General features: G+C 48.7%; 1 long non-coding RNA gene across 1 annotated transcript; it reads right to left on the bottom strand.

Moving 5' to 3' along the window:
• Window positions 1-28175: 28175 nt before the first annotated feature.
• On the bottom strand, window positions 28176-29998 carry LOC123586769. Its single transcript, XR_006706940.1, has 2 exons — window positions 29371-29998; window positions 28176-28671 (listed from the first exon to the last, which is right to left on the bottom strand). It is a non-coding gene; the product is annotated as an uncharacterized LOC123586769 (long non-coding RNA).
• Between the last annotated feature and the right edge of the window lie 41465 nt (window positions 29999-71463).

The raw sequence follows: 71463 nt of genomic DNA, 5'->3' as shown, positions 1-71463 counted from the left end.
TGGACCAATATTGATATATTATTAATAGCTAAAATCCACAGTTTATTTAGATTTCCTTAGTTTTTGTCTAATGTCCTTTTCTTATTCCAGGATTCCGTCTAGAATAGTACATTACATTTTGCATCATAATTCCTTAGGTTCCTCTTGGCTGTGATAGTTTCTAGGACTTCATTTTGGATGACCTTGACAGTCTTGAGGCGTACTGGGTGGGTATTTTGTAGAATGTTCCTCAGGTGGGATTTTTCTGATGCTTCTCTAAGGATTACTCTGGAGTTATGGGCTTTGGGGAGGATGACCTTGGAGATAAAGAGTTGCACTTACTTTTAAGATCTAAATTCAGTTAGTCTAGATTAAATTGTGTTGTGGTTGGCATCATGTACTTGCAAAATCACCATACTGATGAGGGACCTGGACCCATGATGGAAACAAAAGACATCGTAGAACCATGTTTTCTGTACCTAACTTCATTCTCCCCTCTGACCCCAAACCAACAATTACTGCAATTTCTGTATCTTGATAACCCTTTCTAAATGGAATTAAACTGAGAGAGAGCCAGGAAGCTTGTGCACTTCCTCCTGGCCTCTTTCTGCTTCCGTGTTTCCTTCCTGAACAAATCTCAGCATCAGAGGTAGGGAAATGACTCTGTTCTCAAGGATCTGCCCCATCAGGGAGCCCCCTGCTCTCTCCCACCGATCCTCACCCGTCTATTAATTCTGTTATGTTCCGGGAGCAAAGCTTGGGCTGAAAAGGTGACAGACAGACACAGGGCCGCTGCCCGCAGGGAGCTGGGGTTTGGAAGAAGTCACACGCAAGTGAACAAAAGCTGTCATACCTCATAGGTCCTGGGAGAGTGAGTATGTACCTGGGACAATGTGGCCCAATGGAGGAGAGGCCATTCGTTTGGGTTTGTAAGAAGCTTGCCAATCAAATGTAATTGGACAATGTAGAATGCCTATCAGAGAATCCCATTAACGAGCTAGGTGGGCTCCATCTGTCATCAGGATTTAGCAAGGAAAGTCTTTCCCCAGAGGTGACGTTTCCCTTTCAAGTTCTGCCTGTGCGAGGGTGAATGGTTTGCCCTGTACCCAGGCTGGCCCGTGGGAGGTAACCCAGCTTATCCAGAGGCTGTGCTGTGTTGTACCAACCTCTAATCCTTAAATCCTTGGCTCTTTTCCCCAGTGCTTATGTCAAACCAACCTCTCGAGTGGGCAGGATGGTGCTTTGCAAAGTGCTCTGAATCTTGAGCTAGAAGGTTTGGGTCCAGTTTAATATTAATGAGAATTGCCTCTCTTTGGGAGACATATATGAAAAACCAGCTCCCATGCTAAATATCTTATGTGCATTGTCTCTTTCGATCCTTCAAACAATACGTGATAATCATCACATCGATGATTGTTACTGATTACTGAGCATTTATTTCTTGAGATAATTATGATATGCTTCTTTTGTTTTACTTATTTTATTTTTTTCCAGTTTTATTGAGAAACGATTTACTTATATCGCTGTATAAGTTTAAGGCACACAGCCCTATAGTTTAGCTTACATATACTGTGTGATGATAACCGCCGTAGGCTTGGCTAACATCCGTCTCTCATACAGATAGAATATTGAGCCCTTCTTACGTGTCAGGGCTGATATAAAGAGCTTGCATAGATGACCGCATTTAACTATCACAACAACCCTCTAAAGTGCATAAATCTCAAGTATGGAGCTGGATTCGTTATTACCGATGGGACCACCCATCACCTAGGTTAAGATATAGAGCATTTCCCGCAAGGCTCTCTCGTGCCCCTGCCCAGTTATTACTATCTTCTCCCCAGCCTCAACTAACCACTCTTTTGACTTCTAGCCCTGAAGGTGAGTGTGGCCCATTGAATAAGTAAGTAAAAAAATAAAATTTTATTGAGGTGAGATTCACGTCACGAAACTAACCCTTTAAAAATAACACAGTGGCTTTTCGTGCATTCACAGCGTTGTGCAGCCGTCACCTGTTCCTAGTTCCAAAACATTTTCAGCACCCCACAGGAAAGCCCCATACTCATTGAGCAGCCGGCTCGTTTTTGAATATCAAATAAATGAATCACACAGTGATTTGTGTCTGACTTCTTTCTCTCCAACTCTCTTGTTAGAGTTACTCATGTGTGTGCAGTGGGTACCAGTATCATTCCCATTTTATAGATGACGAAACTAAGGCACAGAGAGATTATATAACCTGCCCACAGTCATTCAGCTGGCAGTGATGCCTGGCAAGGGGGCCCTAGGACCCTATTCCTGGGGGACACTCCATACTGCAGAGGAGGGAACCAGCTCCAGAGAGCGAGGTAACAAGCTGAAGGCAGCTGGCTAAGATTTCAGAGATTCCTCTGACTGCCATGCCCAAACTGTTGACCACTAGACTATTTTCCCCTTGACTAACTGTGTGACTTGGGGCCTTTTTCTGGGCCTCAATTTCCCAATCTCAGTAAAGCCACTGAATCTTTCTTGTCGGGCTGTGGGAAGCTTGGTTGGGAGCCCCTGTAAACTGCGAGGTGCCACACAAACACAGTCATCAGGATGTAGTTCACTATGATATCTCGGTTCTTTGGGAACTTGGCAGGGGCTGGATGGGCCCTGGGGGAGAACTGCACTGAATAGGGGTGGGGACGGGGTAGGGGTCGGGGGAGCCCAGCCCTTCCTGTCCTCTCTGTTTGTACAGCTCTGGTATTTCCTGTGCTCTGCTCCATCCAGAATCATCATGTCAAACACCTACAATCCAGGATCTCTGCATTTAAGGAAGGTTCCCCCCCGACCCCACCCTGCCTTATGAAATATCCCTTCCCAGTCTTGTGGCCTAGAATATGCATCAGGTGCTTCTGGAGGTCCAAGGATGGCACTGGTCATCATTTATGAAATCAGTCTTCTGTTAGTCCAGAAGTCAGATTAGGAGAGAAAGGGAGAGTCAATTAGCCAGACTTGGAACGGGTGCTCTTTGAGGCACTACTGCTGTTGAAAGTGTTCCCAGTGGCAGAAAGCATATTGTCATCTTCCACAGTGATGGCTTTATAGTTTCAAAACCTACAAATGAATGAGCAGTAAGGTCATGTCTTGGAATGTCTGAGTCCTGAGTAGCATCTCTTGTGTCTGCCAGGGGGCTGGGATTCCCATGGAAGTCAGCTCTCCTCTGTGTGGGAGCTGTTCTGTGTGTCTGCTGGCAGAAAGGGCGGGGGGCGGGGGGCCTGTGTCCCCACAGTACTGCTCTACTGTCCCTTCGGGCCCCGCGTCTTCCACTTCAGCCTCGTTCAAATCCCAAGGTTTCCCTTTCCAGAAGGTTTCTGAGGGTACAAATAACAAGAATGTTCCAGAATGCTCTGCTGGCCCAGGGATGATTTGTCAGAGCAGTTTCCTGGATTACGGCCTCTTTCCGCATCAGCAAATCATGTGAAACAAAGTCCTGTCAGCTGTAAACCCTGAATGTGGGAAAAAGAGCTGACATACAGGACTCGTTTTCGTAAAGTTGACATTTCTCATGAATAGCAAATTCCTGAGTGTGGGCAGTTGACCAAGGCCAGGAATTCTCATTAGCTGGTGATAATCAGGCATGACTCGGCCTGCGGAACGCAGCTGGGAGGAGAGGCCGTCCGTGTGGGCAGGGACGATCCATCCCTGATAATCAAGTGCAATCTGGCCAGAGTGGTGGCTAAAATAGTGCGGTGCTCTGTGTGGCCTCTAGTAATCCCCTCCGCCTCCCCAGCAGTGCTGCCCTCTCTGGGGACCCCTGCCGCCCCCGAATCCAGCAGCGAAGGGGGTAGCCCTGAGACCCAGCAAAGGTCTTCCAGACGAGGTCCGGCTGGGGTCTGGGACCGTGGCAAGCCTGTGGATAAAGGCCATTCCTGTGCTGGCTGTGGGGCAACTGTTCCTTCGCTGGGCCCTGCAGAGACAGACGCAGGCTTCGGCCCCAGCCTTCTTCCTGCTTCCTGAGACCACGACCTCTTTGGAGTTGAAGGGCATCTAGGAAATGAGTTAAGCTGATTGTTTCCTGTCCAGGAGCTCAGACCCGCCCTACCACAGCCATGTTCCCCAGTCAGTATTAGCGATTTCTTTTTCCTACGCTCACCTCTGTAGCATTTCCTGGTTTTCCCAAACAGAATTAGTCACTTCCTTCTCTGTGTTCCCATAATACTTTGAAGTCACCATATCTCTGTGATGCAACTTTATTTTATGAACACCGTGATGTTCTCTTACGGACATGTGAGAGCTTGAGAACATTTCTTTTTCTTTTTTTTTTTTGCTTTGGCTCCTGGGAAGCTCAGCGCTAATTTGCAGCTCCCTGCAATCAAGTGGTTAATGTGTGCTTTGTGAGTTGACTTTCTCCTGGCTTCATCTTATGTTCAGCCTTTCTTTCCTCCATTTCTTTATATATATGTGCGTTATATCCACCTATGTGGATGTAATTTTATTTTCAAAATAAAAAATATTTTTTGCACTATCAATTTCAATGAGGTGAAATTTACATAAATAAAATGCATCCATTTAAAAAATGCTTATTTATTTATTTTGAGAGAGAGAGAGAGAGAGAGAGAGCAAGCCTGGGAGGGGCAGAGAGAGAGAGAGAGAGAGAGAGAGAGAGGAAGAGAGAGAATCCCAAGCAGGCTCTGCGCTGTTAGCACAGAGCCCGAAGCAGGGCTCGATCTCAAGAAATTTTGAGATCATGACCTGAGCTGAAATCAAGAATCAGATGCTTAATTGATTGAGCCACCCAGGCGCCCCAAAATGCATCCATTTTAAGTATATAGTTTGATGAGTTTGACAAACGTATAGACCCCTGTAATTACCACCATAATGATGGTATGGAACACATTTCTGTCATCCCAGTGTTCCCTTGTACCTGATCCCAGCTACCACTGATGTGCTCTCAGCCACTATATGTGAGATTTGCCTTTTTCTAGAGTTCTATATAAATGGAACCATATAGTAAGTGGCCTTTGTGTCTGGCTTTGTTCACTGTGCATAACGCTTTTGAGATGCACCATGTTTTCATGTATCCCAGCAGTGGCTCCTTTTCATGGCTTAGTAGAATTCCATTGTATGGATAGATTATAATTCGTTTCTTCATTCCCTGTTGAGGGACATATGATTTATTTCCATTTCTTGGCTATCATGAATATAGCTACTCTCACCATTTATATACAGTTTGTCTGTAGGAGAAAAAAGACAACTATATTAACCATGGTTCTTCAGAGAAACAGAACCATAGATCCTATTATCTATCTATCTATCTATCTATCTATCTATCTATCTATCCATATCTGTCTATCCACCCATATATCTATCTATCCATCCATATCTATCTATCTATCTATCTATCTATCTATCTATGTATCTATCTATCTATCCATATCTATCTATCCATCTCTATCTATCTATCTATCTATCTATCTATCTATCTATCTATGTATCTATCTATCTATCCATATCTATCTATCCATCCATATCTATCTATCTATCTATCTATCTATCTATCTATCTATCTATCCATCCATCCATCTATCATTTATTTATTGGAGTTGGTGCACATGATTATGGAGGCTGACAAGTTCTCAGATCTGCAGTTGGCAAGCTGGAGACCCGGGAAAGCTGATGATGTAGTTCCAATCTGAGTCTGAAGGCTTGAGAACCAGGAGAGTTGATGGTATGGTGCCTGTGCAAAGACTAGCAGGCTTGAGACCCAAAAAGAGCTGATATTTCAATTTGAGTCTGAAAGTGGGAAAAAAGTTGATGTTCCAGATCAAAGGCAGTCAATCAGGAAGAATTTCCTTTTATTGTGGGGGATAATCGGTGGTTTTGTTCTGTTCAGGCTTTCAACTGATTGGTTGAGGCCCACCCACATTCAGAGGGCAATCTGCTTTACTTTTTTACATGTTAATTTCATCTGAGGACATCTTCACAGAAACAATCAGGATAATGTTTGACCAAATATCTGTGGCCCAATCAAGTTGGCACATAAAATTAACCATCATCGCTAAGTACCAGTAAACACAGAAACAAATACATAATTGAATTGGGCCTGTTTCTCAATTAGGAATGTATTTATCTGCAGATAATAGAGTCTGATATCAATGGCTGGGGCAGAGAGATGTTTCTTTTTCTCACATGTTTAGAAATGTGGAGGTGGGTGCATTAGCTGAGCGTTAGTTCAGAGCTTTTATCTTTTTCATCTTCCATATCCTAGTGCTGTGTCCTCACGATCGCAGAATGCAAGGTCACCATCCCCAGGCCTTGGGTCACAAGTGAATCCTCAGGTCTTAGGTCACAAGCAAGGCAGAGGAAGGAGCATAGAGAGGCAGGAAGACTGGGAGAGACAGCTGAGTCTGTTCCTTTTTATCGAGAAAGCAGAATCTTCCCAAAGGAAGCAAAACGCATATAAAAACAGGGAGGGGGACAAAACATAAGAGACTTTTAAATATAGTGAACAAGCAGAGGGTTGCTGGCTGGAGGGGCTGTGAGAGGGGGAATGGGCTAAATGGGTCAGGGGCATTAAGGAATCTACTCCTGAAATCATTGTTGCACCATGTGCTAACTAACTTGGATGTAAACTTAAAAATACGCAAATTATTAAAAAAAAAATAATAGAGCAGAATCTTCCCAGAAGCCCCACCTGGTGGATTTCTCCTTATACCTTATTGGCCAGAACTGGGGCATGTTATGACCTCTAAGTTGTGAGGATACTGGGAAGCAGGACTGTCACGTCTGGTTTAGTCCAAAGGCACAGTGTTCCCCCAAGTGAAATCAGAGTTCTGTGGCGATAAGGAGTGTGGGTTGGGCGTTGGGCCAACAGTTAATACCCCCGACACTCCTGAAATTCACTGTTTGTGCCTTAGCATGGTGCCTAACACACAAGGGTGCTTAAGGAAGCAAGGTTTGCTTGGGTTGATTTCAGAAGCTCCCTGGATGGGGAGACGGAGTTGGACCGTGAATCACAGAAATAGGGGGCTTGGTTTCAGCCCTGCCATCCCTGGCTATATGACCTTGAACAAGCCACTGAACTTTATGGAACCTGTTTCTCAATTGGGTAAAATGGGACTAATTCTTCCCATTCAGATAATGTCACTAAGAGCACTTTGCAAAGGACAAGACAGATATTAGTCAAGGCCACTATGGCCATGGAACCCCAGAGGTTGGGCTTTCTCTGCGCCTCTTCCTAATGCTCCCATCCCCAACAGCCCGTGGGGTTTCATAGACCCCAGGGGAGAATTGCAATGGTGTCCACCCTCTTGACTGGACTTCATCCTCACTATCCTGAGAGTCATGTGGCCAATGGAGTGATTCTCCAACTCTCCTTTCCCCTCCTCTGAGCACACTCCTGGAGACTTCAGGTGGAATCCTGCGCATTGCCTGCTACTCCCTGGGCCAGCACTGTGTCACAGGGCTGCTAGGGCTGTTTACTTCACTGACCTGGCTCTCTATCACTCATGAGTCAAAGTTGTGCAAGCTCATCCAACAGCCCCCGTGAAGGATTGTGCTGAACAGCTCTGTGGCCTGGCCATTGGCTTCCACACATGGACCCAACAAAACTCCTGGTTCCTGATGGCTTTCTGTCACTGTCTAGTCTCCTTTTCTTCCTGCTGCATTTTAACGTGCCAAGATCTTCCCCGTCTTGACATTATCACTTGACCCCACTGGCTTTAGTTTTTAAACTCTCATCCTTTTCCCCTCTGTGTGTTCTTAACTCATTCATCTGCCCACCTCAGCGTTTCGACTGCCTTCATCCCCCATCACTTACCCTGAAATACATGACCTCCCAAAAGCCATGCGCCCTGGGCATGTGCTGGATCTTCTCTTCCTGGTGCTCTTTGTGGTGTCCGCATTCTCCCTGTCACCTCCTTTATCTACTCTCTCTGGTCTCCTTCAACCCATCCTCCAGCTGACCCTTGAATGCTGGTGTGTCCGCTGTGCTGATCTCACCCCCTTTGTCTTTTTCCTCACTCCACCTGAATGGTTGCTTCTCTTTCTACTTGTTGATGTTGCCCAGATCGGTATTTTCAGCTCAGGTCTCTCTCTTCAGAGCGTTCTTTACCCATACAGTAGTGAGATGCACAGATGTTGGGAAATGTGTCCATGTCAGCATTAACCCCGGCTGTTTATTTCATGGACTTGCTCTCAGACTGTCTCTTGGGGAGGAAAAGGAAAGGTGCTTTCCACGTGCCAGCGACTAACCGTGCTGGGCACCTTTGTGTCAGCACAAATACCCCTTTGTTGTTTCATTAGTCCCTGTTTTATAGATGAGGAAACTGAGGACCAGAGAGGTGGAATAAATCGCTCTCGATCACACAGCCAGTAAGTGGTGCAATGGGGCTTTAAGTTCAGGCCTTCTGACACCCAAGTGCAGGCACTCTTCTCATTACACTGGGTATCTCCTGAAAAATCCAGATTTAGACAGGTGGCCTTTAAAATCCAATTAATCCAGGCCCTGTGACCTTTTATGCCATCTTTGAGCTGCAGAATGGGCCCATAACCCAGCAGCAGGCACGGACGCGGTCTCGAATTAGACTGGCTCAGCAGTTGAAGGCTTGGGTGCTCGCAGCCATGTAATCTCATGCAGTGTCAACCCTGAAATACCTTGGGCTGGCTCCAGTGAGATCCAGGGCCAGCAGGACACTGAGAAGGCCATGGAAAATATGCTATCTACTCTTATCCCTTCCTGGTAAGCTGGGACTCAGATTGTTCTGGAATTGCTTGCTGGTTATAACTGCAGGGAAGGAAGGAGTTAATCCTCCTGGCAGGACCATTTACAAGAAGCCTTGTGCGTTGGTTAGTACAGTCTGCTCAACATTGGAGGGAATAATTGGGCCCTTCTGGGAGTCCAGTTGAGCAGTAGAATCCTTTTGTCTTGGACAAGCCCAGGTCGGGGGTTGGCCTGTCCATAGGTTTCAGATGGCTGGCTCCAGGCCCACGGGTCCTGTCTGTCACATTCTCCTACTCATTTGGCAAGACTCTTTCATCTGGTATTTTTTGAATCGGTCTTCTGTCAAGAGAGTCTTGGGCTCACAAAACTTCTGAACTGCCTTTTCATGTTGCCTTGTTTCTTTCTCATTTGGTGGCCCTTGCCATAAACAAAGATTTTAAAAAGTCACAACACACCATACAAAAACCCAGTAACCTGTCCCCAAAGAAGCAATTTTGGTATGTGAATTTAATCTAAAATCATCCTTCAAAGAGACGTCTCTCTAGATGAGGCATAAACGTAATTTTAAATCATTAAAAGACAAAATAACAAAATAATAAAAAACTCAAACCACAAAGGAAAAAAATGATAAATTTTACTTTATCAAAATGCAAACTTATGCTTTTTAGAAGATGCTGTTAAGGAAATAAGGTGACAGGCCACAAAGTAGGAGAAAACATTTGGAAGATAAACTATCCAAGTAAAAAATGGTCAAAAGACTTTTTAGAACTGCTTTACTGAAATATATACAAATGGCCAATAAGTCTGTGAAAAGATGCTTGGTATTATTAGTGATCACAAAAATGTAGATTAAAACCACAGAGAAATACCAATACATAGCCACTGGAATGACCAAAATTAAAAAAAACTGACAATGCCAATTACTGGTGAGGATTTGGAGCGACTAGAAGTCATGCATGTTGCTGGTGGGAAGACAAAATGGGATAACTGCTTTTTATTATGACGGTAAAAAAAAAAAAAAAAAAAAAGAGTTTATTATATTTAGAATTAGCCAAATGGGCTCTGTTTAGATGATTCCAATTTTTTGGCGACATGCAGAATATTGTAGTTAGGGATCAAATATATGCCTTCTCACCATGAGACCTGGCCAGAGCATTGGCTTCTCAGTCTGTTTGATCTGGTGCTTGCTGGCCTTGACGTCCACGATGAGCACCCGTGTGATTAAATCGTCATGGCCAACTTCATGGTGGGAGTACTTGATGGTGGCAGTGTTTCTCCTGGTGATGCTCTTCTAAGATTACTTGTATTGCCTTTGGAGCCACAGCATCTTGGGCTGCTGAAAGTAGGTGACATGTGGATCTTCATTGTTTTGGTGGCTCCTTTTACCACTGTCTTCCTAGTCTCCAAAGCCTTTGCTTTGGAGTAGGTTTTTGGTCGAGACAAGGATTACCTATTCCTTTCCTATTCTTACCCGCTTTCGGTGCCTTCTTCATAAAAATCTGGGAAACCATTTGAATGTTTGGAGCGCCTTTACTTGTAATAGCCCCAACCTGGAAACAACCCTGATGTTGTTTCAGCTAGTGAATGAATAATAAATAGTGGTGCCTCCATGCATCGCAGTAGTACTCAGAAAAGAACGAAGTACTGATATCTGCAACAACATGGGAGAATCTTAAAATCATTATGCTTAGTGAAAGAAGCCAGACCTGAAAGGCTGTGTACACCTATAGATGTGATACTGTGTGATTCCAAACTACAGAAATGGGGTGCCTGGGTGGCTCAGTCAGTTAAGCATCTAACTCTTGATTTCATCTCAGGGCATGATTGCATGGTTGTGAGATCAAGCCCTACATCAGGGTCTGCACTGGGTGTAGAGCCTGCTTAAGATTCTCTCCCTCCCTCTCTCTCTCTCTCTCTCACACACACACACAAAAATAAATAAATAAAAGTATAATTAGGTCAGTGGTTGCCAGGGGCTGGGGGAAGGGGAATCCGAGGGCGTTGACTGCCAAAAAGCACAAAAGACCTTTTGGGGATGACAGAAATGTTCTATATCTTGATTGTGCAGATGGGTACATGACTGCATTTGTCAAAAGTCGTGAAAATGTGTTCTCAAAAGGATCAGTTTTATTGCATGTAAATAATACCTCAATAAACCCGCCTAAAAAATAAGTCATAAGATTTGTTTTGAATGGGGGCTTTGGAATCACTGGGTTTGAATCCCTGAGTCCCACATATTATCTTTGTGACACTGAGAAGATACCTTGACCTCTCCCTGTGACCGTTGCTATATTTATAAAATGGAGTGTGCTGGTCAGGGTAGGCTCAATGGCTGTAGTAAATAGACCCCAAATGTAGCATCAGTCAAGAAGGATGTTTTTTGTTATATCACAGTCTAAGGTGGTTCCAGGTTGGCGATGGCTGTGCTCATGTAGTCATTTGGGGACATTGACTTCCAGTGGCTTTGCCATCTTAAATATGTAGCTTTCAAGGTCACCCTGGGGCTCATTTCAGCCACCCATTCAACCAGTAGTTAAAGAGTGCATGGAGGTTTTATGGGCCAGGCCTGAGTATCACCTCCATATATATTGCCCTGGAGATAACTCAGTCATATGGCCACACCTCACTGCAGGGGAGGCTGGGCAATATAGTCTAGCTGTGTGCTGGGGATGAAAAGAAGAACATGGGTTTGGTGGATGGGAAATGGGAATAAAAAGCAAATGGCAGTATAGAGATAAGACACATAATAGAGGGCAGTAAATGGTAAGATGGTTGGTATGCATCTCAGGCGTAACATCTCAATAATATTTCCCAGCCTCAATCATTATTATTATGAGTGATATTAGAGAACAAGATCCCCAGGCTCAAATGCCTACAGGAGCCAAGCATACGAGATAACTATGTGAATTTGGCCTGTGTTATAAAAATAGGGAGTGGAGAGCTTCGTGGCAGAACTGGAGAGAACATCCTCTGCCTAATGGCTCCTCTGTTCCCCCAGATTGGGAACCCCTGTGTTGAGTGAGTAAAACATATCTGAGAATCACTGATGGTGACTTACAGCAAAGTATCATATCTTGTGGATGGTTGATGACGGCCAGTGAGGCTGTTGCTGTTTATGAGTTGGTCACCAAAACCCATTCTTCTATTTTTCCTATTGTTAGAATTGTAGCCAGACTTGTGGATGGACACTTAGACTGAGTTCTCATCATTCCCAACAGTTAGGTGTGCCCCTGTGCCAGAGTCCCTGCCGGTGGGAGCTGGGTATGCCACTGGCAGGTCTGACTTCGGTCACTGGGCAAACCTCTTCCTTGTTCTGACAACTGCACCCCAGCCATGATGATGACCCATCGTGGACCATGCAGACATCAACAGTATTCTAGTCTAGGAAATGGTAGAGAAACCAGATGTGGGAGCCTGGGTCCCTGAATGACCATGAGGATCAGAGCTTCATCAACGGCCTGGGTGGCTCATCTCGGGTATTTCTCGTGAAAGAGAACCTCCGTATTGTTCAAGCCATTGCATTTTGGGGCCTCTTTGTAATGGCAGCTCAGTGTTCACCTAAGTCATATGGAGAGACTGAAAGATGTGCTCCTTCTACCAACCTTATTGCTTCCGCAATTCTAAGCCAGGCCTCTGCTAAATTCAAAACCACTAGGTGTCAGAGGCCTCCAGGGTTGCTCATGAAGAGTCAAAAACACTGAATGTGGAAAATAATAAAGGTCCAATCAATCAATCATTTGGTCAATCAAAAGAACATGTCTGAGAATTGTTTATTTTCAGCCTGGGAACAAGAAGGATGCATCTCAGGAAAAGAAGCAGGGAAGGAAGCCCCTTTCTTGAGCACGTTTGATGTGTTGGGTGCCGGAGTAGGTATTTACGGACGCAATCCCAAGTTCATGCTCGTAAGAGTCCAACCACAGGACTGCTGTTACTTTACAATGCAGATGAAGAAATTGTGGTTCAGAGAGATAAAGTAGCTTGGCCAGTAGGTAGTGTCGAGTCAAATGAATGAGCTGGCCCTGGTGGCATAAAGGAAAGGGGCCTTTCGCTGTCTGAGAGGTGCCTCTCACCTTTTGCAGACTCCCTCTTGGAGGTGGGAGCCTGAGGAAGCCTGGATGTTTATGAGGGCTGGTGGGCAGAGCTTCCAAAATTGTAAATCTCACCACATTTTCGCCTCGTTTACAATCCTTCAAAGGGCCTTCATTATTGTCTTCCAGATAAAACCCCCCAGATCTTAGCAATGAAGCCTTTAGTCACTTGACTTCTTCTTCTTCTTCTTTGTTTTTTTTTTTTAATTTTTTAACGTTTATTTATTTCTGAGAGACAGAGAGAGAGAACACCAGTGGGAGAGGGGCAGAGAAAGAGGGAGACAGAACCCAGAGCAGGCTCCAGGCTCTGAGCTGTCAGCACAGAGCCCAGCATGGGGCTCAAACTCACGAACTGTGAGATCATGACCTGAGCCAAAGTTGGTCGCTTAAATGACTGAGCTACTCAGGCGCCCCTAGTCACCTGACTTCTATCTTCCAGCTTCCCCTGTTGTCATATTCCATTTGTATTGTTCACGATTTCTTTGCTCCCTGGCCTCTTCCCCTTTCTGTCCCTTCTTTTGATACATCTTCCCCTTGCGGACCCCTCCTTATGTTTCAAGTGCAGACATCACCTCCTCCAGGAGGCCGTTTCTCCTGACACACCCACTGCTCCTGCTCGGGTCCTCCTCCGGGCTCCCCTCTTTTGGAGCTGTTGATTAGCTGTGTGACCCTGTGCACATTATGTAACCTATCTGAGCCTCAGTTTCCACAGCTGTAAAGTGGCAGGCAATCGTCCTGACAATACAGAGATGTAGCAAGGTGGAAAGAGATCATCTCTAGAACCCTTTGTGTCGTACCTTGCTGCAGTAAGCACTCGATGTGTGTTAGCCACTCAGCACCTTTAGCAGAGCTTCGTGTCTGAGTCTCTGCCTCCTGTAGGAGATTGGGATCTCCTAGAAGACCCCGCACAGCATCTCCAGCATCCAGCCTGGGGCGGGACATGGTAGTAATCAATAAGTGTTTGTGTAGGGACCAACCCTTAAGGAGCTCCTCTCACTACTTCCTTGGGGGAAGGCCCAAGTAGACTAATTACGTGAATGACTTAATGGAGCAGTGTTTTACCAGCAACTGTGGTTTAGGGATATGCGGCGACCTGCCCAAGGCCACACACACAGTACCTGGCGGAGCCGAAACTTCTGTCCTCTGCGCACAAAGGCTGCTTCTCCCATAGCTACCTCACTGACTAAGACAAGGAGATTTTTGCTTTGGCGTGGGAGGGAGAGGGGACGAAGAAGGCACCAAGACCCGTGCCTTTCTCCATTTTGTCCTCCAGAGCTCCAGCCTGAGATGCGGAATCCTCAGCAAGTGCATGTGCTAACTTGAGCAATACCGGCCCCCGCCATGCTCCAGCCCCTGTGTTCTGATGAAGTCTTCGTGGCATTACCTTGCTTATCTGCACAGGAATCCTTTCGGGTGGGAACTATTTTAATCTCCATGTTACAGATGAGGAAACTGAGGTTAAGTAACTTGCCAAAACCACCCTTCGTAAGTAGCAGGTCTGGAATGCAAGCACAGGCCGTGGGACTTCGGACCCCACACACAAACCTCTGTGCGACGCTATCTCTGGCTTTCCGATTCAAGTCACACCAATGACCTCGCACATCTTTTCTGTCACCTCTCGGAAAGGCGTTGTGCTAATGCAGAAATACAGAGATTCCCAGAGGAGGGAATGAAAGAAAACCATGTTCAGTCGTTAGCCCTTGCAAACACTGATGCAGAACTTAATGAGGGTTTAGGTGCTATTCTAGAGACAGGGCGTGTATTATACTTTCTTGATTCTCACAATGAACCTTCGTGATACTCCTCATCGTACAGACGAGGAGACTGAGGTGCGTAATTCCCAAACGGTAGAGCCTGGATTTCAACACAGAGCCACTACCCCTTGCTGCTGTGTGGGGTGGATGGAATGCCAGGGGTAGCACTGGGAACGGGCTTTGAAAGAGAAAAGGTCGAGGAGAGATGGACACGGCTAGGAGAGACACCTCACAATGGGGTAGCTGGCGTATCCTTCCTGGCTCGAACTCAATCTGTGTGGTCATCCACGACCCATGTCCGGCATCCTCCCTGGAATGGGCCTGGGATACCTATGAGGAACTGAGCATGAGAGCTGAGCAATGCAGCTCCATCACCTAGGAAATGGAAAAGTCTGAAAATGAAGGTTCTGGGAGTTTGGAGAGGCAGGGCTCTCCCTAAACTTGCCCTGCCTGTTTCTCCGTGTCTGAGTCTTTTCTGTTGCCTGGGCCTATAAAGCCTACTCCCGCCTCCTCCTTTTCTGCTCTTCAAGACCCCTCATTGCCTGTGACGCCCCCTCCGTCCCCAATGCAGAGCCAGCCACACCCCTCCCTCCCCAGTGCCCAGTGGCTGTGGGTGCCACTATCAACATCACTCTGGAAGGGTCAGGTGAGCCTGGGTGCTATCTGGTCTCTGGAGGCTGACCCACCTGCATTGAAGCTGGCAGAATAATTAAGATAGTGACTGAACTAGTCCTGGACTGATCAGGATTGAAGGTCCAGAGAGGTAAAGCAGATCTCTGCAGGCCACAGAGAATATTACTAGAGCATCCCTGCCCTGGTTCTGCTGAACAAATCTGAGCCTTTAACATGGGGATTGTGAGACCTTTCAGGGGCAGCGTTTCTCTTCTTGCGGTGTCAGTGTAGACTTCAGCCCTGCTCCCCACCCAACTTATTTTGTCTTTTCAGATGCGTGTGCTTTATTTTATGAAACAGGAAATCAGAGGTCAGAGGTCCTTCCTTAGAGTATTTTAATAACCCTGATAGAGCCTTGCTCATAAAAACTCTCAAAAGGTGTTGATTAAACTTTCTTACATCATGCACAAAAACAAATTCAAAATGGACAAAAGACCTAAATGTGAGACAGGAAACCATCAAAATCTTAGAGGAGAAAACAGGCAATAAGTTCTTTGACCTGGGCTACAGCAACTTCTTATGAGACTTGTCTCTGGAGGCAAGGGAAATAAAAGCAAAAATGAACTGCTGGGACCTCATCAAGATAAAAAGCTTCTTTCCGCACCTCAAAGGAAATAATCACCAAAACTAAAAGTCAACTGACAGAATGGGAGAAGATATTTGCAAACGACATATCAGGTAAAGGGCTAGTATCCAAAATCTATAAAGAACTTATCAAACTCAACACCCAAAAACAAACAATCCAGTGAAGAAATGGGCAGAAGATATGAATGGACAGTTTTCCAAAGAAGACATCCAGATGGCCAACAGACACATGAAAAGATGCTCAACATCACTCATCAAGGAAATACAAATCAAAGACACCTCACACCTGTCAGAATGGCTAAAATGAACAACTCAGGAAATAACAGATGTTGACGAGGATGCAGAGAAAAGGGAATGCTTTTGCACTGTTGGTGGGAATGCAAAATGGTGCAGTCACTCTGGAAAACAATTAAAAATGGAACTACCCAATGACACAGCAATTGCATTCCTAGGCATTTCTCCAAAGGATACCAAAATGCTGATTTGAAGGGGCACACACACCCCAATGTTTATAGCAGCACTACCAACAGTAGCCAAATTATGCAAAAAGCCCGAATGTCCATTGAGTGATGAATGGGTAAAGATGATGTGGTGTATACATACAATGGAGTACTTCTCAGCAATGAAATAGAATAAAATCTTTCCATTTGCAACTACGTGGATGGAACTAGAGGGTATTATGCTGAGTGGAACAAGTCAGTCAGAGAAGGACAGGTATCATCTGATTTCACTCATATGTAGAATTTGAGAAACTCAACAGATGAACATGAGGGAAAGGAAACAAAAATCAGATAAAAACAGAGAAGGAGGCAAACCATAAGAGACTCTTAAATATAGAGAACAAACCTCGGGTTGCTGGAGGGGGGTGGGTGGGGATAGGCTAATGGGTGACGGGCATTAAGGAGGCCGCTTGTTTGGATGAGCCCTGGGTGTCATATATAAGTGATGAATCACTGGGTTCTACTCCTGAAACCAATACTACACTATATGTTAACTAACTTGACTTTAAATAAATTAATTTAAAAAATAAAGAATAAAATTAAAAAGCAGATGTTGGTTAACAAAAAGTGTCCAGGGCCAAAGCAAGGTACAAAATCCCTGGGGTTATTTTGGCATTTTGGCTGCCATGTCAAAATATTGCTCTTCTGTCTCATAGGGGTTGACTTTCTGGAAAAAGCTGTCCTGGACAGACAGGTGCTAGGCAGCCATCCCAGAGTGAGACCCCATTTTTCTACACTCAGCTGGGTGGAAGGTTGCTGAATGATCATTAAAGTGCTCTTGCCAGCAGGCGCCCAGGTCCCGGGTTGAGACAGGCGGCCTCAGACAGCCTGGGTATTAAAACGGCTAATTATGTGGATTGCTTCACCGGGAGATGGCAGATAGGATCAGGCTCCGGGAGTCCTGGTGGGAAGGTGCTGTGGGACCCAGCCCTTGGTGTGCTCATCGGTGTGCTGTCTGGGAAAATGGAGGTGCCCCAGCCAGTTCCTGAGGTGGCTGGTCCCTCGCAGCTGCTCCCTGTGACAGTCTGCGTCCCCAGGAGGATCTTGGCGTGGCTGTGGAGGGAGAGATGGGCCCTCCGGGGAGGGGAAGCTCCCGGGCCAGGTAGAGTGGTGGTGACAGATGGCTTGATAATGATCAAAAGGTGTAGCTCTGAGGTTAAGGAGGGAAACACAGTCCCCTGGAAGTAGAGAAAAGAAAGGAAAACTGCCAGGGACGTGTCCTTGAGGAGCTTTTGATCCCAGAAAAGGGCAAGGCAAGTCTGGTTTCACCCTTGATCTTGGCTTCACCATATTTCTGGCTCTGAAGGGGGTAAAGGTTTAGGCTGTATTTCCTGTTCCCTATGGCTGGAATTGTCCATACCTGTTGAAAGGAAGGAAGGAAGGAAGGAAAGAAAGAAGGAAGGAAAGAAGGAGGGAATGAAGGAAGGAAAGAAGGAGGGAAGGAAGGAAGGAAAGAAGGAAGGAAGGAAGGAAAGAAAGAGGAAAGGATGGAAAGAAGGAAGGCAGGAAGGAAGGCAGGGAAGGAAGAGAGAGAAAACCAAAGATGAATGTGTCATTCACAAAGCTACTGATGAGCAAACAAACAAACCCAGTCCATTTCCCTGAATCTCTGCCCTCATTGCAGGTGCTCAAAGCCCAGAGGGTCTCCTCTTCAGAGACAGCAGATTTGAGATTTGAGCAAACCCAGCTCAGCAGCAAGTCAGGGTGGTTTAGTCAGTCAAGCAGAAATGAGCCAAAACTTTGGAAAGAATGGTCAAACACAGCTCTCAGAAAACCAAAGTGCTGTGTTTCCTACCTGTTTAAAAAATGTCTCCTAGTTTTTGTAAAAAATGACTAGAAAATACTTGCTGTGTTTGTATATGTTAAAAGCTTTTTACAACGTTCTGAGAAAACACTGAGTTTGGTCAGACTGTCATTTGCTAGATGATGTTCTGGGGGGGTGGCGGTGGGGATGATGGATGTGCAAAACAAGCTGGCTGGAGAGCCTGTTGCTTTTCAGGAATAAGGCTCGGGTCCTTTATCATGCTAAACTGGAAAAATGTTTCTCCTTCCCTTATAAATTCTTTCCCTCTCCTGATGTTTGATGAGATAAAAAGGGTGATACTTCAAGCACAATCCCAGTAGATGCCTGATGACTGCCTCCCTTCTGGGGGCCTTTCCCTCCTTGTTGTCATGACAATGTGCCCCCCTCCCCCCGCCCCGCTTGATCGGAAGATGTTGTATTGATTTAGTAACAGCCTTTCTTTATTTATCTGTTGGCAAGGCTGGGGTGTGTGGTGGAGAAAAATGCTGATTGCAGGGGGTACCCTGATGTCCGAAGTGTTAACATTTGAAAAAGGAAAGTGAATCTTAGAGCCAAGGGATTCCATAGCTTGTTTGAATGGGGGTCGTGTTGCTCGGAAAAAGAGGCATGGTCAAAGTGCTTGGCAGCCTTTGCTGAAGCTGACCACATCTGTCATCTGGAGACTTTTGCTTCTCTGGCTTTCCAGCGGCACAACTTCTCTCTCTTTCTCTTCAAAAATGTTTCCCCCCAGCTTGATTGAGATGGATTGACATCTCACGTTGTGTAAGTTTAGGATGTACAACGTGATGATTTGATGCATATATATGTTGCGAAATGATTACCACAATAAGGTTAGCTACATACATCTGTCATTCACACAATTATATGTGTGTAATTTTATATGTTTAATGCTTATGTATATATATTTTATTGGTAAGAACTTTTAAGGTTTACTCTCTTAGCTCCTTTCAAGTGGACAACGCAGTGCTGTTTTGAATTTTTTTTTAAATGTTTATTCATTTTTGAGACAGATAGAGACAGAGAATAAGTGGGGGAGGGGCAGTGAGAGGGGGAGACGCAGAATCGGAAGCAGGCTCCAGGCTCTGAGCTGTCAACACAGAGCCCGATGCGGGGCTTGAACCCACAAACTGTGGGATCATGACTAGAGCTGAAGTCAGATGCTTAACTGACTGAGCCACCCAGGCGCCCTGTGTATTACTTTTATATTAATGACAATGATAATTTTAAAAAGTCTTACCAACCTCAGTGAAGTTTTAGGAAAAAAGGTAATGTAAGATGTATGTAAAGCCCCTGATAGATAGAAACTTCTACATCAATATCAAGAGACTTTAGAGGCAGCCCCCTCCTCATAGCTAAAGAAGAAAGACTGGCAGAGGGTGAAGGTGGCAGCCATCAGCCAAACCACGTAATTCCTTTACTCTGCATCGGCCATGGGCTGTCTCACCTCCCTGCCTTTCCTTAGCGGTGGCCCTCTCTCGTTAAGACGATGGGCACACGGCCCTTTGGGGGCAGGGGCCTGAGGGCCTTATGGAGAGGTGCTGGTGGGGAACACACGGGCGGGCCCCGGCTTTCCCACCTCCATACCTTTGCTGACTTCATTTCCCTCACCTGGAATACCCTTCCCGCACCTTCCCTGGTTGCGCCCTGTTCCTGCATGCATGCAGCGAGCATTTGTTAAGCACCTGTGGAGGGCCAGGTGTAAAAGTTCTGGAGCGCTTGATAGGTGTGGGGAAGGTGTAGGGGGCCCACGGGAGGACGGGTGGATCCCCCTTGGCTTAGGCTTCTTTCCCTTCTCTTCGGAGCTCGCGGTTGCTGGAAGGCAGGAGCTCAAAGCTGGGTCTGGTCCCAGTGGCTTCCTACCTGGAGCCTCAGGCAAGTCGTTTGCTCTTTCCAAGGCTCACCCAAAGTCTCCTGTCTCTTGAGCACATACTCGGTAGGTACTTACCAAGCGTTTGGTGGAGGTAATCAAAAAAAAAACACACAACACCAAAACTCTCTGTTCCTCGGTTTCCTCAACTGCACTGTGAGGAAGCACCAGTATTCCTTGTACACCTCATAGACCTCTCATGAGAATAAAATGAGACATATGACCTCTTGCTGAGGCAAAAGGCTCATGTGACTACTTGTAAGGAATCACTAATCCTACAACGCAGGAAGAGGGCCAGGATCATTTACTATCTTCCTGAAGGGAAAATGGTTCAGAGATGTTAAGTGACTTGCCTGAGGTTACACAGCAAGCAGGAGGCAGTGAGAAATATTTCTCTGAACTTTGGTAAAAGAGCCAGCCCTCCCTCCTGCTCCTCCACATAAACCAGGGCAATAAGAGTGCTGTCCGCTTTCCTCTCCAGTGATGACCTTTTCTTCCCTGAGTTTGGGGCCGGTCAGGAAGTTTTGGCAAGATGGCTGGGGCTTGGGCTGCCTGATCAATGCCCAATGGCTTTCTGTTGGCTTCTTGTCTGATGGCTGGGGCCTCTCCTCCCCTATACCCTGGGCTCTTTTTGGAAACACATAGAAAAGGGTCAGGAAAATGGGTTCTGCTCAGGCTGCAGTTGTTTACTGGGTCAGGCTAACTGATTGCAAAACGAATATTGGGAAAGGGTGCATGGGGGGCAGGGCCCGGGATTTTGGGCCGTGGTTGGACCTCAGCAGACCCTCTGACCACAGTCAAGTGCACTACCAACCTCAGTGACAAGTGATCCTCGGGCCCCCCTGCCTCCGAGGGCATCAAACATATCAGCACTCTGTAAAGCCCGTGGCCCAGGTAGATGCTGGGCTTAGAATACTGAGGGCAATGCCTGACACATAAAGCACAACTCATGTTAGCTATTGTTATATAGTTTTAAGTTTATTTATTTATTTTGAGAGAGAGAGAGAGTGGGACAGGGGCAGAAAGAGAGGGAGAGAGAATCCCAAGCAGGCTCCAACACTGTTAGCACAGAGCCCGATGTGGGACTCAAACTCACAAACTGCGAGATCATGACCTGAGCCGAAGTCGGATGCTTAACTGACTGAGCCACTCAGGTGCCCCGGTTATTGTTATTACTGGGATCTCTGTGCCTGGCCTTGCCGGGTGCTGGTTCCGTTAGAACATGGCCTCATCCACAGCCTGTCTCCTCCCTTGATGACTGGTCCCACTATCCACCCAGGAGGGCAGAGTTGGCTCTCCGGATGTTGTGAGAGGGGTAGGCAAAGGAGCTGGCTCTCTGGACATCTCAAGCCCTAAAATAGCAGGCAGACAAGACTTGACTTCTTCCCTCTGGGACTGAGCATCCATTGGGCCACCTGGAGTTACTGAGCTCGACACAGGCCAGGTGCCACCAGGTTGATGCATGTTTCTCCATTCCAGAAACAGAGACCGAAATGGATGGCAACAGACACAGAGCACTTGTGGAAGCAGGAGGTGGAAGAGGGCCCTCCCAGAAATTAAGAGGCTGGCCGCTCATACCGATCACATGACCTTGCATCTGAGTCCTACCATGAAGGTGGCCATAGTTCTTGCTGAATCCCTTTGAGATTCCTGGGAAGAATTCCTGGAAAGACATGAAGGGGCAGAAGCTGAGGGTTTAACTTCGAGCTCTGCCATTTATTAGCTTTATGGCTTTAAGCAAGTCAATGTGCTCTCTCTGAGCCTCGGGATTCCCTCCCGTACAGTGGGGTATCACCATACCAGCAGCGGGGGCTGGCGTGGGCTGTGTGCAGACTCCAGTCACAGCAGTGCGTGTGAGAAGAAAGGTGGAAAGCAATAGCTAGGTCCTGAAATGGGCATCCACGTGGGCGTGCAAGCACAACGACAGCCCTCAAACACGGTTACTCTGCATTGTCTCCATCTCGATTTAAGACCAGAGCACCTGCTCTTTAAACCGGAGCCCCTGCTTTGCATCGTGCTTAGAACCTTCCTGGGGAGACGGACGCCATAAACCCACACAAACGTTGCACGGTAAGCCGTGGTAATCATAAGAAGGGTTCTGGCGTCAGGGTGCTTGGGTTCAAATTCATGCTCTTCCTAGCTGTGTGCCGTTGAGCAAGTCAGTTAACCTCTCTATGCCTTATTTCCTTTTTTTTTTTTTTTTTAAATCTAGTTTATTGTCAAATTGGCTAACATACAGTGTGTAAAGCATGCTCTTGGTTTTTGGGGTAGATTCCTGTGGTTCACTGCTTCCATACAATAGTCAGTGCTCATCCCAACAAGTGCCCTCCTCAATGCCCATCACCCATCTTCCCTGGCCCCTCACCCCCACCAGCCCTCAGTTTGTTCTCTGTATTTCAGAGTCTCTTGTGGTTTGCCTCCCTCCCTCTCTGTTTGTAACTATTTTTCCCCCCTCCCCCTCCCCCATGGTCTTCTGTTAAGTTTCCCAGGATCCACATATGAGTGCAAACATATGATTATCTGTCTTTCTCTGACTGACTTATTTCACTCAGCATAATACCTTCCAGTTCCATCACGTTGCTGCAAATGGCATGATTTTATTCTTTCTCATTGCCAAGTAGTATCCCATTGTATGTATAAACCACATCTTATCCATTCATCAGTTGATGGGCGTTTAGGCTCTTTCCATAGTTTGGCTATTGTTGAAAGTGCTGCTATAAACATTGGGGTTCAAGTGCCCCAATGCATCAGCACTCCTGTATCCCTTGGGTCAATTCCTAGCAGTGCTATTGCTGGGTCATAGGGTAGGTCTATTTTTAACTTTTTTGAGGAACCTCCACACTGTTTTCCAGAGTGCAAACTGGCCGCACCAGTTTGCATTCCCACCAGCAGTGCAAGAGGGTTCCCTTTTCTCCACATCCTCTCCAGCATCTATAGTCTCCTGATGTGTTCATTGTAGCCACTCTGACCGGCGTGAGGTGGTCTCTCGCTGTGGCTTTGATTTGTATTTCCCTAATGAGGAGTGATGTTGAGCATCTTTTCATGTGTCTACTGTGCCTTATTTCCTAATCTCTAAAGTGGGCATAATAGCAGGGCCCTCCTCATAGTGCTGTTGTGACGTGAGTGTTTCAGAGCGCCCAGAGGAGCACTCCATCAGCACTTTTAAGTGCAACAAATGACCACCCACCCTGAACCCTTCCTGAAGATAACGGCTCACTGTATCTGGCCACTGTCAGGAGGTGTGGACAAGGAGAAAGCAGGCCTTTCATCTCCCTCATCCTCAAAGCATTCGAGGAAGAGGAAGGAAGGGAGAAATCACTTGCCTGTGGGCTTCCCCTAAAATGAGAAGTGGGGTCTGTTTTCTGCACTGACCACTGTGCGAAATAGCTGTCTTTTGGCAACAGGTAACCAGAAACCCGAACTGGTCACACCGGAGCACCTGCCCTCCACCCCCGCCCCCCTCCGCCCTCCACCCCCGATCTCTGGTCGTATGCGCTCCCGCCCATCTGTCCAAGCAGGGGCAAAACTCCCACGAGGCACAAAGGAGGCGGGCTCAGTCCAGGCCCCAGGGTGTGGCCTCAGGTGGACTCAGGACTGGACTCGGAGCCCATAAATCGAGTTCTGGGTCTGGGTCTGGCTTTGGTTCTGGGGCAAAGTTCTGAAGACTCTCTGAGCTCTAGTCTGCCCTTTGGTGAAATGGGGCTTGTTGTTAACACACCTGGGAAGCAGTAGGTGCAAACACATTATAAACAGGAAAGCTCAGTGCATTCCGAACAGCGCGGAAGGGCTTATCACTGCGTAGAGCTTCCAGCCACCTGGCGACTGTCCAGATTTCTGCACAGCTTGTCCTTGGGGAAGGGACAAACCTTCAGTTCATCATGTTGATGCTCAGGAGAACCCTGACCCTGCATGCTGGTGGGACTTGAGAGGTAGGAGGCTGGTCATGGGTTGAGAGACGTGGCCATGTCCTTGATCTGCAGTCAGGAGGCCCGAGTACTTTTTGGTTTTAAATTTGTTAATGTTTATTTATTTTTGAGAGAGAGAGAGAGAGTGAGAGAGAGAATCTGAAGCAGGCTCCAGGCTCCAGGCTCTGAGCTGTCAACACAGAGCCCAATGCGGGACTCGAACTAACACAAACCTCGAGATCATGACCTGAGCCGAAGTCGGACATTGACCAGCTGAGCCACCCAGGTGCCCCAGGAGGCCTGAGTTCTTATCTAGTCTCTTGCTGTGGCTTCAGGCAGGTCACTTTCCTTCTCTGAGCCCCAGGTTCATCCTCGGTGAAATGAGAGCATGTGACAGGGAGCAGCAGGGTATAGACCAGGTAGGTAAAATAGTTGAAATAGTTTTGCAAACTGTAAGGGGTGACAGCATGGAAACAGCACAGGCCAGGAGCTCTGGGCTCCAGTTCTGCCTCCAGAGCAAGCACCCTGTGTGACCTTGGGCAAGTCACTTCGCTCTGAGCCTTGTTTTCTTCATCTGTAAAGGGAGAGGCTAGGGCTGGATCAGTAGTTCCCACACTGGGTACACTTTCGAGTCAACTTGGTGGGTGAGTATGAGAGACGAAGATACCCTACCCTGTCCCAGGCCAGCTTGATGAGAATGTCTGGGGCGGGACATCCCGATCATTTCCAAGCTACCCATTTACTGCCAATGCACAGCCTCTGGCCGGAGCATCTGTCCACTTGATCCAGAGGCCCGTTTCCCCTTTTTGATTTTTAGGAAGTTCATGAGAGATGGTGATTGTAGGTGTTGCCCACACTGGGGTCACCCTCCTCCCTACCGAGAACGGGTCATTCCCAGAAACTTTGTTCTTAATTCTGTGCACTAGATTCTCTTGGGGAACTTTAACAACATAAAAAACCCCCACGATTTGACTCCACCCAGAGCAGGTGGATAATATCTTTGGGGATCAGGCATCCTTATTTTAAAAGAGCTCCCGGGAGGCCTGGGTGGCTCAGTTGGTTAAGCGATTAACTTTGGCTCAGGTCATGATCTCACAGTTTGTGGGTTCAAGCCCCCGTGTTGTGTCAGGCTCTGTGCTGACAGCTCAGAGCCTGAAGTCTGCTTCTGGATTCTGTGTCTCCCTCTCTCTCTGTCCCTCCCTCACTTGCAGCCTGACTCTCTCTCTCTCTCTCAAAAATAAATAAACTTTAAAAAAAAAAAGAGCTCCCCAGATGATTCTAATGTACAGAGTTGAGATCCACTTTTAAGAACAGTAAGTGAACCAGAGAAAGCAGAGACTCCAAACTCATAGCTCATGGGGTCTTTTTTTTAATATTTATTTATTTATTTATTTATTTATTTATTTATTTATTTATTTTTTTGTGCAGAGCATTCTTGGCCTGACATAGCAGATTGTCAGCCTCCTTGTCCTGGATGATGTGCTCTGAGTGAGGCAGGTGGTCTAGAGGTTAAGGGCATGGACTCAGAAGCCAGGTGGCCTGGGTTTGAATTCCATTTCTCTCTCTTTACTGGTTGTGGGACTTGGGACAAACCACATAATCTCTCCGAACCTCGGTTTCCCTGTGTATAAAATGGAGCTAATGTTAGTTCCCACCTCACGGAGCTGTGGAGGTTGAATGGGGTGATGCATGGAGAGTCTACAGAACAGGGCTCGTCAGGCAGTGAGTGTCAGCTATAATTTAAAAGCAGGGATGGCGTCTTGGCCAGTCCAGAGCCCAGGGTAGACTCTGCTAGTTCTAACAACTTCTTAGGTTGGATTGAAGAGAAGCCTGTGTATAAAAGATAGGCACATGTCCCATTTGTCTGGATAGCCTGCCTTGATGTTATAAAGCTTGCTTGCTAACCCAGTTAATCCTGGTTGTGGGTCAGAATCACTGGGAGAGCTTTTGAAAATGCAGATCACCAGGCCCGGCACCGCCTTACCGCCCTATCCCTAATCACAGTTCTGATCCAGGAGGTCTGGGGTGGGGCCCAGGCAACTGGGATTTGGAAATGCCTCTCAAGTGACTTGAATGTTCAACCAGGCCTGAGTAACTCAATGTGAGAAGTTCTAACTCGAGTATAACTCCATGGATGACTCGATGTGAGCCCATTGACTTACCTTTACATACACATTCATGAATCAGACAAAAGTTCTTTGTCAGTCTGGGAGTTTGGTTTTTGATTCAGACAACATAACTTTGCCAAATTATTTTCTGGTGGTGGGGAAAGTTTTCCACGAAGATACTTACATTTTGTCACCTTGTGGTAGACTGCAAAACATTTAGCAGCAACTCCAATCGAGAGGCAGAGTCTATTCTGCTACCCTTGAACCTGAGCTGGTCCTGTGAGTCTCTTTGACCAGCAGAAGGTGGTGAAGTGAGGCTGTATGAATTATGGAGCCGAGGCCTCCACGTGCCTTGTGGCTTTCACCTTTGCCCCTTGAGAATGATCTCCCAAGACCACCACGTAAGGAAGCCATTTAGCCAACTGGAAGATGAGAGGTCATGTGAAAGAAAACTGGGGTGCCCCAGCTGGTGGCCAGCACCACCTTCCAGACTTACAAGTGCGGCTATCTTGGTTCTTCTACTCCAGCTGACCACCCACTGAACACAATGGCACGAGTGAGGGAGCCCAGACACAACCAGCAGGGAAATCGTCTGGCCAACCAGCAGAACTGTGAGGAATCATTAGTCATTATTGTTTCACACCACTATGTTTTGGGCTGGTTTGTTATGTAGCAATAGATGCATGAAATACATCTTATGCTCTCCTTTCTTTTTTCTTTCTTAAAAATTTTTTTTCACGTTTATTTATTTTTGAGACAGAGAAAGACAGAGCACAATCAGGGGAGGGGCAGAGAGAGAGAGGGAGACCCAAGTTCCGAAGCAGGCTCCAGGCTCCGAGATGTCCATACAGAGCCCCACACGGGGCTCAAACTCACGGGCTGCAAGATCATGACCTGAGCCGAAGTCGGATATTCAGCCGACTGAGCCACCCAGGCGCCCCTTGTGCTCTCCTTTCAAACTCAGGAGCTCCATCAGCAGGAAAGGTCTTCAGAATAAGGGGCAAAACTGATGGACTAGAACGAACAACACTTTTTCCCCCAACCCCATCATGGTTGAGCCAATGAGCTAAATAGCCCCAGAGGCACACGTGAGGGCCACTGGGGCCAAGGTGATGTAGACCCCATCTGGCCTGTTCACCTTTGAAAGCTTCATCCCATAGAAGGCCTGAGCCTCCAACTGTCTCCACCATCCCCTGTCTACATTGTGGCAATATCCATTCTGTGGCCCCAGGGCCTTGGAAAAACCTGGCGCAATCATGAATGAGTTAAATGCTATCTGATCATAAGCCAGAGGGCCTGTTTTCATTTTCAAAACTCTGTGTGTCAGTGACTCTAATGCAATGTCCAGCAATGTCTTGAGCAAGTGACCGGCAGGGGACATAGGATGCTGTTTACTCAAGATAGCCCCATCACGCAAAAGCAGCTTGCTTAACCGGGTTTGTAAGCAATTGTTACGAGACCACCATTGCAACAGGGATGGCCCTGGGTGATGGTCCCAGGAAGGGGCTGGTCCCCCCAGGCTAAGGTTGAGGCCATCTCCCTCTTTTCAGAATCTCTTGAAAGAGCAGAGAAAAAGCATAGTTAGGAAATCCCACTCAGATGAGAAATGGTCCTTTTCAGGATGGGTCCTGGGGAGGAAAGCTTCAGGCTGCCTGGAAAGAGACAGCCTGCAGATCAGAGGAGGCTGGAGGGGTAGCTGGGACTTGTGGAGGGTGAGAATAATGTGGTCTGGCTCATAGGCCAGTTGCTGAAAGAGTCTTTGAAAGTGTTGGTTTGGGTGATGGGTCTATGGGGTTGGGATGCGGGGGCGGGGGGAGGCTCATTCTCCAGCACCAAAACCATGGTGAGTAGGTAGCCATATGCTTTGCCTACTCTCAGGGCTGGTCTTGTGGGTGTTTGCCTGAAGGTCAGACCATCGAGTGCTTTATTCTTTCTGTCCCTTTCTCTTGGCCAGAATCTCAGTTACTGCCACCATCCACCCCCTCATCTGAATAGTTCTTTAGTATTTAAAAGTACTTTCATATGCTCTCTCAGTTAATATAGCAACTCTCAGAGATAGGCCTTATCACACCCGTTTTACTGTTGGGAAAATTGAGGCTCAGAGAAGTTAAATGTCTGGTACAAGATTCTAAATCTGTGTGTCCCATAGGAATAGAAAGTGAACCAGAAATGGGACCTCCATACATACTCTGATTCTGGTAGCCAGTCACATTTAAAAAAAGTAAACATAAACAGGTAATGTTAATTTTAATAATATATTTTTAACCCAATATATCCAAAATATAATCATTTTAACATGCAATCAATATAAAAATTATTGAGTAATTTAACATTCTTTATTCATATTAAGTCTCTGAAATCTGGGGTGTATTTTATGCTACAGCACTTCTCAGTTTGGACTTGTCATGTTTCTAGCGCTAACTAGGCACTTATGACTAGTGGCTGCTGTACTGGATGGCATAGTTCTAGAACTTCTGACTCTGTGCTCTTTCTCCTTCCCCACAGCTTCTCAGCCTCCCGTAATATTCCATTTCCTCCATTTCTAAAAGGAGGTTCCTGGGCCAATGAATTGCCAAGGTCTTTTACAGCGCTGAGGTTCTCCGATTCCAGAAGGAAGCCAGGATTCTGCCCAGGCTTCTCTTAGTCCCGTGACACAGAGGATCCAGGAAACGTGGAGAAAGAACCCTGAAACTCGACTTAGGGGACTGTGTTTCTTCCTGCGTGGCCTGTGGGGACGAACAGTGACAGGCACCGGATGTAGGGACACACAGATACACAGGCACATGGACACGAGTTCCCCCAGACTCCCAGGTACAGATGCGTGGCACACGGTGACAAAGACAAACAGAGTCACAGCCCCCAGAGGCTGGTTGAGGGAGAGCAGGGATGACAACCCTGAGTGTGTTCTTTCTGTTCTTGTACACAAAACCCGGTTGTCACAGGGGCTGTCCTGCCCCTTGAGATCCAGGTGAAACTACCGTGGACACTCCAAACCCACACTCCCGCCCATCTCTTCCATTTTTTTCCTGTGCATCTGTGTGTGTATGTGTGCATGTGTGTGTGTGTGCACGCGCATGCACACACAGGTCACTCTGTACACGTGTTACTGGGTGACAGTGTAAGAAGTATGTCTGACCACGGGCTGTGGTGTGACAAAGTTTGACAGTAACCATCAGGAGGTTCCCATGGCCCCTCCCAGCCTCACCCGGCCACCCACTCACCTGTCAACGTATTTATAATTCTCCTCCCCTCCCCCACACCCTAAACAAAGGCAGTTGTTTCTTTCAGAGGAATCCTGGAGTCAGCTCTTAATTCCCACACTTTTTCTCACTGTGGTCAGTGGATTAAGATTATGACTGGGCGAGAATTTTTAACCTGGCCATCTCCAGCCCCCGCCCCTCAGCCCCACCCCCCCATTTGCCTACCTCAGCTCTCGGGAGGCTGAAGGCCGGTGTCTCCTGGGGAGGTGAGATCTTTCTGCCTGCTGCTGGGTGCCTGTCCCCTGTCGCAGCATCTGTGTTCCCACATGCACGAGTCCCACATGTACTCTTTTCAGTGTCTCATCTAATCTCATCACATTTTCAACATAGTCCTGTGGCTTTCATATTAACTATTATTACCCAGATTTCACAAAAGATACAGTTGAGACAGGGAGGTGAGTAACTTGCCCAAGATCATGCAGCTTGAAGGGGGGGTCACTGGGATTCTGTCCTGGTCTCCTTCGGGGCTTCCTGGCCTGGTTCTGTGCCCACAGGCCAGTTCTGCATTAGCAGGCAGAGCTGTGGGTGGATAACAAAATCATCCTGTAGGCGGTAGAGGGGTTCAGGATCCGGATCAGAAGGGATGGGATGACTAGTGGTCAGCCTCTATGGTCGGGTGAGGCTGGCACCAACCTCCTGCCGTCACACCGTGAGTTATTGACTCCTGCTCTCCTCAGGGAGGTGGGCTCAGAACGAAAGGTGTTGTGTCTGAGCGTCTGGATTTCTCCTCCTCTTTCTCCAGTCCCACTGTTCCCCACCTACTTAAGTGAGTGACCCTGGCTTGGCCACTTCCAAGGCCTTTATAACTCCGATTGCTCACCCCTGTGTGGAAGGATGTTCCCTGAGTGTCTCTCTTGGCCCCTGGACGTATTGCCCAACGCCATGTTTGTCAAATGATCAACATGGTCCAGTGTTTTGAAATAAAGTTCTCAAAGAGAAGGCAAAAGGTTCTGTTGTTTTCTTTTTTGTTTTTGTTTTTCACACAGAGCAGAGTTTTTCTGCACTGTGAAGGGGTGAATGATCTCAGGTGGGCAAAGCAATCTGTTCTAACTCAGAAAATAGAAACCCGACTGGACTCCCATTGGCCTTGGGGAGACATTGGTTGTCTTCCCAAAGCGACTATGAGATGGTGGAGGCAGTTAATGAAGCCCAGCGAGTGGGGAGGGGTGAGGGGGGCGGGGATTGCTCTAGGGTGAAAGGTGGGGGAGTGTAGTGGGAGGGGTTGGGTGACAGAGAGTAAGCTCTTGGGCTCTCAGGTGGAGAAGAGCATTTGGTTTAGGGGCATATGCGTTTAATGGATGCCAGGATGGCATGGAAGGTCTGGGGTGGTGTCCCAAGTGGGAAAGTGATGGGGTATGTTAACAGTATTAAGGGACAGTGCTAGGGTGGGACTTGGGGTTGTCTATGTGTATTGGTTGGAGTGTAGGGTCACAATTTGCATAGTGTATCAAGAGTGTGTTCAGGACAAGTAATAGAAGACTCAATTCGCTGCGGTTTAAATAACGAGGGGAATATTTTTTTCTCATAAAGAAAGAAGTCTGGAGGTGGGCAGCCGAGAGCTAGTGCAGAAACTCAACAATATTATCCAGATCCAGCCTTTCGCTCTGCCATCTTGGTGTGTTGACTTCCGGCTTTCTGGTTCAGAGATGGCTGCTGTGCCTCCAGGCATCACGCCCATGGGCCATGCAGGAGGAAGGAAGGAGAGATCACACCAGCTGGGGCTGTTTATTTTTTCTTGGGAAAGTCATAAACTTTCCCAGATGCCTCCCCCCGCCCTTCCCAGCAGACTTCTGCTTATATTTCACTGGTCACAACGGTGCCATATGGTAACCCCTCAACTGCATGGAGACGGGGAAGTTGGTTATTTGGCTTTCCCGCCTTTCTACTAGAGGAGGAGAAGGAGGGTGGGGTCAGTGTGGGTCAGCCAAACTCTAGTGCTGCCCCGAGGAGGAGATGGAGATGTGTGGGGGTGGGTTGCGGCGTGGGTAAGATGGTGGTAGGGAAGGCGGGGAGCAGGAGAAATACGGCCTTTTTATTAAAGACATCATGCGGTTCAGCTCTGCTGGCCGTGGAGCTCTTGGTGAGCTGCGTACCTTCTCTAGGCTCTGGTTCCCATGTGTGTGTCCACCTTCCTTGTAGGATGCATCAGCTGCTGTGTGTAAGTGCCCAGCACAGGGCCCAGCACTTAGGCGGTGCCTAGCCACGGGGACTTTGTCAGGATGTGTGCAGGTGTGCATGAGGACTGGTAGCTTCAACACGGAGGGGAGGGGTACTCAAAGTCTGCTCCCCCCATCGCTGTCTTGACCAAACTTGTTCTTGTACAAGCTTTTTAGTCTCGAGTCACTTCTTTTTCATGTTTCAGGCAGGATCTCTCAGAAGAGCCTGTAGGGTGTGTGTGTGTGTGTGTGTGTGTGTGTGTGTGTGTGTGCGCGCGCGCGTGTGTGTGCTTGGCTCCCTCAGGGGAGAAGCCCAAGGGAGCACGGAGGAGGCAGCCAGAAGGGTGTGGGAGGGAGGCTGACTCCACCCTTCCTTAAGAAGGAGTGGGTTCAGGCAGGATGTCTAGCACTTTCCTCGTGGTGCCTTCCATGAAGTGCCCTAGACGACCCTAGAAGGTGAATGTCATCATCCGTTCTAAACACTAGGAGAGTGAGGCTCGGAAAGGGGAGCTTAGTTGTCCAGGATAGAGCAGTGTGTGGGACCTGTGGGTGCAGAGGAGGGCCCAGGGCATGTGGGGTTGGAGGTGAAGGATACCCAGGGCTGGGCGTCCTGGAGTGGGTGGGCAAGCGGTGCTGCGAGTGTAAGAACGACACCCAGTTCCCGGCAGTAGGCCGTGAAGAGACTGAGGGCACTGCAGTGAGGAAACTTCTGTGACTCATTTCTACCTGGCTTTTCCACTGGAGAGCTCCGGAGCCCCAGCAGTCCCGCAAGGGCCTTGCTCAGAGTGTTCTCCCAGGGCCTCCCCAGGGCTGGTCTCCTTCGGGCTGTTGTCCCTGAGTCTTTGTACATGACATTCATTCCTCAGGTGGCCCTCCCTCTTCCCCGCCGATGCCCGCTTTCACAAATATGGTGCAAATCTTGCCTCCTCCAGGAAGTCTTCTCTGACTGTCCCCATGCACCACACGCACCTGCTACCCAGCATCAGCACTTAGAGAGCGCCTGGCTTCTGCAGGAGGGGCTGGCTTTACACAAGATGAAAATGCAGATACTCAGGGAATAGAGGGGACTGTTCTTAACTTTAGAAAAGATCCAGCACCTGCCTTTGTTAAATGTCAACCATGTGTTAGAAAATGATTTGATGTGCAGAAATTAGATTTTCGCCCAGACCACCATTAAGGCCTAGGAAGAAGGGTACTTCTGTTCATATTTAATCATCTACGTGTTTTATGTGTGTGTGTGTGTGTGTGTGTGTGTGTGTGTGTGTGTGTGTGTATATATATATATATATATATATATATGTTTATTTATGTTTGAGACAATGCGAGAGACAGAGTACAAGCAGCGAAGGGGCAGACAGAGGGAGACACAGAATCTGAAGCAGACTCCAGGCTCTCTGCTGTCAGCCAGAGCCCGACTCAGGGCTCAAACTCACAAACCGTGAGATCATGACATGAGCTGAAGTCGGACACTCAACCGACTGAGCCACCCAGGCGCCCCTACATGTTATATTTTTTTAAAAAACAAGTTGAATTCCTTCCCTGCCCCCTTTCTCCTTTTGATGGGAAAACAACATAAAAATAACATTAAAGATTTCTTTTTTTGGAAAAAAGAGAAAAAAAACCTTTCCACCCATAAACCCTCTTATTTTTGAACATTCCAGTCTCTGTTCACATGCATGCTGATTTAAATAGCTGCAATCGTGGAACTTTACTTGGCTGCTGGGCCATGAGCTTCCTGAGAGGAAGCGGAGACTGATGTCATTCAGCAGGCAGCCGGCAGAATCCCAGCCAGTGGCAGACACCGGGCACAGGATTATTGTTACCATTGGCCTGGTTGAGTAGAGGGACCAAGTGCCTTCATCTGGCAAGTGCAGGCACTCCCCCGATGTGATCCTCTCAACCCTCTTGTGGGGGAGATGTTCTTCCTCCATTTCTCAGAAGAGGACAGCCTGTTAAGGGATCTGCCATAGTTACAGAATTAGAAAGTGGCCAAGCTGGGATTTGAACCCAGGACCTCTGGGCTTAGAGCCCATATTTTCATTGCGGTAAGTTTTCTCCGCCTCAGCGCTGTTCGCATTTTGGGTGGATCTTCCTGGCTGTGTGGGGCTGTCCTGTGCACTGTAGGAGGCGGAACAGCATCCTCGGGGTCCACCCACCGGCTGCCTCCTGCACTCTCCCCTGCCCCACCAAGCTGTGACAACAAAACACGTCTGTAGACGTTGGCAATTCATCCCCAGGGCTGAGAACTACTGCGATACAAGAAAGAATAGCAGCCCGTGGTGCTGTTTCTTTGATGTTCTTTTCCGCGTTCAGGGCTGCATATCCAGTGGGTACGATGCGTGCGGTTGCCTGCCAGGGCCCCTGGCTGTGTGGGCGTGTAGTAGGTGCAGAGTGAGGCCCAGGCTACGTAAGAGGTGCGAAAATAAGGACTCCTGTCTTCTCTGCAGTCCTACTTGCCTGGCTCAGCCCAGGGGTGACTGCAGAATCTCCTGGCACCCTTGCTAAGAATTTGGGACTTACCCGCCCCTTCTCTATCCAGATGTGTTTGGGGGGCGGGGGCTCACATCTACGAGATGAGGGCTTGACTGCTGTTGACACAGTCAGCGGAGTTGTGCAAATTGAAAAAATGCAGCCCTCCCTCGGGCTGTTCCAGGCACAAGGATTGGTGAGCAGAACACGGGCCGGGTTCTTGCTTCCGCTCACCACCTCGGATGCTCTTGCAGAGTCTAGCACCTGCACAGCCATTCGCAGCGACCCTGACTTAGAAGGTTTCGCTCTCTTTCCCTTCTCCCCTTGGCAAAGCAGGGCCTGGGTAGTGGAAGCCCACAGGTACAGCCTAAATCTGCTTTTTGACCTAAGACTCAACTTTTTCCTTGCCCAGCTTTGCCTTGCACTTCCTCATTTATTCACTCAACAAACATAATAAACATCTACTTTGTGCAAGCCCCATGTTGGGAACCTGGGGTTGGAGCGTCACAAATGAGGCAGTATATATGTAGTGCTGCGTTCCTCAGAATCTTGTTTAGGGATACTTTTAGGAGATTTTGTGAGATTCTAGGCTTTTCTTCCTCTACTTTTTTTTTTTTTTTTTTTTCAACATTTATTTACTTTTTGGGACAGAGAGAGACAGAGCATGAACGGGGGAGGGGCAGAGAGAGAGGGAGACACAGAATCGGAAACAGGCTCCAGGCTCTGAGCCATCAGCCCAGAGCCCGACGCGGGGCTCGAACTCACAGACCGCGAGATCGTGACCTGGTTGAAGTCGGACGCTTAACCGACTGCGCCACCCAGGCGCCCCTCTTCCTCTACTTTTAACTCAGATAGCGGGTTATAGCATAGTGAAATATGCTACGTGGCAGGGACGGACACCCAGCTGTCTTCTCTTAAGTGCAACATTAAGGTTGGCCAAATGTCGAACAGTGACACCCTTCTCACTAATTTTTGTTTTGTTTTGGAAAGTATGATAATTTTTCATGAAAAGATATGATTTATGCTAATATAAAATGGGGTTGTTATTAAGTGAATTAACAAAGAGAAACGTCTCCTTATTTTTAATTCCTAATATAGCAACTATCAATAGATATAACCCACAACAATGAAAGCTTGCTGGGACCTCAGTTGTTTTAAGAGTGCGAAGCGTGCCTGAGGCCGTAAGTTGGAGGCCTGCTCCTGTGGCGGACACAGCCCTGGGCCTGGAGGCTGGCTGGCCTGGGCTCCAATACCAGCCCGGCTCTTCGTTAGCTGATTGTGAACCTTGGACAAGTTCCTCAATGTCTCAGAGCCTCAGTTTTCTCACCTGTAAAATGGGAGCCCGACGGCCCCCTCCGAGGGTGATGGTGAGAATTTCAACTCGCTCGTTGGAACCTGTGTTCTGCTGGGGGTGTTGCTGGTTCTCGGGGAGAGAGCTGGGGTGGCTTTCAGGGGGACGGGTTGAGTGGAGCACTGCCACGGGGCTGGGGGGTTTAGCAGCCTCCCCCGCAAGGTAAATATGTGAGGATTGGGAAAGTTGGTCAAAGGGAAGGAATTCAGTTTGTGAAATCGCTTCAAAGAGGAATTGGAGGCGACCTGCTTTGCCCTTGATTATTCTGATGGTAACCACTTTTCAGTCCTGTAAACTCGGCTTGCTGTCTCCGTCTCCCTCTCTTTTTCTTGGATGGAGAGGCCTTCTCAGGGTGTGGAAGAGCTGTGCCTTGCTGAGCTCACTAAGGGGGGCTGGCAGCCACCGCCACCGGGCACGCAGCCCCGGGAGTGGCATTAGAGGAGTCCGAAGGCCCAGGTGGGGCTCTGGCCGCCGGGGGGTGGCCGGGGGGGTGGGGGGGGAGCCACAGATCAGTTCTGAGAGGGGCCACCGAGGCGGGGCTTCTCCACCGTGTCTGCCGCCCTGGGGTGGCCAAATGCCTCCCCGGGCAGCCTGTTATGGCGCTGAATTTCCACCACGTGCCATTTCTTCCTTGGGCTGAGGTCCTTGTTTACCAGAAAACTCCTACCAAAGGATGAACAACAGAACAGCTTGTCACCAGCCACTAGCACCTTGTGGCAGTCTTATTTATTTGATAACAGACAGCAGGGCTTCGGGGCTGTGGGATGGAGGGCAGCTAAGTCTCGAATGTCCCAGGCTCTACTGAGTTTCCAGCCTCTGTGTTTTGGCTGTGGAGGCTGGAGCCTCACCTGGGCCTTCGGACTCCTCTAATGCCACTCCCGGGGCTGCGTGCCCGGTGGCGGTGGCAGCCAGCCCCCCTTAGTGAGCTCAGCAAGGCACAGCTCCTCCACACCCTGAGAAGGCCTCTCTATCCAAGAAAAAGAGAGGGAGACAGAGGCAGTACGCAGAGCTTTATGGGACTGAAAAGCGGTTACCGGGGGCCCCTTGGACCCATCCCTGGTGTTACGGCCTGACCTGGAGGGGATGGGTCTCAGATTTTAAGTCTCTTGCACCTGTTCTCCCTGTCGCTCAGCTCCCTTTTGCCTTGTTTGTCTCAATTCTGGGCTCACATCTTTTATGGCTCAAGCTAATTTCGTTAAATCCTGGGAAATGCCAAACTGAAAATTTGCGTTATAATGCTTAGGAACCTGGAATGACGCCTGAGGTCTCCTAGTCCTGATGATGCTGTTTACCTACTGTCTTCTAATGAATTTCTGGCTGTTTCGTTTTGGAATCTAGTTGGTGCGGTGGGCAGAATAATCCACCCCCCAATGTCCTAATGCCTGGAACCTACCAGTATGTAACCTCACATGGTAAAAGAGACTTTGCAGCTGTGATTAGGTTAAGGCTCTTGAGATGGGGAGATTATCCTGGATTATCGCGTGGGCCTGATGTAATCACAAAGGTCCTTATAAGAGGGAGGCAGAAGGGTCTGAGTCAGAGAAGGAGGCCTGATGTGGAAAGCAGAGGTTGGGTTGATACCATTAATGGCACTGAAGCTGGAAGAAGAGGGTCCCGAGCCAGGGAATGCGGGCGGTCCTGAGCTGGAAGAGCCAAGGAAACAGATTCTTTCCTGGAACCTTCAGGAAGGAATCCCATCCTGCCCAGTGAAACCCATTTTGGACTTCTGACTTCCAGAACTGTGATATAATACATTTGTGTTTTTTAAGCTGCTAAATCTGTGATCATTTGTTATAGTAGGAATAGGAAATGAATGCAGTTGGGAATAGGGGTCAGCAGAAGCTGCTACAAGGGCAGGAAGATACCCGTCAGGGTGCTGTGAGGTCTCCTAGTGTAAATCGCGCCGTGGGCTCTAGCCTCTCGGGGCTCACTGTCTAGCCCTGAGAATCAGACTTAACGCAAATGACTCTGATGACAGGGGCAGAGCGATGAGCACCAGGGTGAAGCTCAGGTCATGTGCAGACGACAGAGATGCTGCTTCCGGTCAGTGGGTTTAAGAGAGGAGCGGAGGTGGCATTTGGATGGGTCTTTAAAGGGACGGGTGAGGTCCCACAGATGGGCAGAAGGAACAGCACGAGCGCTGGCGCAGATGTGGGAAAGCACAGTATGAGTGCAGAAGCGGGAAGAGAGTTGGGTTTGGAGGCAGGGGGCGTAGCAGGACCTGGCTACAAGCAACAGAAAATTCCGGCTCGTTGGTTGCACCCGGAATGTAGTCCCGAAGCAGGGCCCTTCCAGGTTGGCCAACACGATGGCTCAACTAACTCGTCAGGTGCCCAGGTTCTTTCCCGTCTCTGTTCCGCCGCCCTCATCTCACAGATTCGCCGTGGCCTTGTCCGCCATGGCCCCAGGAAGGCTGCTGCTGGTTCAGGTGGTGCTTGTAGACATGACACTGTCTAGCAGAGAGAGGGTGGGGAACTATCTCTTCACAGGAATTTTCATTTATCAGCAAAGAAGCCTTCCCTAGAAGTTCTCACTCCTCTGCTCCTCTGCATGTTTCCAAGGCCAGAATTGTATCTCCTGCTTACTGGCCAGAGGACTGGCCTAGGGAAGCATGCGTGTGGAAGGGGACAGATTATCAAACAACACTGGGGTTCTGTTAGCTAGGAAGATGAGATGTATTTTTGATAAGCAGCCAAAAATGTGTGCCACAAGACCTGTGGAATTGGGAATGGGTGAGGGAGGAGGGAAGGGACTTGAACGCCAAGTGGGACTTGTCAGTTCATTTTCTCGGGTTTGGGGAGCCATGGAAGGTTCTAGAGCAAGGGTCTGACCTGACCGGAGTTGAGCTTTTGAGAGACCATTCTGACATCGTTATGGAGTGGAGAGGTGTCCCTGGAGGCCGAGAGGCCAGCTGGGAGGCTACTGCTCCTGTCCACATGAGAGGGCAGTGCGGATGAAAAAGAGAACAGAAGTGAGAAGCGTCATGGGGGTAGAGTGATGGGACAGGGAGCTGGTTCCTTCTTTCTCCACGTCAGACCCATCACCAGGTCCTGTTGGCACGGATCCGTCCGCTCTGTCTTCACAGCCAATACCCCAGTTCTTGCGTGCAGCTTCTCCTGCCAAGCTCACTGCCCTGGCGTCTTCCCCACACTTCCTGCCGCCATTTTTGTTCTCCTCTGACCTGCAGTGTCTTCAGCTGGGCGCTATCAGTGTTGTGGGTCGGATGATTCCTTGTGGTGGGGGGCTGTCCTGGGCATCGCAGGGGGGTAAGTAGCGGCCTGGCCTCTACCCAGGATGGGCGATGGATGCCTGTAGCGCCCCCACACCAAGTTTTGACAACCAAAAATGTCTGTGGATGTGGCCACGTGTTCCCTGGGGGCAAAATCACCCCCACCGGGAACTGCTGTTCCATTCCTTCCCCTCCATAGCTGATTGATCTTTCAAATGGCAAATCTGATGGAGCCACGCCTTTGCCTCCCATCTTTTTTAAGACGTTATTTTATTTTTATTTATTTTATTCATTAAAGAAATTTTAAATGTTTATTTATTTATTTATTTATTTATTTTTTTTTTTTTAATTTTTTTTTTTTTTTTTTTTCAACGTTTATTTATTTTTGGGACAGAGAGAGACAGAGCATGAACGGGGGAGGGGCAGAGAGAGAGGGAGACACAGAATCGGAAACAGGCTCCAGGCTCTGAGCCATCAGCCCAGAGCCCGATGCGGGGCTCGAACTCCCGGACCGCGAGATCGTGACCTGGCTGAAGTCGGACGCTTAACCGACTGCGCCACCCAGGCGCCCCAATGTTTATTTATTTTTGAGAGAGAGAAAGAGTGAGAGACAGGGAGCAAGCAGGGGAGGGGCAGAGAGAGAGGGAGACACAGAACCTGAAGCAGGCTCCAGGCTCTAAGCTGTCAGCACAGACGTGTGGCTCAGACTCACCAACTATGAGATCATGACCTGAGCTGAAGTCGGGCACTTAACTGACTGAGCCACCAAGGCACTCCAAAAATGTTATTTTATTTTTAGAGAGAGAGAGTGTGAGCAGGGGCATGAAGGGGAGGGAAAGAGAGAATCTTGAGCAGGCTCCACACTCAGCAAGGAGCCTGACGTGGGGCTCGATCCCAGGACCCTGGGATCATGACCTGAACTGAAATCCCACTGAACCACCCAGGTGCCCCTTGCCTCCCATCTTAAAAGTCTTCAGAGGCTTCCCCTTACACTCCTGACCCTGTGGTTTCTGCAAACCGTTTGACTTTTAACCCAACTACTCCTCCCTCTCCCCCAGCTTGTGTGCCCCCGCCCCGTCCCCACCCTGCCCCAGTCACTCTGGTCTTCTCTCTGCTCCTCTAGGCCTCCCCATGGAGTTGTTTCCTCCACCTGAAACATCTCTCATCTCTTTGCTTCCAAGCATCCTTCACATCTTGGATCCAATGCCACTTCCTCCAGGAAGCCTTCTAAGATTCCTCCAAGTCTCTCACTTCATGGGGCGTGTCTTCCCTCTCTGCCCCGGGTTGCTTCAGTAGTGCTTGTGTGTGTGTGTGTGTGTGTGTGTGTGTGTGTGTGTGTGTGTGTATGTGTGTGTCCGTGTGCAGGAGCTGGGTGGGGAGGGGGCTGCCGTGACCCTAGCTCCTTGGTCTCAGCTAGTCAGGCCATGCCGACAGCTTGGTGGCCCTGCCTGCCCACATCTCACACCTCACCCCAGGTGGCTGGAGGCAGTCAGTTGGGAGTGGTTGAGTTTTTCACAATGAGTTTCCTGAAAGTCACCCCGACTCCGGGCTGGGGATAGCTGGGTGCAGGCCAAGGGGGGAAACATAGAAAGAGAAAGGCACTTCCTGTTAGAAAGCAGAGGCCTGGGAGGTGGGGCTGAGGGGGCAGTGTACCCAGGCCCAGACACAAAGGGGCTGTGGAGGGGCCTCCACAGACGCCGGGACCCTCACAGTCCCATCGACAGGGGCAGGCGTGATCTCCTGTGGCCGAGTCTGGCCGGGTCTGTCCACGTTGTCCTGCAGACGTCTCTCCTGTCCCTTGCCTGGTCCCATCCAGGTTGGGGCATGGCCCTCTGTCCAGCTTGACTGAGGTGGCCACGTCTTTCAGAGCCCCCTGGCCCTTAAGACCCCGGACCGGTTGCTTTCAAATCTGCTTAGGAGAAAAAGGAAGGAAGCAGAGGACTTCCCTCTCACAGAGGCCACCACCCCAGGGAGGCCAAGCCACAGGAGGAGGCTCCTTCTAGCTCTCCCGTAGCTCCAGGAACGAGGGGCCTTCCTGTCTACCCAAGGCCCTCCCCTGCCCCAGCCCCCATCCCACAGAACACTCTACTCTCCTGGGCCACCCGTGGGCTCCTATGTCAGGGGGAATACTAGACACGTTTAATAACCAGCTTGCTGTGGGTTCTGCCCATTCATAATGGACGGACACCGGCCATAACGCCTCCTCCCCAAGGCGGCCAGATTCGTTGACTATGCCGTGTCTTGTTTCTTCCCTCAGGCCCCAAATCGTATCCACTTACCCCTCTTTTGCAGCTGCCCACTGGTGCTGGGATCTTGAGCAGGCTTTATCACCCGCCCTGAGCCTTAGTTTCTGAACCTGTCCAATGGGGATGTAACACTAGCATCTAGTTTTCAGAACTGATGTGACAATTCAGTGATGTGGGAAGCTGCTGTCACTGGGGCTGGCACATCACAGGCTCACGGTTCCTCCGACCACATGTTCTAGTTGGCCTGGGACAATCTGGTTTGTGCCTGGTGTCCTGGTGTATTTATTAATTGCATCCCCTTTTTTCACTCTCAGAATTGTCCCAGTTTGGACAATAAATGACACAGTCACTGTCTGTTCCGTTCCCTGTCTTCATTGCTGAAGTCTCTCTTCCTTTGGCCGATGGCAGCCGACATGGAGGCAAAACACTGGGTTCTCGTACAGCCCTGCCACCAAGCTCAGTGTGGCCTCCCTGCACTTCTGTTTCCCTGGCTGTGTGGAAAATGCCACCCACCCACCTGCAGGGCACGCCTTGTGTGGTCATGGTCTGTGCCCCCAAGGCCTGGCACCCAACAGGTGCTTAGTTGGGCAGACGACTACGAAAGGGGCAGCTAGGATTGGAGAGGTCACGCCTGCCCTTGCTTTGCACTCAGGGGGATTCCTGGTCTCTGAGTCAGGGCCGGCATGTGCCTGGTCAGTGCCCCTGAGCCGCCCCAACCCAGGCCAAGGCAGAAGAGAAGGCCCGAGGCACGGGCCCCAGCTTGACTCCAGTTGCTCTGGGCTGTTGCCCTGACTTCTCTGAGCACTTATTTCTTTGGCCTCAGGCTGAGAGATTGGGCAAGATGGTCTCTCGAGCTGCTGCCTATCGGGCTGGGTTCCTGGCCTCAGGTGTCACATGTTGTAAAGAGCTTACGGACACCGAGTCCTGGGTTTGGATCCTGACTCTGCCTGTCAGCGACGCTGGACCTCTCAAGCCGCTTAACCTCTCAGGCCACCGTTTTCCCAAGCGAACCATAGGAACTTCATAAACATCTGTCCCTCCCGCCAGGCTTTGCTTGGAACAGGGGTCCTGCTCTCCTCCATCCCCCTCCACCTGACATGTCCCCCTGGGCGGGGAGGCCGGGACCAGACGTCCTCGGGAGGCTGATGGGAAACTGGTCATCCGTCACCGTGTAGTATCTGAGTCCAGAGACGTGTGGCCTGTGGCCTAATGCAGATGTAAAATGCAATTTTACCGAGAGGAGGTCCAACAAACCACTGTCCTTGAAAGTGGGCAAACGTGGATAGGACATCGGGCTAGACCCACCTATTTCCCTCCTTCTTTCAGGACGCACGTTTCCTGAACACTTACTAGGTGCCACTCCCGTGGTCCGTCTTCACTGCGACTCTGAGAAGTGGGTCTCGTGACTCTCCTTCAGGAGGAAGCTCAGGGAGGTCGCCTTCCCTGGGGTGTTCAGACTTACTCCCAGCAGAGGGGAGACTGTCACCATCCCTGCCGAGGGTGCCCAGGGGTTCCTTCCGTTCCTCCCTGCCAAACAGGTGCTTGCCCCTGGGGACTGCCTCTGTTTCCCTCCCCCCATAACCTGACACTTGCCGCCCACCTACTTCTCAGGGATGCTTTGAAGACGGATGAGAGTGTGTTTTCCCAAAGCTCCCGGGGCCTTCTGGGCCTCACTGGGGCGGTGTGTTATTAGCGAAAGCACAATGACAGTCGCGCAACAGCCGTAATGAATGCTCTCTAGACATCCTGTCGCTGAGGCCAAGGCAGGCATCATCGGCTCCATTTTTGCGATGGGAAAGCTGAGGCCCAGATCCTCATGTGTGACCTGCCCACAATGTCATGATGAGTCAGTAGAGGCCTCGTGCAGCCTTTCTCTCCATCTGTTCTCCTTCCGTCCCGGAAAAAGGAGGGTGAGAAGGAAGAATTGCCATCCATGGGAACCTCTGACCTTTCCTTAGACAGCAGAGGGGTGCGGCGGATTTGGTGGCCCCAGCCTGGCAGAGTCGGGGAGTCCAGGGCCCTCTCCCTCACTGGACACCATCCCCAACCTTTTCCAGCTGTTATTTTGAGACTAAGCCATGGCCAAGGTGGGGTCAGGCGTGTGTGTGTGTGTGTGTGGGGGGGGGGGTGTCCTGGTTCTTTTAGCCTGAAAAGGAAGAAACTGGAATGGAGGAGGGAGGTGTTGAGGGAGGGCCAAGGACACATGTTTGCTCAGTGCCTTTCATGTTCCACGTACTTTACGTGCAGTTTGCCATCTCGTTCCCATTCTACTGATGAGGCAACTGAGGCCCAGGGGCATAAGCAATTCATATCAATTGCACAACAGGTGAGAGGCAAAGTTGAGATTCCATCCCAGGCTCACTGGCTGGAAGGCTGTTGTTTTGGAAGTAGCCCACCCTTCCCCTTTGGAATTTCTCTGGGAGAGGTGTGGCCTATGCAGTGTGCATGAGTGTGCAACCCGTACGATCGTATAGGGCCTGCGTTCAGAGGGACTCTGCCCTTGGTTTAGTTGGCTCTGCTCTCACTGTCTTGAAACTCTTATTAATTTGTGAGCAAGGGGCCCTGCGTTTTCAATTTGCACCGGGCCCTGTAAATTATGTGGCTTGTCCTGGGCCTGTGTGCCAAAGGGCCAGATGCTTTTAACTTGTCAAGGGCCTTGAGCCAGTCACCTCAGCCCAGTGTCCCCATCAACACCACAGGGGATCTGGGGGGGAAGGGCCAAGTCGGGCTAGCATCATAGTCACAGGGGCCGAGCCACGAGGGCCTGGTGAGGACCTCTTGCAGGAAGAAGGGCCCTGATGCGGAGAGATCTTGGGGTTCAGCCTCAGAAGACCTGGAACCTGGTAGAGCTTTAGAGTGACTGCCAGGTGCGGAGAGCCCCAGGCTGCTGTGGGTTGGTGGAGGGCCCTAGTCCAGCTCTGAGTTCAGGAAGTTGCTGAGAAATTGTTGACCTATATAATTCTGACTCTTCGATGGTCAAAACTGTGAGGGAAGTGTGACCAGATTTTTCTTTTAAATAAACACGCTTGGACTACTTTCAAAGTCGTCACCAGAAGAGACTGTGTGGACTTAGTCCAAAGATGTCACTGCAGGGGATGCTTTGGTGACCTGAGCTCATCCCTGCAGCCTGTGTCTGCTTTTAGCTGCACTTCGGGTGGGCGGAGGGTTCTGTGTGCGTTCTGACACTTGCTCACCGCCTCCCACCTCAGACGCCAGACATGTGACTCTGATTTTCTGCCTCAGGCCCAGTAGTGAGGGCCCACTCAGTCTTGTTCAAGGGTAGCCCGGAAGTCAGAGGTCCCCGAAGAATCTAGCTTCTGTGCTTACAAGGGCAATTTCAAAAGCACACAGTTCTATTGACTTTTTCCTCCTTCTCTGACTTATGCCCCATTCTTCTCATTCCTGCTTCTTAAGGTCACCTCCTAAATAATCTGTGTGAAGCCTAGTCCTTGTCTCAGGCTCTGCTTTTGGGGGGACACAAATAGTTAGAGTCACTTACAGCATTGGTATTCCCTCTTCTGGACTGAGCTTCAGAAGCTGAGACCTGATCTGTTATATCTCTTTGAGCACGGCAAACCTTCCTCTTCCAGGAGGGGGAGATTTCTGGCAGCACGTGATCCAGAGTGAAGCTTGGCACTGAGGTAGGGGATCCAATCTACTTGGTGTGGAAAGGCAGCTGGAGTGGAGGCTAGAGTAGAAGACTGGCCCTTGCCGTGACTTGGGTTCAAGTCCGAGTTTGGTTGTGTCCTTTGCTGTGTGATCTTAGACCAGTGACTTTGCTTTTCTGGGCTTTCATGGGCTTCATCTGTAAAATGGACAGCAGCGTCCAGCTCCCTGATTTGCCGTGAGGATCGAGCATATTTGCAAAATCATTTTGTGGTCAATAAACAGCTGCACACACACAGGTTACGATTGGTTGAAAACAAGATGGCGACTATAAAGTCAAGAGCTGGGGGCCGGTAAATTGTGAAGGCAAAACCCCACAGGAGTCTGAACGCATTTGATCAGTGCGAGCATCATTAGAAAGGCCTCCCCGGGGGGGTTCTGGGCTGGGGCAGCTGTTTTCTGGTTGTGATCACCCTGGTGCGCTGGTTCTGAAGCAGCGTTGGTCCTCCATGGGCATGCCTTGGACACATTAGTGTACAGAGAAATGGTTTGGGTTCTGAGCTTGTTTCGTGGGCATTCCTGAGCTAGTCCTTGAGGAGAAACATGTGACCTCAGGGCTTGGCAGGCAGTCGGTACCCTGGCTTGGTGGGTGTGGGCTGGGGGCCTGGGTGCCCGTGGGCACCCTGTGCTGGGGTCATCCATCCATTCAACAAATATATTTATTGAGCAACGGCTGTGTGCCAGTCACGGTGCGAGTGTGGGGGGCACGCAGGGAGCCGTGGCTCTTTTGGAGCCACATTCTAATGGGAGAAAAGCTGATAAGTGAATACAGACAGGAGAGCAAGTTGTGTCATGATGGAAGATAAAGCGAGGGGAGGAGACGGAGGGGCAGAGAAGTCTGCTGACTGAGAATCACGAAGGGTTTGGGGTAAAGGCAGGGGAAATGGGCACTTAAAAGCCCTGACGTGGGTGAGAGAACAGAGAGGGGAGAGGAGAGAGAGGGAAAGTGAGAGGAAGAGAATAGGAGAGAGGAGACAGTCAGAAAGTTTGGAGAGGTAACAAGGCAATGCGGAGCAGGGGTGTCATGTAGGACTTTGTAGGCCAAGGTAAAGTTCAAGTCTAATCTTTCCCACTAGCTGCTGTGCGACCTTGAATATGTCCCTGTTACTCTCTCAGCCTAGTCTTCTCAAATGCAAAGTGAGGGCTTTTACTAGGGAAGTGTCCCAACTCTAAAATATTTGCATTTATTTATTTGTTTGTTTATTTATTTATTTATTTATTTATTTATTTATTTATTCATATGAAATTTATTGTCAAATTGGTTTCCATACAACACCCAGTGCTCATCCCAATAGGTGCCCTCCTCAATGCCCATCACCCACTTTCCTTAGGGCACCTAGGCGGCTCAGTTAAGCGTCTGACTTCTGCTTCGGTCATGATCTCTCAGTTCATGAGTTCGAGTCTCACATCAGGTGAGCTCAAGTCCCGCTTCGGGGAAACACAAGCCCCGTTTCTCTTTCTCTCTCTCTCTCCCACTTCTTTCTCTCTCCCTGCTGCCCCGCCCCTCCTGGGATTCTCTGTGCCCCTGGCTCAGTGCAGCCTCTCTTTCTCTCAATAGAATAGAATAGAATAGAATAGAATAGAATAGAATAAAATAAAATAAATAAAATAAAATATCTGCTTTTGAAAAGTAGGCCCAGGCTCTGTCCCAGCCAGTTGAGTCAGAATCTTTGGAGATGGGGCTCTAGCATCCGTGATTATTACACCCCCACCCCCTCCAGGTGACCGTGGCCAGCTAGAATCAAAAAACACCTGACTTGAGTCTTGGGGGCCGGCAGCAGGATCTCCCGATGGGCACGTCCCCATCCTTCTGTCCATGCTGCTGTTTTTCCAAAGCTGGGACCACTTTCTGCCAAGGCCAGCGGCCTGCTTCGCCAGCAAACACCCAAATCTGCAGAAAGAGCAGGCCAGCCGCGTCCAGGCCCTTCTTCCTATGCACAGACCCCAGGACCAGAGGGCACAGGGCAGAGGCCACCCTTGGCCCAGGGAGATTTTGTTTACGGTGCACATTTCACTTCTACAGGAGCCGCACAGCTGCGATCTTGCCTCATAGCCGTTGCCAGCAATGGGGGGCGGCCTTCACCCCGCCTGCTAATTTCCCAAGTTCCTCTTTTGGGCATGTGCCTGTCCCTCCGCGTTCCCGTGGCTGCGTGGAAGTGGACCGAGGCCCAGAGGGTGACTAAGAGGGGAAGCCCCTGTGCCGCAAGGCTCCCAGCGGCTCCTGGATTGCGTAAGGGCTATTTTTGAGGCGGTTGCAGACGATGTGATGAATCATAGCAAGCACACATGGCTCTGGCGGGGGACAGTCCTTCCTCATGCTGCTGTGGAAAGAGGAGCTTCTGAAAATGAATCAGCAGCAGCCGAACCCCAGGTCCGTGGGAGGAGGATGAGGGTGCGAGTTACACATTTCCAAAGTATTGGGGTGCGGCCTCCTGGAGCCTGGGCCCGGGGGCTGTGGGGACTCCACTCTTCGGTTTCCTCCGTGACTCAAAGGGCCTCCCTCACCCACTCGAGCCCACCACCTGGAACCGAGTGACACTCCGTCATGGAACAGAGTCCCTTGCACTTAACTGGGGCCTTGAAAACAGAAGAAAGTCTGAGGAAGTGTGGCCTGGGGTTGCTGCTTGATGGTGACACACAGGCTCTGAATCCAGAAGCCGCAGAAGCCTGCCCTTGACTGGGTGGCCCATGGGAGAAATTCCTGCCCATGGGGAGAAGGCCTGAACCGCTGCTCTTAGGGAGAGGGGAGGCCACTCCTGCTCCCCAAGCTCACAGGCATGTGAGCTGAGAGGCAGAGCTGACTTTGGAATTAGACAATACTGGGGTTGAGGTTGAAATCCAGTATGGTGCTTTGGAGTAAGTCTGGGGCATAGCTGAACCTCGGCATTCTCATTTGTAAACTCAGGAAATAATATCTGCCTGGTGAGACTGTTATTAAGAACACACAGGGGTGTATAGGGCAGCAGGTTATATATGCTAAGAACCCAGATTCAATGCCAGGGGTTTAAGTCCTCACTGTGCTACTCATTAGCTGGGTGTCTTTAGGCAGTTCACCTAACTGCTGTGTGCCCCACTTTCCTCATCTTTAAATGGGGATGATTTAATAGCAACTATGTCATAGAGTTGATAAATAAACTAATATATATAACATTGAAAGAAGGATGCTGGTCCATAATGAGCTCTCAGCAAGTGCTGTTAATTGTTATATAAACTGAGCATCATAGCAAGTTATGATACATACATTTATTATAGCCAGAGCTTAAGAAGGAATAGTTATCATTATCATCATTATCGTCATTACTATTTTTTTTTTCCAGAGAGCTGGAGTGGGTTTGGATAAAAGCTGGGGCCTGAATTGGCACTGGGGAGAGGATATTCTGAAGTCAGAAACAAAGAATCCTAAAATTTGTACGAAACCTCAAAAGACCCGAAATAGCCAAAGCAATCTTGAGAGAGAAGAACAAAGCTGGAGGCATCATGCTCCCTGATTTCAAATTATACTACCAAGCTATAGTAATTAAAACAGTATGGTATTGGCATAAAAACAGAGACATAGATCAATGAAACCAAATAGAGAACCCAGAATAAACTTAAACGTATACGGCCACTTAATTTACAGCAAAAGAGGCAAGAACATACAATGGAGGAAAGGACTCTTCAATACATGGTGTTGGGAAAACTGGATAGTTACATGCTAAAGAATGAAAGTGGACCACTATCTTATACCCTACAGAAAAAAATGAACTCAAAATGGATAAAATGGATCAAAAACTTGAATATAAGATCCGAAACCATAAAACTCCTGGGAAAAATATAGGTGGTCAGTTCCTTGACATTGGTCTTGGTGATGATTTTTTGAAACTGGCAGACCAAAAGCAAAAGCAAGAGCAAAAATAAGCAAGTGGGATTACATCAAACTAAAAAGTTCCTGCACAGCAAAGGAAACCATAAACAAAATGAAAAGGTAACTTACTCGATGGGAAAAAATTGCAAATCGTGTGTCTGGTAAGGGGCCAACATCCAAAATATATAAAGAATTCATACAACTCAATAACAAAAAAAAAAAAAAAAAAAGAAGGAAAAGAAAGAAACAACCCACCCCACCCAAGACAATATGATTTAAAAATGGGCAGAGGATCTGAATAGATGTTTTCCCAAAGACATCCAGATGGCCAACAGACACATGAAAAGATGTTCAACATCACTCATCATCAGGGACATGCAAATCAAAACCACAATGAGATACTACCTCACACCTGGTAGAATGGCTATTATCAAAAAGAAAAGAAATAACAAGTGTCGGCAAGGATGTGGAGAAAAGGGAACCCTTGTGCACTGTTGGTGAGACTGTAAGTTGGTGCAGCCACTGTGGAAAACAGTATGGAGTTTCCTCAAAAAACTAAAAATAGAACTATCATATGATCCAGCAATTACACTTCTGGGTATTTATCTGAAGAAAATGAACACACTAATTTGAAAAGACATTTGTACCACTATATTCACTACAGCATTATTTATAATAGCCAGGGAATGGAAATCACCTAAGTGTCCACGGATGGGTGACTAGATAAATTATATAATGGAATATTATTCAGCCATAAAAAGAAGGAAGTGTCTTGCCGTTTACCACAACATAGATGGACCTTGAAGGCATTGTGCTAAGTGAAATGAGGCAGACAGAGCAAGACAAATATTATGTGATCTTTCTTATGTGTGGAATCTTAAAACACACAAACACACACAAGCTTATAAATGTAGAAAATTGATTGGTGGTTGCAAGAGGCAGGGGGTGGGAGAAATGGGTAAACTGTGTGTGTGTGTGTGTGTGTGTGTGTGTGTGTGTGTGTGTGTGTTGAATAAAAATTTTTTAAAAATCTGAAGTCAGGAAGATAGTGGAAGTCAGACTTTGGGCCTCTTTTATAATTCTGCTTGGTTTGGTCAAAAGCAGAAGGAGACTTTGCAATTAGCTGGGCTGTCGGAGAAAGATAAAGGGGAGAGTCTGCTTTGGAGAAGACTGGAGCTCCAGGGCGACCCCGTTTATCTCTCTGCAAAGACGGAATGACTTCTCGAATTGCCCAATCTATATGGTGCAGAGAAGACCCCTAGAGATACCCCAGCAGAACGCCCGGCCCCTCAGAAGAATCAGGCTGCTTTGACTGAGATGAGAGTTTCCACTCACACATTTTGTCAGAACAACATGCTCTATTGGGCAAGAGCTAAAAATTCACGAGATTTTCTGTGGCCGCCGCTGCTGCTGAACATGTTCCCTTATAGATGTGTTGTTAGTAGGGTTTGAAATTCTGGCTGGTAGCTCTTCTGTGCATAAGCCTGACAGCTGGGCTTGAGGTTAACCTAATTTCTATAACCAGAATGTCCTAATAGAGTGGTTCTCACCCTTGGCTGCAAATTTGGATCACATGGAAAGCTTTGAGAAATAATGGTGCTTGGGCCCCACCCTCGGCTAATTGAATCTGAATGGGTAGATGAGGCATTAGTATGGTTTAAAAGCTCCCTAGATGGTTCCAGTGTGCGTTGAGGATTGAAGCCTATGACTCCACTCCATCCAGCTGCTCTGAATTGACTTTTGTTCTGTTTCTTTCATACTCAGCTACCTGCCCCTCCCTCCACACTGTACCTGGCTCCCTCCGTTCCATGATTCCCTTTTATGTTCTCCTCCCTCCGCTTCATTTTACTGTGATCCTTTCCATTTGTATACATTCCAATGAGTTCGATTTGTTGAAACGATTCAGTCATTCCTGTAGTATTTATTGAGCGCCTGTTGTATACCTGGTATTGATCTAGGAAGGGCAGACAGCAGCATGAAGCAGGCAAAGACAAATTCCTGCTCTCATGGAATTAGAAGAGGAAGTAGAAACAAGCTAATATATAGAGGATGTTTACAAATGGAGATTAGAAAAATAAATCAGGGAAAGGGCTGTGAAGAGTGATGGTGGTCAGAGCAGGTGACATTTGAGCAGAGACCTGAATGACATGAAGGAGCTGCTCTAAGGTTATGTGGGGGTAGAACATTCCAGAAAAAGGAAAGAAATTATGGAGGCCTGAGCAGTGAGCACACTGAGGACATTTTCTTCCAGCTCACTCCATTCCACTGTTACATCTCATCCTTTTATCATCCAACCCATCCCAATCCCTTACGGGCTCTGCTATTTTATTATGTTCAGTCCCAACTAGTTTCTTTTGAGTCAGTTTAGCCAACTAGGCCACTAGTCCAATGTAAGGTAACAGGTGGAGATACAACAAATGCCAATTCAGAGGGCTGCTGATAAAGACAGTGCTGTGTCCTTGGGCTCAAATCTGGATAGCTGTTCTGCCTGACAACCGCATGTTAAAACCATGTGCAGGTTTGGAGAGAAGATAGAAACTGGTTGCCTCACGTGTATTTCCCCACGTGCAGCCCTGCTGATCTCATGGATTTTTTGTTTGATGATACACTCCAAAAATAGGGCCACAGTAGACATCAGAAACCCATCAGGATTCAACATCTATTCTCTTATTCCTTTTCTTACCTGCTGTAGTGTCTGAAATTGCCTTCTTTGGGTTGCTCAGTTAGAAGCCTTCTAGAGATGAGCATGTTTAACAGGGATCAGGTGTCCACTTATTTTTTATTAGAATCTCTTAAAGTTGTACATAGACTGAGATCTTGAGGGAATAAGATGTGAGACAGTGTCTTAGTCTTCCCGGGGTTCAATAACAAGACACCACGGACTGGGTGCCTCAAACAACAAATATATCTTTCTCACAGTTCTGGAGACTCAAAGTCCAAGACCGAGATGCTGGCAGATTTGGTGTCTGGTGAGAACTCTCTTCCTGGCTTGTAGATGGCTGTCTTCTTGCTGTGTCCTCACATGCTGGAGAGAAAAAGACCTCTGGTCTCTCTAACTCTTCTTATAAGGACCCTGGCCCCATCATGGGGGCCCCACCTTCATGAACTCATCTAAATCTGATCACCTTCTCAAGGCCCCCCATTTCATCTGGGATTAGGACTTCAACGTATGAAGTTTGGGAAGGGAGAAACATTCAGCATTCAATCCATAATAATAGGCAAGGTTTGTCTGCAAAGAGGGGAGTGAATAGGAAAAGATCTGGTAAAGTAGGGGGCATCAGGATATGTGTGCATATCCCAGGATAGTAGAAGGGCACTGAGGCCATAGAGATGGAATGAACAAGGAAGGTCAAAGCCACACATGTCTACATCAATGTTCTATCAATGGCCAGACTGGTGTCTTGTGTGGCAATTGTGAGACTTGTCTGTAAAGTCATTGACACATCTGCCATTGAGAGGTGAGGTCTATGTCCCCTCCCCTGAAACTTGAGCTGGCCCTCATGACTCTCTTGTAAGCAATAAAACGCAGTAGACTTTCTTCTCTGTGACTTCCATAAATGAGGGCATAAAAAAGCCCATGGAGCTTCTGCCTGGTCCTCTGGAGTCACTCACTCTAGAGGAAGCTGGCTGGCGTGTATTAAGTCCAACTACTCTAGCACCACCATGCTGGAGAGGCATATCTGAGCACCTAGCTGAAACCCAGCCTCCACTACCAGCCATCTGCAACTGGGCCTGGATGTGACTGAATAATTTCGGATGCCCAGCCCAACTGAGCCTTCAGATGAGTGCAGCCCAAATCGGCATAGACTCCAATCTCATGAGAGGTCTGAGCAAGGACTTCCAGTCAAGCTCTTTCTGAATTCTCAACTCATAAGAATCATGGCAACATAAAATGGTGATTGTTTTACAGTACATAAGTGTTGGGTGATTTATTTCATGGCAACAGTAACCAGAACACCTTGTACCCAACCAGCTCTTTGTGGCCTGTGTTTATGGGCGGAACATCCAGGAAAATGACAACAGCAGCACACAATGGGCTGTCCTTGGGTAATTGGAAAGGAGAGAGGGGAAGAAAAAGGGCTTCCAGAGCAAAGAACTTAAAGACTTGGAAATGATTTTATTTTTATTTAAAGTTTATTTATTTTGAGAGAGAGAGAGAGACAGAGAGAGAGAAAGAGCATGAGCAGGGGAGGGGCAGAGAGAGAGGCAGAGAAAGAATCCCAAGCAGGCTCCCTGCTCAGTGTGGAGCCTGATGCAGGGCTCTATCTCAGCACTGTGACATCATGACCTGAGCCAACATCAAGAGTTGGTTGCTCAGCTGATGGATCCACCCAGATGCCCCTGGAAATGATTTTAGAGAGTATCTTGCCCAGTGCCCTTCATTGGAGAGGCTAGGGGAAGTGACTTGTCCCAGGATCATATGCCAGTGACCCAGGCCTGGGAAACAAACTCCCACACCTAGACTCCTATTTTCCTTCTTCAGTTTTCTAGGGCTATGGGGATGGGGCAGTAGGGAGGTTGGTTTCAGTTCCCTGGGAGGGGTTTGGATTTCATTAATTAAACACCACTCTAGACCCCTCTGGAAGTGACTCCTCATGGAATTGCTTGCCTAGAATGTCCTCCCTCTCTTCTTCTGTGTGCATCTAGATCCCCCCCCCCCCGCCCCAGGCCATCTTCTTTTTGATGCATTCATTGATTTCATACATAAATATTTATAAGGCACTTCTTATTTGCCAAGTGCTGCTCTGGGATCTGAGGTTCCCCTTATTGAATGAGGTAAACATCGACCTTGCCGCTCTGATCTCCTCATTTGGAAGAAACAGTGCTTACCTTGAACTCCAGGCCTGTTGCCTTTACTTTCTATAGGATGCCACCCTTCTGGGTAATAATGGGGTTCACGACTCATCTCTGGAATGTAAGCTCCTTCAGGACAGGATTAGTGTCTGATGTGTGCCTGTCTCCTCTAAAGCACGTGGCTCTCAGCACCTTGACACAGCTGCCTTTGTAAGGTCTTGAGTTCCCTGCCACTTTCAGATTGGGGGTGGGAGGACTAAGGTGTCAGAGGATTAGATAGGGATCAGCAAATGAATCAGACACAGATTGATTTCTATGCCCATATTTTACAAACTGGAGATTGTTAATTCTTAGTGGGTTTTGAAATCAATATAGTGGATCATGATTAACATTTAAGAAGGAGATGGAAGAGAAAACGTGGGTATATTGTTTGTAGTAAGCCTTAAAGATTAATTTCTGAAAATATTTTGTTAGATACATATGCACATACTGTGTGTGTGTGTGTGTGTGTGTGTGTGTGTGTGTGTGTGTGTGTTCATGTTCTGTGTCATAATGCAAAGTGCATTTCTTGGTCAAAAATATTTGAAAGCCACTGTTCTAGCCTGTATTGCCTTGAACACACCAGTCATAAATAACTTTTTATTGAGCACCTACTGTGTGCCAGGAATTACTCTTGAAACTGAATAGTTCCTTCTCCAGAGTGGAAGTGAAGTCCCTTTGACAGCCCCTCCTGTCTTCTCTCCCCACCCCAGTGAGTTGACATCCCAGGTCGTCCCCCACCCAGCCTGTGAAAAGGGAGCTGCCCCAACAGTCTCCCAGGGAGGCCAAGCAGAAGGTACTGGGCTGAGACTGAAGGGCTCTGTCACCGGAATGTGTCCTGTACAGACAGCCACCCCTCTCTGGGCAGCACCGCAGGGGTGAGATCTGAGGGATATGCATCACTGAGCTGCTTAGAGTCTGGGCCACCATCCCCACACCTACCCCAGCTGGGAGGTTGCTCAATCTTCCAGGCCTCTCGCTTTGCAGGGTGTATTTTTTTCATTTATTTCCATTCTTAAAGTGCAAACGCAATGACACATATCCACGATTGGATGCAGGCAGGTGGTTCTAACAGGAGCCACAGTGAGGAGGACAGACGGCCCTTGCCCTGCATTTTCAAGTTGTGGGTCACAGAACATCAGGGCAGGCAGAGTGTCCAGCCCCCTAATTTTATGATGTGGAAAACTGAGGCCCAGAGAGGGGATGGAGTTTTCCAGACAGCAAAGCCATGATGGACTTAGACCAGTCATTCTCCTGCAGCTGGGTTCTGTTGGTGGGTGAGGGGGCGCTGGCTGTTGTTGGCAAGGGAAGGTGCCTTCACACAAGCTCTTCCTTTACAGCACCGAATCCCTGCGACAGAGTCTCTCCCTTAGCCTTACCCCCGACCCTGCACCTCCAGGGGAAGCAAGGTTCAGGGCAAGTCAACTCTGCTGCCCTGTGGGATTGACACATACCACAGCCTCATGAAAAAAGGAACGATACTCAGTTTTCCAAGCTATCACAAGATAGGCTTCAGCTAAAGCAAAGGCAGAGTCACAGGAAAGATCCACAGTTCTTACTCTGACTAGAAACACGTTGGCAGTATCCCTGACTGGCTGGCACTCTCAGACAGCCCATTCTGAGCCAAAACTCCTTGGGAGAGCGTCAGAGAGCCTTTTCCTGGGCAGCTGTTGGCAAGGCACGCGGGCAGAGTTGGTCCCCAAACAAATAAGACCAATAGAGACCCGGCTTGAGCAAACCCATGGTAAGAAGGATCTATAGAAAAAAAATCTGGGTTGGAGGGAGTCTTGAGAGCATTTTACTCAGTGGTTCCCAAAATGTGTTCTGTGGCACCTTAAGGGCTCCCTCCCCTCTTCAGCCAGGGCGGATCTGCCACAGGAGTAGACGCTGTGAGTCTCCTCCTAAGGCTGGCTGTAAACTCCACCACACAGCATCTTTCGCCTTCAGATTTGCCTCTAACCCCATGGAGGCTTACCGCCATTTGTGCCATAACCGGGACCTGCTGCGGGGCACTTTCTCCTCTGGGTTCCGTTCAGAGCTGGCACTCTTGTGTGTGACTTGGGAATTGGCTTAGAACAATAGTCTCCTGTGTGGAATATGTTAAATCCAGAACCCGAAGAGGCTTTCCAGGCAGCGTGCTTTCATCTGAGTCACGTGAGGCGCAAGACGCAATCATTTGCCCTTTGCTTTGGAGGAGATGTCCTGGCCTTTCCCAGAACCCATTAAATCTGATGTGGCAGGACCCTGGATCTTGGTGGGATCCATCTCCGTCCTCCGGAGTGCTCGCGTCTTCTCCAGGCCTCCAAGGTACTTGCTACTTCTTGCTCATTACCTACTGGTAATTATTAATTAATTACATTAATTAATGGAGTTACAGTCGCCTGGTGCAACGTTGTGTGGAATGTCCACTCCTCTTCAGACTGTGTTATGCCAGGGAGTAGAAGAGTCAGGGTGACCCTGGGGGGAAGGCTGTAAATGTAGAGTGTTATCCATTCCACAGGAGTGTGAGCTGATTCTGGTCCTCCTTCCCGAGAGAGATGTAGAGAAACACACCCCTCCCTTCAGCAGCCACGCTCCATTCTGGGCTGTGTTAACCTGCTCACTAGACATTACATACAGCACAGCGGTTACAGCTAGAGCTACTACTTGGTGGTGTGGACATCAGTGTCAGCCTCCAGATCCTTCTAGTTACTTTCAGTGGCCAGGCTGGCACATTAAGTGAAGACATGGTGTGGACTACTATTCCTGTATCTTTTAGATCTTTCAGGGTGGCATTAATCTCCGTCATGATGCAATATTGATTTCGATGTTCTGTCTCAGCTAGTGGTGGGGGGGTGGGTGGAGGCAGTTTCAGAAGTTTCTGCTTGCCCTTACCTCACAGGCCAAGGAAACAACATGCAAGTTCTGCCCACTGTCAAGTGTGTCCATTCCAGCTGCAGTCAGGGGCTGAGGAAATGACTACTGGGTGAACGCCTGGAACTTCTATGAGCTACGTCTGAGCAGGGACTCCAATTGTTACCTGACTCCCAGACATTTTTTTTTTTTTGAGAGAGAGAGTGAGCACGGGGGGTGGGGGGTGGGGGGGACAGAGAGAGGGCAAGAAAGCGACTCCCAAGTAGGCCCCATGCTGACAGCCCCGATGCGGGGCTCGAACTTACGAACCGTGAGATCATGACCTGAGCTGAAATCAAGGGTTGGTCACTTAACCAACTGAGCCACCCAGGCACCTCCCAGACATTCTTATTCTAACAGGGGCCGGGATAGTATTTTGGGTTTCATGTGTCAACTCAGACCTTGTATCCAACAGTCCTCAAAATTGAAAATGGGCCGAGGTCTGGAAACTTGGCAGGAGATCCTGATCTGTGATTTATTCTGATTGTATACATTGAGCAATCCCCTTGCTGGCTGCTCATCTAGCATGCCTTTAGGAATGTCGTGTTTTATTAACATCTTCATAGCCGTTTGTGGGTCAGGCCCCTAGCTGCCTCCATGACTTTGCTGCTTATCACAATATTTGCACTTAGCTTGTTTCTGATGATTAAGTGCCATCTGGCATCTATTATTTTGGGATCCTATCATTCTCATTCCTATCAGAGAAGCCTGGCAGACCCTATGTTTCCTGGCTGAATAATAACTTGGCCTCTGTTAGGAGTTTGGCAGTTGGGAGGTGATGTGTGTGCTTGTGTGCGGGGTGTGCCTAAAGTGACCCAGGGTGGGGTTGCGGGGTGGGGGCATCATCTTTAAGGGATGGGAGAGCACTAGTATTTACTAGGAGTCCTAGGCCACTTCTGCAGGCTTAGAGAGTTCTGGATGTTCTGAGGCTTCAATGTTCTTGAGTGCATCCACACCAGAGTCTCTATCTCAAGTAACAAGTCTCCACTACTTTCTTCTTCTTTTTTGTAATGTTTATTCATTTTTTGAAAGAGAGAGAGAGAGAGAGAGAGAGAGAGAGAGAATCTGAAGCAGGCTCCAGGCTCTGAGCTGTCAGCACAGAGCTCCATGTGGGGCTTGAACTCCTGAACCATGAGCTCATGTCCTGAGCCGAAGTCAGATGCTCAACCGACTGAGCCACCCAGGCCCCACTACTTTCTAATTAAAGCTCTGAACTTGGCATAACAGGATTGCCAGGGTTGAGATTTTTCTGGTGATCTGTTACTCCTACAATGAAGACCTGGGCCTGATTCTCAGTCCTTTCTGTCTTCTGACTGTACAACATGAGAGTTCTTCAGATGGTGCCAAAGAGGCCTTCTGACTTCTACACTTTTGCCTTAAATGGGTGATTTTCATTCTTCTTCTTTAGTACGTTAATGGCATTCAGTGAGAGCCATCCAATTTTATTGTCATTATAATTGGAACGTCATGCAAGCCTCTCAAAAGCCTGAGGCACTGCACCCCCCAGTTCATTCCCTCCCATAGATAACCCATTCCAGTTTGCCACCAGTAAAAAGGCTTCAAGTTTACTTACTGTGAACTTCATGTTTACAGCCCAGGGGCTGGAGTATCTGCGCCAGCCAGCCAGCGAATGGGCGATCCAGTCCCCCAAATCCCGTTTAATCTGCTTCCTTAGACCACCCCACTTCTGGTACCAACTCCCTAAAGTCAGACACTCTGGGAGATAGATTCTGGGACAGAAATTTGAATCCAGGGTGTATAATGGGAAGCGCTTTGGGAACGACACCTGCAAGGGAATTAAGAATGTGGGATTTGGCAGGAGGCGAACTGAACTCTGACGCAGTCACGAGAGCGTCCTTGGCCGATCCCAAAGGGAGCTCTGAGGCTGAGCTGGCCCTGCAGACTCGTCCCAGACGGAGCCCTTGGAAAGTCTACATTGACCAGTAGGCTGCTCGCAGGAAGGAGAGATGACTCTGGGTAGGGCAGGGCCCTTCCGTTAAGAACAATTCCTGTGGGGGCGCCTGGGTGGCTCCCTCGGTTAAGCGTCCAACTTTGGCTCAGGTCATGATCTCACGATTGGTGAGTTCGAGCCCCACATCGGGGTTTTGTGCTGGCAACTCGGGGCCTGGAGCTGCTTTGGATTCTGTGTCTTCCTTTCTCTCTGCCCCTCCCCTGCTCACGCTCTGTCTGTCTCAAAAAAAAAAAATTAATTAAAAAAATAAATGTTAAAATTTTTTTTTAACAATTAAAAAAAAAAAAGCAATTCCTGCGGAGGGACAATCCCTGGGTAAGCGAGGACCTGGGTCCTAAAGGGAATCTGGGCAGAGACCACAGCGTAGCGGTACAGCTGTGATTCTCAAAGTGGGTCCCCAAACAAGCAGCATCCAAATCACCTGGGAAGTTGTCAGAAGTGCAAGATCCTGGGCCCCACCCCAGACCCGCTGCTGACTCAGAACTCTGGGTATAAGATCCAGCAGCCTGTATTTTTTTTCCCCCCCACCAGCCTGTATTTTAACAAAACCTCTCAGTTAGTTTGATGCTCTGGAAGTTGCGTTCCACCATCCTATAAGGAGCAAGATCTAGCAGATCGTTAATGAAGAAAAGGATTATGGGAAGTGTCTGCCTAGTGGTAACTATCTATAAATGGCTTCCTTGGTCTATTCTCAAAAAATGCATTCATTCATGTCAGGACTAATGCGCGAGGACACCTGGCTCATTTGTTTTACCAGCTTTGGCCCCGCGGTGTTTCCCAAACGAGGTTCCAGCAGCCTTCGGGAAACACCAAAATCCCACTGGAAAGGGTGTGGGCATTGGCATCAGGAGGACCTGGGTTTGGAGCCTGGCTGTCCGGCTCCTCTGATGGCGCGATCCGAGGAGACCACGTTCCCTCTCTTCTCGGAAGAAGGAAGGCTTTGATGTGAAGAGCTACAGGAAATCACAGCTCTGACTGTGAAAAATGTGGCCCCCTCCCTTGCTCTGCCAGTGTCCAGGGTTCTAGCTGTGCTCTGCCATGGCCACAGATGTGGTTGCAGGCACACCCCTTCCCTTTCTGGGGCTGGTCCCTAGCTACACGGCCCAAGGGCACTGATCTTGACAGATCCTGAGCTTCCTGGCGGCCCACTATCCAACTGCGTATGTGTGGGAGTCATCTTGGCCACCCTTGTCCCCCAGACTTTTGGGGCCCCAGGAAGGGAGGAGTCCTCCAGGATATTTAAAATCTCCCTTTGAATACAGTCGTAGCTCCTGCCATGGCCCAGGAGGCCCCGCTTCCATGATGTCGAGGAACTGGAGACCTCTCGGATCTTACCCTTCTCATCCTACGTGCTCCCGCCTACTCTGTCCCTTCCTTGTCCTGGGGCAAACCAGCCTTTCCCATCCGACAGCCTCTGCATTTCAGTTCAGTCTGCTGGAACACTCCGCCCCAGCTCCTTGCATGGCTGGCTCCTTCTCCTCCTCCTCTTCTTCTTCTTCTTTTAAGTTTATTTATTTATTTAGAGAATGAGCAGGGAAGGGGCAGAGAGAGAGGGAGACAGAATCCCAAGCAGACTCTACGCTGTCAGCACAGAGCCCAGTGCGTGGCTCAAACCCACGAATCATGTGATCGTGACCTGAGCTGAATTCAAGAGTCAGATCTTCAACCGACCGAGCCGCCCAGGCCCCCCCCCCCGTCATCTTGTGGGTCTCAGCTTCTTGCCACCTCCTCAGAGAAGCTTTCCTGAATCACCCCCACTCAATTAGCATCCACTCCCTGGCCTCAGCTGCTGTCGCATCAGCCTTCGTCGGTCTCCCTGAAAGCATTGCTCACAGTCTGAGGTCCTCTTGTATCCTTTCTGCGTGGGTTTACTTGGCTGTGGTCTGTGCCATCTACTGGAACACACAGCTCTGTGAGGCCGGGACCTCCGGTCTGGCCCCACTCATGACAGTGTCTCCAGCTATGGACCCTAGTACATGGCGCCCAAAGAATACATCCGAGTGGGTGAGAGAGTGGGGACCCGTTTCTGGGAACTCAGGCTGAAGCTCTCGCTCTGTCTCTCTGGCTCTCGTCTCTGAGAAATGGGTTTCGTCAGGCAGGCCCGTTTCCTGACACCACCATGTTACTGCCCCCAAGGTTCATGCCATCCAGCCTCAGGAACTTCTGGGACGTGCCAGATGGGCTGGGCCTGGCTCTGCTGCCGTGAGTGCCCCCTCCCAGCTCCTGGCTCCCGGCAGCCTTCTCAGGGCTCTGAGGCCAAGTGAGAGAGAGAGAGAGAGAGAGAGGGAGAGAGGGAGAGAGAGAAGAGAAAAAGAGGCTGGACTTGGCTTTGTCCTCCAGTAGAGCAGCAAACCAACGCGCAGTATCTGGTTTTGAATTTCAGAGAGGATGTGAGCACAGCCTTGGTTACACCAGCCTGGGTGGGTGGGGAGGGGGATGGAGGGGGTTATGTCACTGGTGAGGCGCGGTGGTGTAACGTAGGGTGACAACACGGGGCCGGATGTGGTGTCAACAAACACGGGCAGGAGCTGGGCTGCTGGCTGGGAGGTGGGGAAGTGTTGGGGTGACCCCTCAGGGAAGGGAAGAGAAACGGTCATTTCCTGAGCAGGTCTACCAAGGCGCCAGGTGCTTTCTCATGGAGAGTTCCACGAGGCAGGGCCCGTATTACTGATGTCACTTTTCCCTGTGAGGAAATCGAGTTTAAGAGTTGAAGTAACGTGGGGCGCCCGGGTGGTTCAGTCGGTTAAGTGCCCGACTTCGACTCAGGTCATGATCTCACAGTTTGTGGGTTTGAAGCCCACGTTGGGCTCATGCTGACAGCTCGGAGACTGGAGCCTGCTTTGGATTCTGTGTCTCCCTCTCTCTCTGCCCCTGCCCCGCTTGTGCTCTGTCTGTCTCTCTCTAAAATAAATAAACATTAGAAAATAAAAAAGAAAGAGTTGAAGTAATGTGGCCAAGATCCTTTGGCCTAGGAATAGAGAAGGATGCAAAGGCAGTTCTGTCTCAGTTTCGTTCCCTCCTCCTTGGGACTCCCGGTAGACATTGTCCCTCAACTACTTCCCAGCCCTGTGAGGTCGGACAGGTTCCTCACCCTCTCTGTCTCAATTTTCTCAGTTGCATGGTGGTGTCATTATCTTCCCTGGCCCAGTTGAGGTAAGGGTTGAGTGAGTGGCTCTTGTGGAGCCCTTAGAAGATCTTCCTTCCTGGGAGCACAGGAGTCCCAGCCCTCTGGCCTGGGGAGCATTGGGGAGGGAGGGAATGTAGAGGTGGGAAATGAGATATCCTCTGACCAGAAGCTGCCTTTAGGCCCCTGGAGCTGGAAAAAGTGGACCTTCTGTTTTTCTGAGGGCCTGCTCAGTAGATGTCTCTGTCCACACTGTATGGTGACACCCGGGTCCATCTGCCTCCCACCTTCTCACACTGTTGGCGATAAGAGCGGAGTGAGTTTGCAGGGGGAGCGGTGGCTGAGAGTCCAGATGAAAGGACTCGAATGAGGAGTGGGTGCCCACCATGGACCAGGCCCTGGGTGTGGCACTTGAGATCCTAGATCTCACTGACCCTACCTGAGACGTGAAGTCGACAGTCATCCCGGCTCTCTTTGTTCTCCTTTTCCTGACCAGCAAGGTGAAGTTGGAAGGGGCGAGGCCAGATCAGCAGTCACACACCCTCTAGTGATACAGCCGCATTGGAACTCATGTCCACCAAGGAAACTTGCATGGCTTCTGGCTTTGCTGTGACTGACCAGCTCTGTTGGCCCGTGCTTCTCCTCCTTGGGACTCAGTTCCTACATCTATAAAATGAGAGGTTGGACCAGATGACCTCTAAGAGTCCTCGCAGCTCTAACACTTCCTGGGCCACCATCTTGGAAATTCTGGCCCAGGTCTTGCTTTGTGAAGCCGTTCATTCCCTTGTCTTTCTTTTGCTGCAGAGCTGGGAGGTCCCTTAGGTAGGACCCAAATGGCAGCAACTGGGCCAGTTATGCTGGGACCAAGACTTAGTGTCATTTGGGGTCTCTGGCTCTAAGAAGGATTCCTAGAAACTACACTCTACAGAAGACATGGTATCTTTTTTTCCAGCCTCAATCCAACCAAGAGTTGAGTATGTTTTCTCAGTGTGTTTTTTTTTTTTTTTTTTTTTTTGGTGGGGGGGAAGCTGTCTCCTCTCTCTCTCTCTGTCTCTTGATTGTGGTAAGATACACATAACATAAAATTTGCTATTTTAACCATTTTAAAGTGTATAGTTCAGTGGCATTAAGTACATGCACAGTATTGTACAACCATTACCCCACCCACGCCCAGAACTTTCTCATCATTCCAACTGAAACTCCGCATTATGCAACACCGTAATAAACCCCTGATGCCATGATGCTGCACCCCTCTCCCCCCAGCCCCTGGTTGCAGTACTCTCTTACACCAAGACTCCATCATACCTGAGTCCCCAGGCGCAGGGAGAAAGAAATGGACCCCAAATGTGATTGATTTCCAAAGGGTCAGGCACATTCGTAAGCACAGGGCAAGAGAGTATGTGTTAGGTTCCATGGTTTGAGTAACACAATGCAGCCTCATGGCTTCCAGTCATCTCTGCCCGAGAGGCGGGTGCACTATGGATGTTCATCAATTGTCCTTTCCTGGGGGTTCTCTCTTTCAGTGTCACTCCTTGTGTTCTTTGACTCTTAGAAGCACAGCTGGTGTTATAAGAACATTGGGCCACTGAGGGTCGGGAGACCCGCTTTCTAGTTCTGGCACTGCCTCCGAATGTATGATCTGGAGGAACCAGCATGGCCTCTGTAGGCCTCAGAAAGCCAAGTGGAGCTAAGAACACCCTCATCTGTCAAGTGGAGTAAGGTATCAACTCTTCCAGGGCTGGGCGAACCAAATGAGCTACTTCATGAAAAGGTGTTAAGTGAAGCTCGAGTAAAAGGGAGAACAGATCAAAACTGTGAGGTCAGCCCACTTACTTCTCCTCATCTCAGGAAGCGGCTCTGAGGGAGATGGCATGGCAGCCTCAGGCCCCTATGGCTGGTTCTAGAGATGCCTCATGGGGAAGTTTGCCAAAGGCCAGAGCTGGTTCTCAGCCTCCCTTATTACCCACCTTCCCCACGGGCTTGGGAGTTTGCCAATTTTAGGCAATATTTTCCTTACGCCTTTGAGGTAGTGTATCCCCCAGCCCAGGGATCGGTCCCAGTAGTGAGCTATTTTTACTACCACACTTCTGACTCCAACCGTGTGGGCTTTTTTTTTCTCCCACAAACCAGTTCTCCAACTCTGCAGACAGCAATCTGGTGTCCTAAATTCAATTCAGTTCTGACACTAACTACCTAGAGTTAATGCCAGACTCCATGAGTTTCAGGGCTCAGTCTCATAGGATTGTCTTTACTTCAGAGGCTGGTCCCAAGTGTTGGGTCCCTAGGTTACCCACACTGCCATCTGGACTTGGTTATAAAGTCAGGGGGTTCTCCACACCTTCTCCTTTTAAGGTTGGATAATTTACTAGAATGGCTCACAAAACCCCAGGAAATATTTTACTTGCTTTTATTGGTTTATTATAAAGGAGACAAAATGAATAGCCAGATGAAGAGGTACACAGAGCAAGGTCTGGAAAGGTCCTGGGCACAGGAGCTTCTGTCTTTGTGGAGTTGGGGTGTGCCACCCTCCTGGCACACGAATGTGTTTACCAACTCAGATGCTCTCTGAACCCCGTTGTTTAGGGGTAAAGTTTTATGGGTGTTTCATAAGGAAGGCACAATTGACTAAAATATTGACCATTGGTGATTGGCTTAATCTCTAGCCCCTCTCCCTTCTCCTTAGGTTGGAGGGTAGGACTGAAAGTTCTAAGCTTCTAATCAAGATTGGCCCTTTTAGTGACTAGTCCCCGCCCTGAAGTGATCTAGGGGCCCACCTAGAGTCACCTCATTAGAATGAAAAAGACTCCTATCACCCTATCACACAAGAAACCCCAAATACTTTAGGAGCTCTGTGCTAGGAACCAGGGACAGAGATCAGAAATCTTTGTATGACCCCACAGGCAGTGAGAAAGGCCCTACTCAACTGTCAAACATGAAGTGTAGCCAAATAGAGCTGGGATGTCATTCTATATCATGTTACTTAGTGAAACCTCCATTCACCAAGGGCATAAGCTGCAGGGATGCTGAGTTTTCACCCCCCTTCCCCATGTGTAAAACAGAGATGTATTAGTTAACTATTGCTGTGTAACAAATTACCCCAAAATTTAATGTTTTAAAACAACAAACATTTGTTATCTCACCATTTGTGTGGGCCAAGAATCTGGGTGCAGCTTAGGTGGGTCCCCTGACAGCTACTAGGAAAGGGGGCCCCCTGAGTGGAAAGAACATCAAAGGGCACTGGAGCTGGTGCGTTTGGATGGATAGAGGGATGGATAGACATGTTTGGGAGGGAAAGAAAGGAAATTTTCATTCATCAAGTGTTTTCTAATGTGTGAGATACACATATTCCTCTTCCACCTCTACCACAGCACTGTGATGTATGCATGATCATCTCCACTTTATAGAAGAGGAAGCTGAAGTTCCAAGAGATCAAGTGTCTTTTGGTGAACCGCACAGCTTAGGAAATGGCAGAGCTGGATTTAAGAGCAGACGCATCCAACTCAAGAGTCAAAGCTCCTTTCACATGAAGAATCTTAAAATTTGAAGGTCTCCATCGAGTGTAAATTTTAGTACCATGCATTATAAGAAGGAGAATTTCTAATTATCCGTCTGCTTATGTATTCAACAAAAACTTAGAACGCTTACTACATGTAGGACATGTAGGGGTCCTAGGGGGTCCCTAGGGGACATGTAGGGGGTCCTAGGGGTTGGGGATAGTGCAGGGACTAAAACAGACCTGTTCTTGGGTTCATAGAGTTCATCATTTAGCCCCCAAGTCTTCCTCTAGGAAGTTGTGACTATCACTCACTCACTGTAGGAACTTGTGACTATTTATCATTCACTCACTGGTCCATCCATCCATCCATCCACCCATCATCCGTGTATTCATTTGGTTGACTCACATGTTTATGCTTTAATTTTTTCATATGCTCACTCATGTACTCATTTAACCGTTTTGTCACTCTTTCCCCTCATGGATTCATTCAAGCCCTTAGAAGTTTTTTCTTTGATTCATTCATTTATTCATTCAGATTCATTCTTCTATTCCCTTGCTCTCTTCATTGACCTATTTAATGATATACTAATTCATTTATTCACTCACTCTCACATTCATTCATTTTTTTCAATCATTTACTCATCAAACATTTGTTAGGCCTTTTTGTGTTCCAGGGGACCCGGACACGGTCACCTGCAAGTTCTATAGAAAGGCGGTTGCCGCCCTTGTCTTTTTTGATGAGCCAGAGAAGAAGAAGCCTCTGTGGTGTCCATGTAGTGGGAACCGCCAAGCAACTGTGGAGGGCAAACAAAAACTGTAGCCCGCCATCGCTCTCCCCGAGCTGGGGAGCCTCTCGGGTGAGGCAGCCATCTTCCCACAAAGCATCACATGTGGCCACCTCCTTAGAAGTGATCGGCTCTCTGATTTCCCTCCTTGCCCCCTCAGAGAGGGCACCCTTGAAGCTACTGGTCTTCCCAGCTCTGGGCGAGGGCTGAGAAGGGACTGGCAGCATGGAGGCAACGTCCAGGGAGATATGAAGCCTGTTCTGTGAGGCTTATCTCAGGCCTGTGTGGCAATTAAAGACAGAAGCCACAATTGGAGGAGAAGCTTGTGATCTTATCAGCAGCTGTTGTTTTTGTATTTATCTGGGGGTAGGGATGAGGTAGGGGGGTGGGAATGGGATGGGGTTGTCGCAAAAGGAATTTAGATTAGACACCTGGAAGAACTTCCCAGCATCAATGCTGTGAGGTCAAAAGGAGAACCAGCAACTGCCTTTTACCTTGAACCCCGTGGTCCAATGCTCGTTATGAACAGGTGTTCAGTAAATGCTCACTGAACACAGGCCTAGGAGTGTGGAGACTTCGGTCAGAAACCCCTTTCTGTCAGTCATTCTCACTGGGGCCGTTTCTTCTCTGTATTTTATTCCTTTCAGCCTCCTGTCTTTATCAGCCTTGTAGGGTTGTGGAGGGAGTTAAGTGCCCCAATATGTCAATGCCTGGCACAAGGTGCATGCTGGAGAAGTGTTTGTGGCATCTGAATTCTGGAGTCTCTGCGCCCCATGGTTGTGTCATAAAAATAGATCCAATAAATCACTAGCATGATTTAATTTAGGGGGGCACAAAGCGTTCATCTACGTTGGTTAGCAGCCAGCGGGTTTTGGAGTGAGACAGACCCGAGCGATATTTAGAGCTGGGTGTGGGATGTGGGGTAGATGAGGGAGTGGGAAGGGAGAATGGACTGGAAGAATCAATGAAGAAGTCAGGATGACTCTTAACACACCTCCCAGCCTAGTGATAGGAGAGGTTTGGGAGGGAAAGAAAAAAGCCATTGAAGAATTTTAAACAGGAGAAACACCCGTTCAGATTTTGCTCTTTGCAAAAAGCAACCTGGCTGCCAGGAGAGGATGCATCTAAAGGGTGAGCAGTGGGTACAAGGTGTTCAGTCTAAGGCGAGGCACTGTGATCAAGGGTGAGGCTCAAGGTGAGCTGGGTCTTAGCTGCCTTATCTCTTTGTGAGGGGCAGGGGCAGGAGGTATTGACGGGGATTAGAAATTGTTCTAGGCGATCGGCCACAATACTGTGACCAGAATGGACCGTACTCTCCTTTTGGAGAGGATTTGCTACTATGTATCTGAGGTCTAACCTGTCTCCACTGTCTTTGATTCAGTAATTTCTCTGGAAGACAATGCAAAGAGGTTATCGAAACTATGGAGAAAGGTTTTGGCCGGTCTGGGATTCTTCACTGAAACTTACAATGTGCTGGGGCCCTGGTCAGGGAATGTTAAGGGGGAAATACACCTGGGAGAGTTTCTGGAGGGCTGCTGAGGTCTTTTGTCTGGTCATTCGATCAAATAATATTTACTAAGCACCTGTTAGGTGCCAGGATCCATCAAGGCTTGGGGTTTACAATAAGGAACAAGACAGACAAGGTGGCTGCCTTCTTGGAGCTCAGGGTTAGTGGGCCAGGAAAGTTTGAGTGTTTGAACCAGGCTTCCCTGCTCCCCCTTGCAAATTACATTTGGTTCTTCTCTCATATGTTTTCCCCATCACCCATACTCACACAGGTGGGGAACTCATCTTTCTTTCCCAAATCCCCCTAAAAGTCATCACACGAGGCCTTTCTATGTGCAAAAAACCTTACTGGAGGTGTAGGGGCATAGGGGGAGTTACATAATGAGAAGGCAAATGTATTGGTTTTGAGTAAATTAATCGTTATGTCCCTTCAGATTCCTTTTTTTTTTAATATTTATTTTTGAGAGAGAGAGACACAGAGACAGAGCATGAGTGGGGGAAGGGCAGAGAGAGAGGGAGCACAGAATCTGAAGCAGGCTCCAGGCTCTGAGCTGTCAGCACAGAGCCTGACGTGGGGCTCTAACTCATGGAGCGTGAGATCATGACCTGAGCCGGAGTCAGGTGCTCAACCCACGGAGCCACCCAGGTGCCCCTGCCCTTTCAGATTCTTTGCCCAGAAAATGGCTTGGCCACCATCTTTCTCTCACGTTCTGTGTCTCTGCTTCCTGGACCATTCTCCTCAGAGGCAGAGGGGCTCCAGCTGTCCCCGGCATCTCTCCCTCTTGGCCATACTTACGATCACGCGTACAAAGTCCATGATTCCTTTACACTGTAAGCTCCTTGGAGCACTTAGTTCAGAGCCTTGGCCATAATGGACGTTTTGGAAAGAGTCATTCAGTGAATAAACAAACAGATGAATGAGACCTCTTTCAGATCCCTACAAGGAAATTGTGTTCTCACTTCTTTGAGAGAAAGGACGGCAAGCTAAATTTTATCAAAAATGATACCACGTGGGATTCCGAAATTACAAGATGAAATCTAAACATCCGGGTTTAACGTTTGGCCTTTTGTCTTCCCTATGGCTTTAGTGTCGGATGGCGTGGGTTTGAATGTTGGCCCTTGCACTGTGTATCCTTGGGCAAGGTATCTCTTCTATGCCTCGATTCCCTTACCTGTATAATGGGCAGCTTAATAGGACCACATCTAGGGGAGCGGTTCAGACTCTAGAACTGGACTTCAGACTTTAAATTTTTTTTTTCAACGTTTATTTATTTTTTGGGGGACAGAGAGAGACAGAGCATGAACGGGGGAGGGGCAGAGAGAGAGGGAGACACAGAATCGGAAGCAGGCTCCAGGCTCTGAGCCATCAGCCCAGAGCCCGACGAGGGGCTCGAACTCACGGACCGCGAGATCGTGACCTGGCTGAAGTCGGACGCCCAACCGACTGCGCCACCCAGGCGCCCCCTGGACTTCAGACTTTAAATCCCAACTTTACCATGTGCACGCATTGTAGTCTTGTTTAAGTAACTTATTTTCATTATCATCCTGTTCAAAATAGAGATAGTAATAGAACTGACCTCATGGGGCGGCTGGCATGATTAAATGGGTGGATATATATAAGGCACTGGAACAGTGCCTGGCACATAGCAAACACTGCATAAGGTCAGCTCGTGTTATTGCCTACCTAGAGGGAAGATAGCAGAAGGTAACACAGGAAGCTACATGCTCAGCACATTTCCTGGGGTGTTTGTATTAGCTATCACTGTTCCTTGTTTTGATCCATTTAAATGCACATTCTCTTCTTTGTATCATCTCCAAAACGGCATGCACTTCGAAGTCACTTTCGGGATGAAGGCATTCATGATGTAGTTTTCAATGTGGTCAACGGGTTGGAGGACCACCGGGCAGACAATAGTGAGGTGCTCTCTGAGTAAGTTCTGCATCCTTCCTGTGATCGTCCCTGTGCTCCTGATGGCGCAGAGGACAACGATGTGGGAAAAACCATGCATGTGGACAACTCTGAGCCAAAAAGGGATTCCAGAGGACATGGATTCTGAATGCGACGGTTTTAGGATTTACCGTAAGCAATTTGCCTCACCGCGACTTTCCTTGTCGTGCATGCGTGAGATGGTTATACAGCAAAAACCCACGCCAAATAGGTCTAAAAAAGCTTTCAGAAAGTATAAAATACACCTTCTAAGTAATAAAGATGACTATCATAATTTAGTAGGTAGCATTTCTATCTTTCTTACAGGTACATAAAATGCTGGCTCGCCTTGTGATCACCGGCATCCAAATGGATCCATTATGGCGCTGTGCATATCCACCTGCCCGCCAGTGTGGTCTGGCCAGTGCCAACTGTAGCGAGTGCTGTTGGCAGAGAGTCAGAGGTGGCAAGAGGACAAACAGACACTGAGGTTCTTGCCTGGAACTGGCCATATAGACTCTTCCTGTGGCCTGGGGCATTGCCTGGGGCAGTCTACGCCTCCTGTGTTCCGACCTTAGCGGCTTGCTGCCACACTGACCTGCTCTGGGTTTTCCTGGGTGGCCTGGTCTTGGCTTGTCATCAGCTTTCAGGCAAGTCAGTTCGCTTCACCTGAGCAGGTCGCAACTGCCTGGGCCGAGCCTCTCCCGTGACTGCACAAGAGACAGGTCTGGATGGGGCAAGGCAAGTAGGTCTGATAAGGAGGATGGGGCAATTTCTGGCTGACACCACCTTGTAGGGAATCTGGGCTTTCCCTCCAGGGCTTGGGCCATGGGCAAGGGAACGGAGGGTGGGGACTTGTACCCAGGGAAAGTGACAGGCTTCTCTGAACATCGTTGAGAGAGAGCAGGACAGTCTCAAAAGTAGGCATGTCCTTCTGTTTCCATGTTTCCAGGGCTTGTAAGACATCAGGCAGTGATCTTTGCTTCCCGTTCCCCTAAAATGAAATTCTCTAGGCTTTCCCCTTTGGTTTCTAGAGAGTTCTGTGGGGAGAGGAAATTTTGTTTGCCAAGAAGAACAGGGGATGATCACTTCATTTGGTGACATCGGGTACAGGTGGTGGCATGTGGATGGCAGGGAGGGGAGGGCCCAGGATGGGGTAAGAGGATGAATGAGCTGGCTGATTGTAGCCAATGCTCCCATTATCTGTGGAGGAGAATCACAAGCACCCACTCTTTTCTGAAAGCCATTCCCGGGGTATGAGCACATATGTATGTGTTTTAACTCCCAAGTCCAAGTTCTCTAGCTAATTAGTGATAATTTGAATACACTGGGCACTGTGAACTCACTTCCTGGGAAAGGGATAGTTGATTTGGTTGGCCATTTCTAATTTGAAAAAAAAATTTAGGGGCGCCTGGGTGGCGCAGTCGGTTGGGCGTCCGACTTCAGCCAGGTCACGATCTCGCGGTCCGTGAGTTCGAGCCCCGCGTCAGGCTCTGGGCTGATGGCTCAGAGCCTGGCGCCTGTTTCCGATTCTGTGTCTCCCTCTCTCTCTGCCCCTCCCCCGTTCATGCTCTGTCTCTCTCTGTCCCAAAAATAAATAAACGTTGAAAAAAAAAATTAAAAAAAAAAATTCAAAGAAAGAAAGAAGGAAAAAAGAAAGAAAAAGAAGAAAGAAGATCCCACAAGAATGATTCCTTTCTGTGTTACAACTGTAGGATATTGCTACCCTGCTATAATTTATATATTTCTTGGTTGGTTTTTGATTGATTAATCCGTCGAGCAAACACTTAATGAATGCCCAATCTGAGTCAGGCGCTGTGCTAAGAATAAGAAGCATATGCTAATGAAACAGAGGGGCCCTGGCTTTAAGAAACTTTCAAGGTAGTAAATAAGCAAATGTGGATGATAGGAAACATTTGCTTGAGCAACCTGATCCTCACAACCTCCCTTTGAAGTAGGCATCGTTATCTCGCTTCCAGATAATGAAACTGAGACTCCCAGAGGTGAAGAAACAAGGGTAGATAGAGGACTTTGGGAGTTCAGAGTGGTGAGAAATGATTTCCATTTGGGAGTAGTCTGGAAAATCTCTTTGTGGTCGGGGGCGGGGGTGGGGGGTGGGTGGTGGCCGTTGAGATGAAGGCAGAGCCAGCCCAGAGCAGGTGGAGAGCAGGGACAGCCAGCTCCAGGGCTTGGGGCACAGCCAAGGCGATGGCAAGGGGAGGTTTAGCTACTCAGAGAGCAGCCAGAGAGGCTGTTGGCTGAGTCTGAGCCCCTGGGACCTTCCACTGGGGGAAGTCCTGTTGCATGAAAACAGGTCAACACCCCAGGCAGACAAAGAGTAGTCATCGCAAAGCTGTCTTGCCTGGAATTGCTCAACTCCAGTGGGATGTGTTTGGAGGGATAGCTCAGAGCTGGGAAGAGCAAAGGCATGGCTCCTCTGCCTCACCACTATCTCCCCTGAGCAAATTGGCTTAGCCACATGGGGCCCCGAGCCTACGCAAAGCAAGGTGAGTCTGGAGAAGGCAACTGTGGGCAGAGGGTTCAACAGAGGCTGTGGCCTCTCTTGCTCGTTCATTCATTCTGCAAATATTTACTGGGTCCCTATTATCTGCCAGATGTTGTGGTAAAATAAACAATTAAGACCCCGTCTTTATAATCAAGGACTCAGCCTAGTGAAGGAATGGAGCAGAAAACAGTAGATGACTGTGGTGATAAGTAACACTTGCTACGTGTCAGGCATTGTTTGAAGTGCCTCGTATGTG

This window comes from Leopardus geoffroyi, chromosome C3 (assembly GCF_018350155.1).
Source record: "Leopardus geoffroyi isolate Oge1 chromosome C3, O.geoffroyi_Oge1_pat1.0, whole genome shotgun sequence".
Classification (NCBI taxonomy): domain Eukaryota; kingdom Metazoa; phylum Chordata; class Mammalia; order Carnivora; family Felidae; genus Leopardus; species Leopardus geoffroyi.
The sequence above is the reverse complement of the archived record's forward strand: the minus strand, read 5'-3'. Positions and strand labels throughout refer to the sequence as shown.